Below are 72,089 nucleotides of genomic sequence, written 5' to 3'. Positions count from 1 at the left end.
ATTCAATACCCGGGACGGTCACTACGAGTACCTTGTGATGCCCTTCGGTCTCTGTAATGCTCCCGCGGTCTTTCAGGAACTAGTCAACGACATCTTCCGTGACCTCCTGTACTCCTGCGTAGTGGTATACCTGGACGATATCTTGGTCTTCTCTCCGGATCTCCCCACACACCGGAGGGATGTTCGTCAGGTCCTGCTTAGGCTTCGGCAGAACCACCTTTACGCCAAATACGAGAAGTGCCTCTTCGATCAGACCTCCCTTCCGTTCTTGGGCTATGTCATCTCCCAAACAGGTCTGCAAATGGATCCCGAGAAGCTCTCTTCCGTTCTAAAATGGCCTCGTCCTGAAGGTTTGAAGGCGATACAGCGATTCCTGGGCTTCGCTAATTATTATCGTCTTTTCATCCCACACTTCTCGTCTCGGACTGCTCCCATATCTGCACTTACCCGTAAGGGGGCTAACCCCAGGACATGGTCGCCTGAAGCCGAGGAGGCCTTCCTTTCCCTAAAGAAAGCCTTCGCCTCTGCTCCCGTCCTGCACCGTCCGGACTGTAATAAACAATTCTACTTGGAGGTTGATGCCTCCTCCTCCGGAGCCGGAGCGGTGCTCACCCAGAAGTCTTCTACCGGGAGAATGGTAACGTGCGGCTTCTTCTCCAAAATCTTCTCCTCGTCGGAGCGCAACTACTCCATTGGAGACCGGGAATTGCTAGCCATCAAATTGGCACTGGGAGAGTGGCGCTATCTGCTTGAAGGGGCTCTCTACCCGGTAATTATCTACACGGATCACAAAAACCTGGCATATCTCCAAAATGCCCAGAGACTCAATCCTCGCCAGGCCCGGTGGTCGTTGTTTTTTGCCCGCTTCGACTTCATTCTTCATTTCCGTCCGGCGGACAAGAACGTCAAAGCTGATGCCTTGTCCCGGTCCTTCCTGTCCTCCGATCAAGAGGAGGAACCTACGCACATCATCGACTCCTCCAAGGTGATGAATGTGGCCCCCTTGGATCTGACTCGTCTTCCACCCGGTAAGACGTTCGTAGCTGTGCCAGATCAGGAGAGGGTTCTTCGCTGGGGACATTCTTCTAAACTAGCTGGCCATGCTGGCCAAAAGAAGACCTTCCAACTTATTACCCGGCATTACTGGTGGCCTACCCTGCGTAAGGACGTGGTAGACTTCGTCGCGGCCTGTTCATCCTGTGCCCGTAACAAAGTTCCCCGACATCTACCTGCCGGCCATCTCCTGCCCCTTCCCGTACCTGCTGCTCCTTGGCAACACATCGCTATGGACTTTATCACCGACCTTCCAGTTTCTGCCGGTTGTACTGTCATTTGGGTTGTCGCTGACCGTTTTTCTAAGATGGCCCACTTCATTCCCCTGCCTGGTCTTCCGTCTGCACCCGAGCTGGCTAAAGACTTTATCCGCCACATCTTCCGTCTCCATGGTCTGCCCCTCCACATCGTGTCGGATCGTGGGGTTCAGTTCACCTCTCGCTTCTGGAGAGCCACATGTAAGCTGCTGGACATTTCCCTGGATTTCTCCTCCGCTTACCACCCTCAGTCCAATGGTCAAGTGGAGCGGATCAATCAGATCTTGTCCAGCTACCTCCGGCACTTCGTTGATGCTCACCACTCGGACTGGGTGGATCTCCTACCATGGGCCGAGTTCTCTTATAACAACCATGAGAGCGAGTCCTCTTCCAAATCCCCGTTCTTTATAGTCGGTGGCCAACATCCCCGGATTCCACTTCCTGTCTCCGTTTCTGTGGATAACCCTGCTGTGGAGTCTCTTGTCAGCGAATTTTCTACTATTTGGGAGAGCACCAGGTCCGCTCTTCTTCTCTCCTCTGAGCGGATGAAGAGATATGCTGATAAGAGACGTCTGGATCCGCCCCAATTCCGTCCGGGAGACAAGGTTTGGCTCTCATCCAAACATGTGCGGCTCAAAGTACCCTCCTACAAGTTGGGTCCTCGATTCATCGGCCCCTTCGAAGTCCTCAGGCAAATTAACCCTGTGGCCTACAAATTAAAACTCCCGGCCACACTACGGATCCCCAACTCCTTCCACGTATCTCTCCTCAAACCCGTTGTCTTTAACTTTTTTTCCAAAAATCCAGGTGCCCCTCCTGCTCCGGTTTCCGCTGATGACATCTTTGAGGTAGAGAGTATTCTGGCCTCCAAGAGGGTAAGAGGAAAAACCTTTTTTCTGGTAGATTGGAAGGGGTTTGGTCCTGAGGAGAGAACTTGGGAACCCAGGGAGAACATCAACGCCCCGCTTCTCCTTGAGAAATTTCTTTCTGACCAAAAAAAGAGGGGGCCTAAAGGGGGGGGTACTGTAGCATCGGCGTCTCTGCCCCGTTCTAGGCAGAGACGCCGTCCCTCTCACCTCCCCGCTCCTGGCGCGGCGTCCTCCAGCGCTTCTCTCCCCGCTGCTTCCGGCACGCGCTCCTTCCCCGGCAGTGTGCTTAGGGCGCGCGCGCTCCCCCTCTCTTAAAGGGACCGCGCGCGCCGTCCTAAGGAGTCCCCGGCCAATTGCCGGAGGACCTCCCATATAAAAGGCACCTCCTCCAAAATGGAGGTGCCCGAGCAATGTTGTAGCACTGTTCACTACTCTGCTTCAGCCCTCAGGTCCCGTTGCCAGTTACCTGCCAGATACCTGCCAGTCTGCTGTCTAATTCCTGCCTGATATCCTGCTACCTGCCTGCTAGCCTGAGGTCCGACGGTCTGCTTTCCAACTTCTGTCAGTCTGTCTAAGGACCAGCCTGCCCGCTCACCTGGGAGCGCACATCTTCTACCTGCCTGCTTGCCTGAGGTCCGACGGTCTGCCTTCCAACTCCTGTCAGTCTGTCTAAGGACCAGCTTGCCCGCTCACCTGGGAGCGCTCATCTGCTGCCTGTCTGCTAGCCTACCAGGAGGCTCTGCCGTCACGTGCTGTGACCACCCGCCTGTCCAGAGACTCCTGCCCGCTCACCTGGGAGCGCTCATCTGCTACCTGTCTGTTGGTCTTCCTGGAGGCTCCGCCGTCACATGCTGTGACCACCCGATTATCCAGAGACTCTCGCCTGCTCACCTGGGAGCTCACGTCTATCATCTGCCGCCACAGGTCGTACCAATCCTTTACCCAGAGACTGCCCCGGTCACTTGCCGTGACCTCCTGCCCGTTCATCCAGAGACTGCCCCGGTCACTTGCCGTGACCTCCTGCCCGTTCATCCAGAGACTGCCCCGGTCACTTGCCGTGACCTCCTGTCCGTTCATTCAGAGACTGTCCCAGTCACCTGCTGTGACTGCCTGCCCGTCTACCCTGGTCGCCACCTGCTCCCTTACAAGGACCGCCCCCTTGTATAGTAGCTCAGAGGTTCCGCCTCCCAGACCCGTTACACAAGCTATGGCCTAAAGGTAAAACCCTCGAAGTGTCATCTACTGAAGCCAAAGGTACAGTACCTGGGACACGTGGTGAGTGCTGACGGAGTGGCTCCCGACCCTGACAAGATCACCGTGATTAAGGACTGGCCAAGACCATCCAGCATAAAGGAAGTGCGGCAGTTCCTCGGGTTGGTAGGCTACTACCGAAGATTCATTCCCGATTTTACCAAGAAGGCAGCTCCTATGCAGGACCTCCTGATAGGCCAGTGCAGGAAGGCCAAAAACCAGAAGCCGCCCTTCAAGTGGGAAAAGCTAGAAGAGGAGTCCTTCCGCCAGCTGAAGATGGCCCTCACGGGGGATGAAATCCTGGCGTACCCTGATTACAGCCAGCCCTTTATCCTCCACATGGACGCAAGCAACATCGGGCTAGGAGCCGTACTGTCCCAGATCCAGCAGGGGAGAGAACGGGTAATTGCTTTCGCCAGCCGAAAACTGTGACCCACAAAAAGAAACCCTGAGAATTACAGCTCGTTCAAGCTAGAGTTCCTGGCAGTGGTGTGGGCAGTAACCGAACGTTTTAAGCATTACCTTGCCTCTTCCAGGTTCACCGTGTACATGGACAACAACCCGTTGACCCACCTGGACACTGCAAGACTGGGTGCCCTGGAGCAGAGATGGATGGCCCGCCTGTCCAATTTTGAGTTCACGATCAAGTACCGGGCAGGACGCTCCAATACCAACGCGGACGCCCTGTCCAGGATGCCGAACCTACCGGACGGAGGGGAAGATCCAGAAGAACTGGAAGAGATCGAACTCCCTGCGTTTCACCGTCATGGGATTACCCAGTATTCCCACCGTGTGAGGGGCCAGCGATCCGCTACGTTCAACCCCTTACCCCACTACAACTGGGCGGAGACGCAAGACAGTGACCCCGCAGTCCGTCTGGTGAAGGAAATGCTGACCCGGCTGACGCCCGCCTGGACCCAGACGCTCCGGAAGAGACCAAGCAACTGTGGACGGAAAAGAGCAGACTGTTTCTCTACAAGGAGAAGTTGTGCCGCAGAATGGTCAATTCCCGGACACATGAGCTGATCTGGCAGGTGGTGGTACCGAGACGGGACGCAGCTATGGTGCTGGAGTCCTACCACAATGGGGCAGGGCACTTCGGATGGAAGAAGCTGGAGTTCCTGCTGCATGAACGGTTCTACTGGATAGGCATGAGAGGAGCCATTGAGAAGTGGTGTAGAGACTGTGGCCTGTGCAATCTAAGAAGAAGGGACCGTGCCAGCCAGAGGACTCCCCTGCAGCCCATCATCACCAGGCAGCCGCTGGAACTGGTCGCCCTGGACCATGCTAAACTGGCTCCAAGCAGAAGCGGGTATGTCTACGCCCTAACCATCGTGGATCACTACTCCCGGTTCCTGATGGTGGTCCCTGTCAAAGACTTAACGGCTCAGACAGCAGCAAGAGCCTTCCAGCTGCACTTCTGCCGCCCCCACGGGTACCCGGACCAAGTGCTGACGGACCAAGGACCAGCCTTTGAAGCGGAGGTCTTTCAGGAGTTCTGCAACCTGTATGGCTGCAAAAAGATAAGAACAACGCCCTATCACCCCCAAACCAATGGACTCTGCGAGAAGATGAACCAGGTGGTGATAGATCTGCTAAAATCATTGCCCCTGGAAGAACGCAGTCTGTGGCCTGAGAAACTGCCCGATCTGGTGGACATGCAACACTGCCCACCCAGACCTGGGAGGGGAGGAATCTGCCCTTATAAACTGGGTCTGGGGCGGGATTAGGGGAGTCAGAGCCTGGAGAGGGAAAGTAAGAACCAGGAGCTCTGTAGGAACAGTAGCTGAATACCAGGGGCTGGAGCTGAGCAGAGTTCCCCCTGGTTGAAGACACTAATACCGGACACGGAGTCCGAGTCTGTGGGGACATCCAGGTCCAGCAGCAGAATCCAACCGGCAGGGGATTCCATGTCCTCTGGCCATAGAAGCCCAGAGGCACGGTCACAAGCAAGGGACCAGCAACGCCATTGTGAAGCGGAGGCTAACAGAAGGCCCCAAGTCACCGGCCATACGGGTGAGCACCACACGGTATACTCAGGGACGTGGGCTACTTCTACCCGCATAGAGCAAGGTAGCCAGGAAAGAGTGCAGATAGACGGGGAGGCCTACAACTCCACCTGGCCAGGGGAGATCCTGCTTGCTCACAGACTGACCAGGCCCCTACTGCTAACCAGTATTCCCGGGAGGGTCTGCTTTATACCATCAGTAAAGACCCTGAACTGCACCACACGTCTCTGTGTTTCATCGCCGCACCAGCACCATCAGTACTGGGACGCTTACACCATCACTCCCATCATCTCTCACATTAGCTGCCCTGAGGCAATACTTCTCCCGTGGGGAGTTATCCCATACTCGGCTGCGCAAACAACATCAGCCTCAGCGGTCTGCAGCGCAGCGGCGGTCCCCACTGACCGCAATCCACGGGTGGCGTAGTCGGACATTGTTATTACCTAAGACTGCCACTGGTTTGACCGCCCTGGGCACGGACCGGGTCACCGCCACACTGAGACTACAACCCCCAGCGATCCAGCTCCGGGTATCCCCTGCACAACACTGGCCCAGGGGGCGCGTCATATACTGGGTCCTCTAAATTGCTCCAAACAATATAAAGGCCCCATGTAGTATATAATAGGCCAAATGTATTGCTCCATACAGTATCTACTGGGCCCCATAAATTGTTCCATACAGTATAATATCTCCATATAGTATATAATGGGCCCCATATATTGCTCCATATAGTATAATGGCCCCATATATTGTATAATTGGCCCCATATATTGATTCACAGTATAATCGCCCTATATAGTATATAATGGGCCCCATATATTACTTCATAAAGTATAATGGCCCCATATAGTATATAATAAGCCCCACATATTGCTCCATACAGTATAATGGCCTCATACAGTATATGACAAGCCCCATATATTGCTCCATACAGTATATACTGGACCCCATATAATGCTCCATACAGTATAATGGCAACATATATTATATAATGGGCACAATATATTGCTCCATACAGTATATACTGGGCCCATATATTGCCCCATACAGTATAATGGCCCCATATATTATATAATGGGCCCAATATATTGCTCCATACAGTATATACTGGGCCCTAGATACTGCTCCATACAGTATAATGGCCACATATAGTATATAATAGGCCCCATATATTGCTCCATAAAGTGTAATGGCCACATATAGTATATATGGGCCCCATACATTGCTCCATACAGTATATACTGGGCCCCATATATTGCTGCAAAGTATAATGGCCCCATATAATATATAAAGGGCCACATTTTTTGCTCCATACTATATATACTGGGCCCCATATATGGCTCCATACAGTATATACTGGGCCCCATAAATTGATCCATATAATGGTCACATATAGTGTATGATGTGCCCAATATATTGCTCCATACAGTATATATAATATAATATATAATGCTGCACAGTATAATTGCCCCATATAGTATATAATGGGCTCCATAAATTGCTCAATACTGTATAATGGCCCCATATATTATATAATGGGCCCAATATATTGCTCCATACAGTATATACTGGGCCCCATAAATTGTTCCATACAGTATAATATCTCCATATAGTATATAATGGGCCCCATATATTGCTCCATATAGTGTATAGTATATAGTATAATGGCCACATATAGTATATAATGGGCCTATATATTGCTCCATACAGTATATACTGAGCCCCATATATTGCTGCAAAGTATAATGGCCCCATATAATATATAATGTGCCACATTTGTTGCTCCATACTGTATATACTGGGCCCCATAGAGTATATACTGGGCCCCATGAATTGATCCATACAGTATAAGGGTCACATATAGTATATGATGTGCCCCATATATTTCTCCATACAGTATATACTGGGTCCCATATACTGCTGCAGGGTATAATTGCCCCATATAGTATATAATGGGCTCCATAAATTGCTCCATACAGTAAAATGGCCCCATATAATATATAATGAGCCTCATATATTGCTCCATACTATATAATGGCCCCATATAGTGTTCAAAACAGTATAATGACCACATATAGTAGTGCTCCATACAGTATAATGGGCCCCATATATTGCTCCATACAGTATATACTGGGCCCCATAAATTGTTCCATACACTATAATTGCCACGTAAAGTATTATATAATGGGCCCCATATATTGCTCCATAAAATATAATGGCTCCATACAGTATATACTGGGCGCCATTTATTGCTCCATACAGTATAATGGCCCCATATATTGCTCCATATAGTATATAATGGACCCCATAAATTGATCCGTACAGTACAATGGCCCCATATAGTATATAATGGGCCCTATGTATTGCTCCATACAGTATAATGGCCCCATATAGTATATAATGGGCCCCATATATTGCTCCATACAGTATATAATGGGCCACATATTGCTCCATACAGTATAATGACCACATATAGTATATAATGGGCCACATATTGCTCCATACAGTATAATGACCACATATAGTGCTCCATACAGTATAAAGGGCCCCATATATTGCTCCATACAGTATATACTGGGCGCCATTTATTGCTCCATACAGTATAATGGCCCCATATAGTAAATAAGGGGCCCCATATATTACTCCATACAGTATAATGGCTACATACAGTATATACTGGGCCCCATATATTGCTCCATACAGTATATACAGGGCCCCATATATTGCTGCACAGTATAATGGCCCCATATAATAAATAAAGGGCCACATTTTTTGCTTCATACTGTATATACTGGGCCTCATATATTTCTCCATACAGTATATACTGGGCACCATAAATTGATCCATACAGTATAATGGCCCCTTATCTATAATATTACCGGGGATGCGTGTCTCTATCTGAAGCCTTTATAGACAACACATGCATGACGCGCAGTCTGGCTCCAGGCAGAATCACGCATCCAGCCGTTACAGGTAAGAGGAGTGTATGGCGCGTTATACGTAGACACTGAACGTATACCGCGATCTCTGGCGCCATACTTAGATACTTACCTGACCGGGAGGAGCGATGCCGCGGCGCCTCTCTATGCAGGAGACCGGGGCAGGAGTAAGGCGTCGGATCGGAAACCAGGATGGGGATGAGGGGTGCCGTGCATACCGGGATTGGGGATGAGGGGTGCCATGCATTCCGGGATTGGCGGTGAGGGGTGCCATGCATACCAGGATTTGGGGATGAGGGGTGCCATGCATACCGGGATTGGGGGTGAGGGGTGCCAAGCATACCGGGATGAGGGATACCATACAAACCAGGATAGGGATGAGGGATGGGGTACCATGCATACCGGGATAGGGATGAGGAGTACCACACATGCCAGGATAGGGATGAGGAGTACCATACATACCAGTGTTGGGATGAGGGGGCCACGCATACCAGGATTGGGGGTGAGGGGCACTCGGATCCGGGCAATAGGGAAACGGTGGGAGTAGTAGTGGCAACCCGGTTCCGTGGCTCAGGGTGGTCAGGACAGTGGTAGTCCGTTATGTGCTGTTGATTATGTCCGACTACGCCACCCGTGGATTGCGGTTATTAGGAACCGCCGTTGCATGCAGACCGCTGGGGCTGATGATGTGTGCAGCTGGGGTAGCGTGACTCCCCACGGGAAGAGTGCGGCCCCAGGGCAGTATAATGGATGGTGGGAGTGATGGTAGTGAGAGTCCCAGTGCTGATAGTGCTGGAGGAGCAAGGAGCACACAGACAACAGGTTGCAGTCCAGGGTCTTTACTAAAACAAGTAAACTGACCCACAAACAGTCCCGGCTAGGAGGGGACCTGGATGTCTGAGAGCAACGGGGAAATTGGCCCTGGTCAGGGTGAGGGTGTAGGCCTACCGTGCTTTCTGTGCTCCTTCTGGCTATCTCCTCTTTATAGGGTAACAGCCCACGCTTCCGAGCTCTCCGTGTATTCTCGCCTGTATGGCCTGCGACGTGGGTTCCTTTCTGCTCCCAGCCTTGTACGGCTTTACTGGTCCCTTCGGTTGTGGCAGGGCCTCCAGGCTTCTTAGGCCAAGGAATATACAGTCCCCTGGGGACTGGTTATCTGCTGGAGAATGTGGAATCCTCCCAGCCTCAGACACCAAAGTCTGGTAAATTAAGTCCGTTATCTGCCAAGACAGGCTCTCTTCGCCTCTTGTCTCTGGCTTGTGGCTCTCCTACTGCCACACTTCCTCTTAGGGTGCAATACAACTGTCCCTCTCTGCTCTGGGACCTGAATCCTGAGACAGGTCGTCCAGTTCTCCCTAACCCTGCCCCCAGTACCAGCTTTTATAGGGGCAGCCAGCTCCCCCTACTGGCCTGAGACAGGAGGCATTGCATGCTAATATTCCCCTGACCAGAGAACCTCCCCCTTGCTCTCAGACACAGCTTTATTACACTTTGTGGCATCCAGGCCAGGGTGACACACCATGCATACCAGGATTGGGGATGAGGGGTGCCATGCATGCCAGGATTGGGATGAGGGGTGCCATGTATACCAAGATTGGGGATGAGGGGTGCCATGCATGCCAGGATTGGGATGAGGAGCGCCATGCATACCAGGATTGGGATGAGGGGTGCCATGCATGCCAGGATTGAGATGAGGGGTGCCATGCATACAGGACAGGGATGAGGGGAGCCATGCATGCCAGGATTGAGATGAGACAAGAGGGGATTGTAGGGAGAGAAAATAGGAAGCGCAGGCTTCTAAGTGTAGTAGTTAGATTCCAAGGGTATATACTCAGTATAAATCCACTCACCTATTTGGTATCTTGAGGTAAAGCATGTAAATCCAATCAGTGGATCACTCCATTCCTCTTTCCATTCAGTTTGCTGCAGAAATCTGGGAGCTGATGAGAGCACTGGACAGAGCTTTCATAGGCAATACCACTTTGTAAATGTTTTTTCCCAGCAATATGCGCTCCTGAAGGATGATGATGGAACTTGATATTCGGATTCAAAGAATTTTTATTTCAAACTAAAATACAACCGGTTTCGACTTCTTAGAGTCTTCCTCAGGTATAATATCATGCTTATAAACAGATCTATCTACACACATTTTATAGCAGATATCCTTGCTTGTCATTTTGGGTGGAGACTGAAAGATCTGTTTTTCAGACACACCCAGATACTCAGATATGCAGGATTTTGCACTCTGAGGAATCTAACAAAACCCATATACTAAATGACTTTCATACAGTTTAAAAAAAAAAAAAAAAAAAAAATTTTACACACAAATTTTTTTTTTTTTCTCCTTTCCTTCCTTCCTTCACACAGAAAGTATTTTCTTTTCTAAAAACACTATAAATATAATTATAATTTTACCATATATAAAATGTCTTCTAAAATGTTATTGAACATACTAAAAGTTTGATTTCATACAGAAATGTAAAATCCTGCAAAAATGTACATTATGACAAAATTTAAAACCTTTTCTTTCTTCATATTAAAACCATTATCAAATACAATTTAGTAGAAAAAAAAAAAATATATATATATATATATATATATATATATATATATACAAACACATACACATATATATATATATACACATACATATATACATACATACACATATATACACATACATGCACACATGCATATATACACACGAAAAAATATATATATATATATGCATGCACATGCATACCTGTCGACATTTGCATGTCAAATACCCTCTATAATATCATTTAATCCATCTGGGTATAATGTACCCAGACGGAAGATCCAATATGATTCTTTCCGGTTTAAATTTTGTACCCTATTAGTACAATTCTCAGGTATTTGCTCCAACGGGGTCACGGAAATATTAAATATTTTATTATGCTTCAAACATAAGTGCCGAGATAAACTCTGTTTTAAAAACCCATTTTTGGTATTGTGCCTGTGGCCATTCATACGGGATCGTAGGGACTGGATGGTCCGACCCACGTATTGCAGGCCACAGGTACAGGTAATGACATATATTACAAAATCACTATCACATGTTAATTTTTGTGTGATTGCTATAGTTTCACCCGTACTGTACGATGTAATGTACTGAGTCATATGATTGATGATTTTGCAGGTACAACATTTTCGGGAGCCACATCGATGGACCCCCGATTTGAAAGCATCCGTTTTATTTGTCCTAGTTTTTTCTTTTTTCTTAATACATTTTGTTAGATTCCTCAGAGTGCAAAATCCTGCATATCTGAGTATCTGGGTGTGTCTGAAAAACAGATCTTTCAGTCTCCACCCAAAATGACAAGCAAGGATATCTGCTATAAAATGTGTGTAGATAGATCTGTTTATATGCATGATGTTATACCTGAGGAAGACTCTAAGAAGTCGAAACCGGTTGTATTTTAGTTTGAAATAAAAATTCTTTGAATCCGAATATCAAGTTCCATCATCATCCTTCAGGAGCGCATATTGCTGGGAAAAAACATTTACAAAAGGATTGAGATGAGGGGTGCCATGCATGACAGGATTGGGATGAGGGGTGCCATGCATACTAGGATGGGGATGAGGGGTGCCATGCATACCAGGATTGGGATGGGGGTTGCCATGCATACCAGGATTGGGGATGAGGGGTGCCATGCATACCAGGATTGGGGGATGAGGAGTGCCATGCATACCAGGATAGGATGGTGGGGACAGGATGGAGGCAGCACAAATACCAGGAGGGGGGGCAGCACATACCAGCATGGGAGACCATATACCAATAAAAATGCTCGCCACCTGGGCGTAGAACGGGTTCAATAGCTCGTAGTATATAATGGGCCACCCTCATATTTTGCGACATACAGTATAATGGCTTCATATAGTATATACGGGGCCCCATATTTTGCTCCATACAGTATAATGGCCCCATACAGTATATACTGGGCCCCATATATTGCTCCATGCAGTATAATGGCCCCATATGATGCTGCATACATAAAACAAAATATCAATTACTCACCTCTCCCGTTCCCCGCAGGTCCGGTATACCCAGCGCGTCTTCTAACTCTGGAGTGCTCAGGTCAGAGGGCGCGCTGTGGTGACGTCATTGCGCCCTCTGCCCTGACACATCAGAGTTAGAAGACACTGGAGCTGTTCGGAACGAGGAGAGATGGGGGAGGGGATGAGGGTGGGGAGGACCCCGGTGGCTGCACGGGCCCCATAGCGCGCCATCGTTTCCCCCTCCCTGGGCCACAGTACTTGCCTGCGTGCATGGGGTGGTGTCGCCAGCCATTGTTGTCATGGTAGGTCAGTTCTGCATGCGAGCACTCCTGCATCCTCCGCTTTTAAAAAGCCAGTGCCCTTTTCCTCCTCCTCTCTGGGGCCCATCGGGCATTTCACCGGTGCCCTGCCAGGCCAGTTCGACCCTGTGTGAATGTAATGTTGTACAGAGCACAGACATATGCCGGCCCTTCCTCCAAAGTGGAACTAAACAATGTGTGCTGCATCTGTGCTGCGCAGACTATGCTGACTTCAGCTGACGTCCAGGTCATAGCCCCACTGGATCCGGGACGGTTGTGAGATATGCCGATGATTTATGCAGGACCCACAGCTTGTTTTTCTCAGTCGCTGCTCTCCTCCTTCTCTGACTGATCACAATATTATCTATTCCAGGTCCTTCAGCTTTGTGGTAGGAGGTAACAGGTTCCCCCAGCACTCCATGTGGCTCACACCTCACACCGCTCAGTACTCTGTCAGTAATCTGCTATATATCATTGCTGCACCAGAGCCATCTAGAGGTCACAGTAATACATTGCAACACAACAAAGTAAACATTAAAAGAGAGAAAAATAAACACTCTATAGAATAAAATATTCAGTCATTTAAAGGCAGACTGAAAAATTAAATAGTTGGCAAAATACACAGAGGTGACACCACTGAGAAGATGTGTTTTATTGATTAAGTGGTGTGCGCCCCTTAATGAATTTGATGCATCCAACTATAAAATACTCCATCATTAAAATTGGGGTATACAATGTCAATCTTAAATGGAAGGTGCCGTGATTTTTATTTTTGTATTAATAATTATTGAGTATATAATCAATTATTTTTAATACAAAATTAAATGCACTGGTTTAATATTTTTGAATTTATTAACTCTATCTACAGCCACAGTGGGCGGCCATATAAGTTTGCTGATGTGTAATTGTCTGAGCACGAAGCTTACACACTTCAAATATGGCAGCCTCTGTGTACTGTGTCCTCCTGCATTTCCTGCATTGTGTCACAACAGGTGTTAGTGCAACACAGAGGGAAAGGGAGCCCAGACACTATGGAAAGGGGGAAGTGGAGACCTCCTAGTCTGGTCTAGCGTCACCCTGTCTCAACTACCATCCCTATATTGCCTCTTCAGCAATCACCGCACACGTGCCTCGCCCTACTTTCCCTGGCGCATGGCTACGGCTAGGGATGGAAGGAGATGAGCACTAGTCAACCTCCACTAAACACTATAGACAACAAAGGAAGACAAAACACGGGGAAATTGCTTAGCTTTAGATGAGTCCAAATATGCACACGGCCTCAAGCTCCAGAGAGGACAAAGTACTGCTCCGTCTAAGCCTCACAAGTAGAAATGAATATGCCAGCGACTCCCTCTCAGACACACCAGGTATATATACACCCAGGCCAGAGAGCTAATTAGCAAGAGAGAGTTAACCGCTCGGTCCTAAAGACAGCCTCTTATCTAAGAAGCTGTCTGCAATGCCAAACGTAGAGATCTCCTGCAACCCACTGCAGGGCGACTGTCACCTCTGACACACCCGTGACACATTGTGGCTGCCTGCTGCTGTGACCTAGGCACGCCTCCTGGGCTGTCCAGGTCACAACTGTGGGAGATCGGCACCATGTTTTTTGAAGCCCATAGCTGTACTGCGAGCTACACTTTCCCCCTGTCACCATTCACACAGCTCAGTGCGAGCAGTGACAGGAGGCGCAGGGATGCGGTGAATGCTGAGCGGAGGTCCAGGATGAGATGAGTATCGCAGTGTTCAGTAGACTTATATAGCAGGATAGGAAATATTTCCGCGCTCTCCAAAGAGACAAATGTTGGTAATAGAATTGTAGGTTTATTGTCAACGCGTTTCAGAGTCCACAGACTCCTTCCTCAGGACAACCATACATAACCAGTTACAGGCATACATGGTTTAAATGCAGAAAAAAAAATGGCACCAAGTGCAGAGGGAGGGGTAAGTACAGTCACATGTCTAAATACATGCACATGACAGCTGATCTGATCAGCTATCATGTGCCTCTAACAACTGCGGAAGGATCCGAGATCCACCCGTGGTTGTTAACCACTTAAATGCTGCTGTCAATCACTGACAGTGGCATTTAAAATAAGCGTCAGCCGAAAGCGCATCATATGTCCCGCCCATGGATTGTCATGACAGTCAGGGGCTCTGCAGAAGACCCCTGTGCTTGTCATTGGGAATCTTCTATGAACGCCGGCGTGTGGCCGGCATTCATGGGAGATCGTGATTTTTGCTACAAATAGCAGTGCTGAAGCCTTGCTATGTGTAGCACAAGCGATTAGATGATCGAAGCTTCAAGTCCCCTATGAAGAATATTGAAGCAAGTAAAAAAAAAGTTTAAAAAAATATTTTAACAATAAAAAAACAAACGTTCAAATCATCCCCCTTTTGCCCCATAGAAAATAAAACAATAACAAAAAAATAAAATAAACATATTTGGTATCGCCCCGTTCAGAATCTCCCGATCTATCAAAATATAAAGTAAATTAATCCCATCTGTAAACGGAGTAACGAGAAAAACATCGAAAAGCCAGAATTACGTTTTTTGATCGCCTCAACATTGTAATAAAGTGCAAAAAAGGGCGATCAAAACATCAGATCTACCCCATAAATGGTATCAATAAAAACATCAGCTTGTTGCGCAAAAAATAAGCCCTCACCCGGCCCCAGATCCTAAAAAATGGAGACGCTACGGGTCTCGGAAAATGGCGACATAAGCTAATTTTTTTTTCTTACAAATTTCAGATTTTGTTTCACCACTTAGATTAAAAAGAACCTCTCCATGTTTGGTATCTGCGAGCTCGTAATGACCTGGAGAATCATAATGGAGGGCAGTTTTACCATTTAGAGAACATGATCAAAAAAAAATTGTGGAAATGAACTTTTTTTTCAATTTCACAGCATTTTGAATTCTTTTCCCGGTTTCCAGTACACTATATGGTAAAATCAATGGTGTCATTCAAAAACACAACTCATCCCCTAAAAAGCAAGCCCTCGTACGGCCATATTGACGGAAGAATAAATAAGTTATGGCTCTGGGAAAAAGGGGAGCAGAAAACCAAAGAGCGAAAATGGAAAATCGCAAGGTCGTGAAGGGGTTAAAAACAAATGTTAATATTAAAAAAAAAAAAATAACAGTTTACATGTTTTCAATTGCCGAAAATAAAATTTTGATGGCACAATCCCTTTAATGAATGTCCTGATATGATATCTAATGAGATTTCAGTCCCTCTGTATGTAAATTAAAGCTCAGATTATCTCCACAGCTTCATATTATAAGCAGAATTACAACACGCACACATGAAATACACTGAAGAGAAATAAGAGCGTTCTGTCCCTTTAAATTCAGTGTGTTACATAACACTGCTCAGCCAATAGGATCGCTGGATTTGAATTTGAAAATAAAGCAAACTGTCATTCATCCTCAGTCTGTTACAGGACAGTGAGCGGTGAAGATGGATGTCGGTGAGTGCTCCCATCCCATCATCTGATGTCACTGATCTCACCTAAATTCAATATAGGAGAGAACGGCTGCTGTCACCTGCCACTAGGGGGAGCTATCAGTACAATATATATCTACTGGTGCACTGTGCTCCCCCTAGTGGCTGCAAGAAAGCAGAATTGTATCATTAGGTCACACAGGACACTCTGCTGCCAGTATTATTTATTGAGGGGTTTATGCCACTGTTGTCAATGGGATGAGTGTGCTGGCACTGATAATGGGGGTTAGGCTTTATCCGCTGTTAATGAAGTCACTTTGGCAGTTGTTTTTAGGGGGTTTCCTGTACTTATGGGAATGAAGAACATAGAAATACATGAATGTCATATATCTTTATTTACACCCAGTAAAGGCTATGCTCCATGTGGTCATATGAGTGTATGTGTGTAATGGGGGTCCGATACCGGGGGGACGTTCACTATGAATAAATGTGGAAAGCTGTTTGTGTCTTTATCAGATCTGTGACTAAGTCTTTTTTGGATTCACAGCTTTTCCTATGACTACTGCAGAAGAGAATAGATACAGGATGGCCGCGAGCCGCAGATCTTGGGGGGTCAGCAGCTTTATTATAACCGGACCCCTTATCCTATTCTTCATCCCTGGTGAATGATAAGTGGACACTCATCAGATTCTGTTTTCTTTAGGACGTCTACCTCCAACAGGAATGTGTCTTCGGACCTGGACTCTTCTCATGTGAGATTATTTTTTTAAATATTTTTTTTTCCCATTAATCTGAAAATATTGTGCCATTAACCCCTTAAGGACCTCGGGATTTTCCGTTTTTGCATTTTCGTTTTTTGCTCCCCTTATTCCCAGAGTCATAGTGTTTGTATTTTTTGGTCAATATGGCCATGTGAGGGCTTATTTTTTGCGGGACGAGTTGTACTTTTAAATGTCATCACTGGTTTTACCATATCGTGTATGGGAAAACGGGGAAAAAATTCCAAGTGCGATGAAATTGCAAAAAAAGTGAAATACCATAGATGGTTGTTTTTTGTTTTTTTTACCACGTTCACTGAATGCTAAACCTGACCTGCCATTATTATTCCCCAGGTCATTATGAGTTCGTAGACACCAAACATGTATAGGTTCTTTCTTATTTAAGTGGTGAAAAAAAAATCCAAAGTTTGCTTAAAAAAAATAAATAAATGGCGCCAATTTCCGAGACCAGTAGCGTCTCCATTTTTTCGGGATCTGGGTCTGTGTGAGGGCTTATTTTTTGCGCGCCGAGCTGACGTTTTTATTGTTACCATTTTGGGGTAGATCCGATGTTTTGATCGCCCGTTATTGCATTTTATTGCAATGTTGCAGCGACAAAAAAACGTAATTCTGGCGTTTAGAATTTTTTTCTCGTTACGCCGTTTACCGATCAGATTAATTCTTTTTTTATATTGATAGATCTGGCAATTCTGAACGCGGCGATACTAAATATGTGTATGTGGGTTGTTTTTATTATTATTTTATTTTGAATGGGGCGAAAGGGGGATGATTTAAATTTTTATATTGTTTTTATTTTTTTCATATTTTTAAAACATTTTTTATGCACTTTTTGCTTGCTTCTATAGTCTCCATAGGAGACTAGAAGCAGCAACTGTCTGATCGCCTCTGCTAAATAAAACAGATCACCTCTATGTAGCAGAAATGCTCCAGTACTATGAGCGCCGACCACTAGGTGGCGCTCATAGCGATCTTTACATGACAACCACTGGGGTCTGCTGCAGACCCAGGGTTGTCATGCCCACCCATCAGTGACCTGCGATCATGTGACGGGGTCACCGATAGGAGTGGCAAGTGACGCGCCTCTGACGCGGCGCTGTTAAATACCGCTGTCAGAGATTGACAGCGGCATTTAACTGGTTAACAGCCACGGGTGGATCGCGATTTCACCTGCAGCTGTTGCGGGCACATATCAGCTGTAATAATCAGCTGACATGTGCTCGGTTCAATGGGGGCTCACCGCCGGAGCCCTTACTGAACCGGGGGTGATGGCCTGGGGCGTACTAATACGCCCCAGGCTTTAAAGGGGTTAATCCAGCATTTGATAATGCAGACCATCTATTAGTTCAGTACAGAATTGAAACACAATGTAGATTGAGCAGAAAGTCAGTTAGAAGACAGTTTCCAATAGTAGATTGTTGGCTTTCTATGCCGGGAATAATTCCGAATTCAGCAGGTCACATTGATGTTAACAGGCTTGGACTTGGCCAACAGGAAAATGGGAGAATCCTCCGGTGGGCCACCACCCTCTGATATGAACAGTACTTGGCACAATATACTTGAATCTCTATGTACAGACAAAGTCAGCATCTTATTCACTTAACAATCTATCCAGTTCATTGTTATATAGATTTATGACTGAGGATAATGTTACGTTAATTGAAAAGTGGGGTCCTGGAGTTGGCTACTGGTGGGCCGAAACTGGATGCTGGATTAAATAAATTTACCTGTAATTTAAAGATTTGATACCTCTGGGCTTTGTGTGATTGATCCCATTATGTGCTTGTTTTTTCTTTCCAGCTTGTGCAAGAACAAAAGAAGAAAGGGATCTACAACTCCTGATATACTGCACCAGATTCCTGCCGTCTCCGATCTTCAACATGGAGGTCACTGATCATACCGCAGAATACGTTGTCCATGTTTTCTCCATAGATGTAAAGGAACTAGGGTTGAGCGAGTATGTTCTGTCCGAGTATGCTCGGGCCGAGCTCCGAGTATTTATAGCTGCTCGGTGATATGGTTGAATCGCTCCCGTGTGCATGATTTGCAACTGTTTGACAGTTTTATTACATGGGAGGAATGTGTAAGAAACAGACATTCCTCACATGTAATAAAACTGTCAAACAGTCGCAAATCATGCACACGGGAGCGATTCAACCATATCACCGAGCAGCTATAAATAATCGGAGCTCGGCCCGAGCGTACTCGGCGAAAGGGTTAATAGAACATACTCGCTCATCACTAAAAGGAACGTCTCAATAGTCAACTGAATGAATATCTTCTTTTATTAGCGCCTCATGCCGACCAACCGGGAAGCTCAGAAGAAATATCTACCATTTACTTTGGATGAGGAAAAACCTGAGCCAACATCAGTGATGCCAGAAGAGCCGAAAGAAGAAGAGATGAAGGAGGCAATGAAGTATTGGGAGGTAGAAGAAATGGAAGTAGATGAGGCAGAAGACACCAAGGCGAAAGAAGAAGATAAGGCAGAAGATAGCAAGGGGAAAAAACAAGATAAGGCAGAAGATACCAAGGGGAAAAAACAAGATAAGGCAGAAGATACCAAGGGGAAAAAACAAGATAAGGCAGAAGATACCAAGGGGAAAAAACAAGATAAGGCAGAAGATACCAAGGGGAAAAAAGAAGATAAGGCAGAAGATACCAAGGGGAAAAAAGAAGATAAGGCAGAAGATACCAAGGGGAAAAAACAACAAGATAAGGCAGAAGATACCAAGGGGAAAAACCAACAAGATAAGGCAGGAGATACCAAGGGGAAAAAAGAAGAAGATGCTAAAAAGTCAAAAGCAAAAGAAGAAAAGAACAACACCTGGGCCAGAAGAGTTGAGAACCAGCCAGCAGGAAGACACAAGATCCGCCAGCAGTCCATCCTTAAATACGTGAATACCAACCTCAGAGGAAGGAGGAACATCATCTGGACCATCCTCCTCAAATCAGCGAGACGTTGATGGACTCTAAGGCACCAACATTCCAGCTGAAGGAACATCAACAACTTCAAATCTAAAAATAATAAAAATAATAGACATAAAATAGTTATTATTAGATTAAGAAAGCTTAAAAATGTAGTAAAATCATAATAAAGACTTTAATAATATTAGGAGCAGTAATAATAGCAGTAATAGAATATTAATTTGTGTAATAATGGTAGAGACATAAAAATAACATCAGCAGGTTTGATCCAGGGTTGTAGGACTGATCGCCTTTTCCCGGGGTCAAGAAGGAATTTCCCCCCTGAGACAACAATTGGCTGAATGTGTCCAGGGGTTTTTGCCTTCTTCTGGATCAACAGCTTTAGAAATAAGGACCTACGAATTAGTAAGATTATAGTAGAATTAGCAATAGTGGAGTAGTAATATAATATAGTATATAGCGTAATATTAGTGACCATAAAACAGGAATAATTTCACTAGTAAAGTAATAATAAATGTATACTATTATATTAAAAATAAAATATTAATAATATTTGTTAAATGATTAATTATTAATTAAATTAAATATTAATTATTAAAATTTGAATAAGTATTAGGAGATTTGATCCAGGGTTCTAGGACTGATCGCCTTTTCCCGGGGTCAAGAAGGAATTTTTCCACCATGACACAAATTGGCCGAACGTGTTCGGGGGTTTTTGCCTTCTTCTGGATCAACATCTTTAGGAATTAGGATCTAATTTTTAGATTTAGTAAAATATCAATACAAATGTTAGCAATAATGGTAAGAATAAAATAGCAATAATACAAAAACATCAAGCATAAAATAGTAGAATATTAGTAATAATATCAGTAAAATAGCAGGAAACTAAAAATAACACAAATAATAGTAATACAAAAATAGTATCTAAGGTAATGATTATAATAATTAGTAAATAATTAATATATATTAGGGTTTTGATCCAGGGTTCTAGGACTGATCGCCTTTTTTCGGGATCAAGAAGGAATTTTTCCCCAGTGACATAAATTGGCCGAATGTGTCCAGGTTTTTTTGCCTTCTTCTGGATCAATAACATTAGGAGTAGGATCTAATTAATAGTATCTAGAGAAATAATATAAATATTAGTAACAATAATTATAATATTATTAATAGTAAGTAAAAAAATAGAAATAAATGTTAAAAAAAGTAGCGGTAGTAATAAAATAGCAAAATAAGTTATAATAGTATAGCATTATTAGAAATAGTATAATAATAGCATAGGACATTATTAGGCATCATCAGGTTTGATCCAGGGTTCTAGGACTGATCTCTTTTTCCCGGGGTCGAGAAGGAATTTTTCCCCTTGACACAAATTGGCTGAATGTGTCCAGGGGTTTTTGCCTTCTTCTGGATCAACAGCTTTAATTCTAGGAATCTCATAATACTAGAGTAATAATAGCAATAATAAGTATAATAATGTTGTAATAATAATCAATAGATTGTGAGGATAAGAATAAGATAAATACAATAAATAGGTTAGTTTGTTAGTGTAGGGCCCCATCTGATGAGGTCGCCTTGTCGTTGGCAGATGGGCTTGCACAATTTGATCAAAATGTGCACTAAGAACCTCAAATTTATAAGTTTAAAGAATAAGGAAGTAATAAAATACACAAGATTATAAATATAACTTTGTCTTGCCACATTATTTTCCTGTAATGAAGAAAATCAGAAAATCCAGAACATTTTAGACATTTGTATCTCTGTGTCGTAATCATAGCAGGTTAAAAACGCAATGCGACAGCATAAGAATTTGTTAGATTCTATTTTGCAATGAGGCGCACAATGTAAACGTCAACTGACACATGCAACCATGTAACCCTAGCATAAAATGTATTAAAGTAAAATGTATTAATTTATTTCATAAACCAATAGTACACGTGAAAATTAGAAACTTTGTAATATATTTTATTAAAGAGATCTGTTTTTTTCTCCTCCTGGGCTTATCATTCATTCTCAATGTCCTTAATTCTTGGGTAAAATCTTTAGTGAATACAGATTTTCCCATTACTGAGATAGAAGATGACAGTTGGTGCTCAAAAAGTTCTATGGAGGGAGGAGGGTGGAGTTAGAGGCGGAGACAAACATTCTACTGCAAGTTCTCCTGAAAGGACAATTTCACTCTAGTGTGTAAATCATGATAGTTAACGTATCTTTCAGACTATAAGACGCACCTAGGTTTTAGAGGAGGAAAATAGGAAAATAAAAATTTAAGCACAAAATGTGATCATGATGTACTGTTATGGAGGTAGGGGTCTTCTGCTGACACTGTTATAGGGGAAATATACCCCAATTCTATACTAATATCCCCCATCCTGGTATATATATGTCCCTCAATCCAAATATACAAGTGCTTCTCACAAAATTAGAATATCATCAAAAAGTTAATTTATTTCAGTTCTTCAATACACTAGACTTTGTGTTTTCATTGACTGTAAGCCATAATCATCAACATTAACAGAACTAAACACTTGAAATAGATCACTCTGTAATGACTATATAATATACGAGTTTCACTTTTTGTATTGAAGAACTGAAATAAATAAACTTTTTGATGATATTCTAATTTAGTGAGAAGCACTTGTATATGGCCAAGAATCCAGGTATATATGGCCCCCATCCTAATCCTGGTATGTATGGCCCCCTCATCCCCATCTTGGTATGCATAGCTGCATCCTCCCTATCCTGGTATGCATGGTCCACTCATCGTCATCCTGATATGCACGGCCCCATCCTCCCCATTCTGGTATGCATGGTCCCCTCATCCCCATACTGATATACTTGGCCCCTTCATCCTCATCCTTGTATGTGACGCGCCCCCTAGGCCGTGGGGTGCTCGGCCGGGCCGGTCGATGCTGGGGGGTGTTATGGTGGCAATGACCCAGTCTGTGACCCAGGGCGGTCAATAAAAGGGGAAAAGTAAAAGGGAATAAAGTTTTTATAGAGATAATGTTCGTGACGCCACCTGTGGTATGCGGCTATATGGGGCCGCCACTGTTGTGCAGATCCTTGGGAGCTGGTGGTGACGCAGCAGAGTTGGTTCAGCTCTCCACAGGCAGAGCTTAGCTCCAGGGCAGGATATAGTGATGCTATGAGGTAGATGTTGTTGGTGCTGTGTAGTGCAGGGCTGGTGATGACGCAGCAATAATTCTAGGACACAGTGGGGTGCAGTCTTCAAGGTTTTACTCACCGTTATCACACTGCTCCTGGTTACAACTGCCAGATTATAACCTCCCACGTCGTCCTGCGTTCACCAAGAAAGGGGTTCAGCAGCTCTCAAGTATTTCAGGAGTACTTAAACGGGACCCCGTTCTATGCTCCTTCCTCGGTCGTCTTCCTGCGCTTGCTCTCACCCTCCTGCCCTGCGCCTCACAATCAGTGTCCCAAGCCGGTAGCCTCGGATCTTGTCGGGCGACGTGCAGTCCCCTGGACCCTATGCGGCCACCTTTTCGGCGATATAATTGTGGTAGTTGGCAGATGCACCTTGAAAGTACAGTAGCCTCCGGATATATAGCTGAGCCTGATTATTCTCCACTAGTTTAGGGGCTGGTCCCCTCTGCAGCCTGATCCCTCCACGTCCGTGTAGATTCAGGCATACAGGTGGCTTCAGCACTAGCCATGCCCCTGGGATCCCCTCTGTCTCTGGATCCTTCCCTCTACTCCCGTCCTCTCTCACTTTCTCTCCTGGGCCTCTCAGACTAGGCCTGACTCCTCTCTCTCCACTCAACTCCCGCTCCAAGCACTGGAGCCAGGAGCCTGGACCCTCCTACACTGCTCTCCTGAGCAGGACTGGCTGCTTCTAGATGGTTCCCCTCTTTTTTATACTCCTTCTGAAGGTGCTCCCCTGAAATACTTCCTCCACCCACACCCACTACATGGTTCCCCCTCTCTCGGTTCCCCCCCTTCCAACCAGGGACAGGGCTCTGCATTGTACGCATGTATCTTGCCCCGCCTGCTAGTCTGGAATGGTGTAGTGTTGGATGCAAGTGGGTGGGTCCTGGGTAGTACCCCATCCTTACCTGAGAGTGGGATACCACACCTCTGGGTGAGATGCAGTACCTCTGTGGTGACTGAACCCGCAGGGGCGCCACATATGCATAGCCGCATCCTCCCTATCCTGGTATGCATGGCCCGTTCATCCCCATCCTGGTATGCATGGTCCCCTCATCTCCATCCTGGTAGGCATGGCTCCTTCATCCTCATCCTGGTATGCATGGCTCCATCCTCCCTATCCTGATATGCATGCCCTTTCATCCCCATCCTGGTATGTATGGCCCCTTCATCCCCATCCTGGTATGTATGGCCTCCTCATTCCCATCCTGGTATGCATGGCCTCCTCATCCCTATCCTAATATGCATGGTCCCCTCATCCCCTTCCTGGTAAGCATGGCCCCCTCATCCCCATCCTAATATGCATGGCCCATTCATCCCCATCCTGGTATGTATGGCCCCTTCATCCCCATCCTGGTATGCATGGTCCACTCATCCCCATCCTGGTATGCATGGTCCCCTCATCCCCATCCTGGTATGCATGGCTCCTTCATCCCCATCCTGATATGTATGGCCTCCTCATACCCATCCTGGTATGTATGGCCCCTTCATCCTCATCCTAGTATGCATGGCTCCTTCATCCTGAGAGGATGATGGGAGTGATGCTTCACGCAAGATTACGATGTAAGACACAGATGAAGTAATTCTTTCCTTATCTGGACATTTGGACTGACGCCCGGAAACTAGATTGTAACCTGTTTTTAGCTGTCTCAGTAACCTTCTACTGCTATGAATTAACACTTTTTATGAAACTTTCTTATTAACATTCCACTGTAATGAATCATTATTTCGCTGCTTGTAGAACAAAGGCATTTTACTGCGCATGTATGACAACAAACTAAGATTATTAGTATAAATAAAAGGGACAGCTCCAATAGAGGCAGACGCGCTCAGGGGCTTCCCAGTACTTGATTATACACTACGTGTCTGTGTATTTCTTGTTACGGGGATACCCCGACTCCAACAAGGACCCTCCATGGCTGAATGATCCTAACATTTCCTGGCGCCCGAAACAGGGACCCGAGGTCTGCGTATTCCTTCAAGTTCATCGACCGGCACGAGTAACCGCTGAGATTGGGACATCGGAACAGCAGATGACAAACCTGGCCAGGTAAGAGACACTGTTAGTTCTCTTACATCTGCTCTGCGATAGTCCGTAAATTTCATGCATATCTTGTGTTGGGATTGAGGAACTAGTAGAGAAGGATACCTATAGCTCGGGTCATTCATGTGTATACTGTAGGATCTGCCGAAGGAGAGGTCAGAGAAGGTTATGAAACGGATGGTATGAAAGAGATGTGGATGTCGGGAATAGCCTCATAAGCCGCACTAAGGTAGATGACATAAGTATTACGGAGATTGCCTAACTGAGTCATAAGGTTGTGTCCTTTCGGGGAAACCTTCGCTCACGCTTAACTCCCGAACCTTTGTCCTCCTTTTTGACGGATAAGAGATTGACAGAATGAGCCCATGGAAGTAATGATAATACTCCAGGGACACGATATATAATGGAGACTGTATGGTTCATTTTATGTATTGTTGGTCTTGCCCTTGTTGCCATATATATGTGTGTTAGAATTACTCTACACTTCAGACAAAACGGTCCAGAGAAACCGTTTCAGATACTGGCTCCTTAGGACAGAATAGGTAACGAGGAAAGGTAGAATATAGAATATATTTTATCTAACCCAAAAAGCCTCCTAAGGTAGGAATAGTCAGGAAAAATGGGCAACAAGATACTGGCTCCTTAGGACAGAATAGGTAACGAGGAAAGGTAAAATATAGAATATATTTTATCTAACCCAAAAAGCCTCCTAAGGTAAGAATAGTCAGGAAAAATGGGCAACAAACAGACTAAGACCACAAATGATGAACAAGATGTCTATACAATCGTGAAAGAAAGGTGTGGTGTAGAAGCAACTAAGAATTTAGGGAAAGTTTGCAAAACTTTTCAGGTAGCAAGGCATGACAGGTTTAACAGGAAACTATGGGAGGACATTCGGGTTAGAAAAGCAGGAGTGGTAAGAGACAAAGGATGGTAGAGTCCAAATTTTGGTGCCTGATGACCAAGAGTCTCTAGAAAACATTGTAAAAGTCCAAGCCTTAGAGGATGAGAAAGATCCTGCCCCTACCCAAATTATTTTAGATCTTTCTGAGGTACCAGAAAAATTATGGGCACAACATGACACCGATGTAGGACTAATGCCAATAGCTCCTGTAAAAGTCACTCCTGTTCCAGGTGTGACACTACCCCAATTGAGACAGTATCCTATTAGTGCCCAACAAGAACACGCCATAGGAGAACAGATAAAAGATTATCTAAAAACTGGAGTACTGATAGAAGTAAAGTCACCAGCCAATACACCGTTGTACCCCGTAAAAAAGAAATCTACTGAGGGGTCAGCTGCTAGGTACCGGATGGTACATGATCTAAGAGAGATAAATAAAATTTTGGAACCTATTACTCCTGTTGTGCCAAATCCACACACGTTGCTATCACAGATCCCAGCAACAGCACGAGTATTTTCTGTCATAGACTTATCAAATGCATTTTTTTCAGTACCATTACACCCAGACTGTTACAAACTGTTTGCATTTACATTTAAGAATAGACAATTAGCATGGACAAGATTACCACAGGGTATGATACATTCACCTACCTTGTACTCAGAAGCTATGAGATCAGTTCTTCAAAATTTCAAACCTACGGATGAGGTTGTAATTCTCCAATATGTTGATGACCTATTGTTATGTGCCCCTGCTCAAGAGTCCGCAAACAGCAACACAATAAGGTTGTTAATATTTCTAGCAGACATGGGCTGTAAAGTTAACAAGAAAAAAGTACAACTTTGTATGACTACGGTAGTATTTCTAGGACACTGCATTTCACAAGGTATTCGGCACCTCACCGCCGACAGACTAAAAATCATTAGAGATCTTGTTCCTCCCAAGAACTACAAAACATTAAGAGCATTTTTGGGAATAGTATCACACTGCAGACAATGGGTTATACATGCTAGTCAGCTTATGCAACCTCTATATGATTGTTTAAAAATCGAGCCTTTCCAGTTAACTGAATTAGCGCTCATAGCCTTTCAAGACCTCAAGAAAGGTCTCATGTCAGCCCCGGCCTTGGGAATCCCAGACTACGCCAAACCATTCCAATTAATGGCTGCGGAAATGTCTAATCATGCTACAGGAGTACTAACACAGAAACATGAAAATAAACAAAGACCTGTCGCATACTATTCTGCTCAATTAGATAATGTTACCAAAGCTGCACCATCATGTGTCAGAGTAGTAGCAGCTGTCTCTCTTTTGGTAGAAAAAGCCTCAGAAATAGTACTAGACCATGCCCTAATAGTACAAACTACACATGATGTACATGGCATACTGAATCAGGTATTGCCAAAACACATTTCAATGGCTAGACATCTTAGATTACAATGCTCCTTACTAATGCCACCAAACCTCACTTTTCGCCGCATATTGTCTCTAAATTTAGCCACTCTGTTACCACTAGAGACAAAGGGGGGAGTGGAAGGAGGTCAGGAAGACGAAGATGAAAATTTTTTACAATACCACGAACAAGACAATATAATACATGATTGCTTACAGTGTATAGAACAAGAAACACAAGGGCTACCTAATGTACAGGACACCCCTCTTGACAATCCAGACCTACATATGTATATAGATGGTAGTAGGTATGCAGATGAAACTGGTAACTTTCACACAGGTTATGCCATTGTATCAGATTATGATGTTATTGAAGCTGAGCCAATGCAGGCCAGCTGTTCAGCCCAGGAAGCTGAACTATTAGCTCTAATACGAGCATTACAGTTAGCAAAAGAAAAAACCGCTAATATTTTTACCGATTCTAGATACGCATATGGTATTGTACATGATTTTGGATGTATATGGAGAGCTAGAGGTTATATGACAGCTTCAGGTCAACCAGTAAAACATGGACAAATGATTAGACAAATCCTAGAATCAGCTGCCTTAACCAAACAAGTAGCAGTAATAAAAGTACCTGCACATGTAAGACTCGACACCGAGATAGCTAGGGGTAATGACCGAGCCGACAAGGCTGCTAAGCGAGCTGCAGTAAAACCTCTGACAACTGACCACACTATTAGTGCAGTATCAGAATTTGACTTAATTACACGGCTCAAAGAAGCCCACCAGCAGGTGAGTAGAGAAGAAAAAGAAGAGTGGCAGAAACAGGGGGCAGAAGAAAAAGAAGGACTATGGAGAAAAGGAGATGAGCTTTGTCTCCCCCGAGCATGGTACCCTGTTGTGGTCAGTGAAGCCCACGGACCTACACATGTGTCTGCAAACGGTATGATACAGAGGGTCAGACAGAAGTGGTTAGCCCCAGGGTTCGGCCAGGTAGCTCGAGCAAAATGTGGTTCTTGTGAAATCTGTTTAGCCCACAATCCAGGACAGACTGTTAAGACCCCCCAGAAGCACCATGTAAGACCACTATATCCGTTCCAGAGACTTCAGATCGATTACATCCAGATGCCTAAGCATGGACACTATAAGTATGTACTGGTATGTGTGGACATGTTTTCGGGGTGGCCAGAGGCTTATCCAGTTCATACAGCCACGGCTAAAGTCACTGCAGTAAAAATAGCACATGAACTGGTACCCCGTTATGGTATCCCAGAAGTGATCGAGTCAGATAGAGGTACACATTTTACTGGAGAGATCTTTCAGAATGTAATGAAAATGTTGTGTATAAAAAGTGAACTACACACCCCTTACCACCCACAGAGTTCTGGTAAGGTTGAGAGAATGAATGGAACACTTAAGTTAAAAATACAGAAAGCCATGGCAGAAACACAGAAACCATGGACTGCGTGTCTCCCAATAGCATTGTATTCAGTCAGAAACACCCCCCAGGGAAAGAGCAAACTCACCCCCCATGAAATATTGTTTGGTAGAGTTGCCAATACAGGATTGTATTTCCCACAGACTTTAATGTTAGAAACTGAAAGCTTAACTGCTTATGTGCAAAATTTATGTAAGCATGTGTCTAAAATACACTCTTTAGTGTTCTCTTCCATTCCAGATCCAGATTCCATTGAGGGAACGCACAAGCTGCAACCAGGAGACGAAGTCTACGTAAAAAGACATAACAGAAGAACGCTAGAACCCAGATTTGAGGGTCCATATCAGGTGTTATTGACAACTCCAACTGCAGTAAAATTGGAAGGAAAATCAGCATGGGTACATGCAAGCCATTGCAAAAAGAAATAGTGGTGATTGTACTTGTGTTAGCTATAACGATAGATCAGGGAGACCTGTGGGATAAACTAAGTTCCCCAAAACCTGCAGATAATAAATTTATAAAACATCATGAGATATTGGTAAACGGGCTGCTCGATGGAGGACAGAAAATAGCAGACTGTTGGATTTGTACGCATTCTCCGATATCAGCCACGAGCATACCCTTCCTGGCCGTACCCATGACCCCTGAGGAAGTGTTTACATGGACTAATTGCTCAGACAAATTAGCAAATAACCAAACCGTTAATTCTAGATTATGGAACACCACTGTTGCCATCCCAGTTGTGGGGTGGGTGGGATTTCCCTGGTGGCAAGGTAATATGACCGGAAAAATAAACAACTTACAATATTTAGCGTTTAAAGGAGGTGTATGGGTTCCTAGAAATAAGACGGGACTAACAGACTTAGGGTTAATTCCTACAGAAAATATACAACTCAGTTTTAGTAGCACAGTATCTTCTTCTCAACCTTTTAAACCTGATATAGTAGAAAAATACATACACAATAATGGTTGGAAATATTCACAATTATTCCCCGATGGAAACAATGATACATGTTCAAAGATACCAGGTAATATATTATGTAATGAGTCAAGTGCATATGACCCAGGTACACCGACTTGTGAAAATCCAGATGCAGGATACTGTAGTCCATTAGGTCAAAAACCCCCTTGGTGTATACTTCAGAATGTATCTAAATTTTTAGATTTGGTACATAGGTTGGTGCTCCAACACTCTGCAATATGGGATCTGCCTGAAGGAACCTTCTGGATTTGTGGAAATGGAGCATACAAATGGCTCCCAGTAGGAATAAAAGGTACATGTACTCTAGGACGCTTAACACCGGCCACATTTATAGTTTAGAATCAGCAGGTAGACATGCAAGCAGTACCTAAACACACACTATACAAAAGAGCAGCCGACAACTCGCCTAGACCTTCAGGTAGGCCACATGTGGTCCAAATGGGAATTCCTAATAAAATATTCAGCACTTTTTTTGTGTATCCAATGTTGATGCAGATGTGGGATGAATATGACAGACACAATGACCAAAATAAAGATAGCTGGTGGTCAGACACCTTCTCCTTTCTCAACCCAAAGAACTGGTTTAAGGGTATTGGAGGTTGGGTGGCTGGAATTCTGCAAGGTATATTACAGATTGTGCTAATTATAGTAGTCATATATGTAGTGTTTAAAATAGGATTAAAAATTATTTTAATATGCATAAATAAGCTTTGTAACACGGACTCAAGAATATGAAAGAAAAGAAATCCCGGACCAGGTCTTCTACCAAAAGTCCATAAGGAAGAATCAAAGGGGGGACTGAGAGGATGATGGGAGTGATGCTTCACGCAAGATTACGATGTAAGACACAGATGAAGTAATTCTTTCCTTATCTGGACATTTGGACTGACGCCCGGAAACTAGATTGTAACCTGTTTTTAGCTGTCTCAGTAACCTTCTACTGCTATGAATTAACACTTTTTATGAAACTTTCTTATTAACATTCCACTGTAATGAATCATTATTTCGCTGCTTGTAGAACAAAGGCATTTTACTGCGCATGTATGACAACAAACTAAGATTATTAGTATAAATAAAAGGGACAGCTCCAATAGAGGCAGACGCGCTCAGGGGCTTCCCAGTACTTGATTATACACTACGTGTCTGTGTATTTCTTGTTACGGGGATACCCCGACTCCAACAAGGACCCTCCATGGCTGAATGATCCTAACAATCCCCATCCTGATATGCATGGCTCCTTCATCCCCATCCTGGTATGCATGGTCCCCTCAACCCATCCTGATATGCATGGCCCGTTCATCCCCATCCTGATATGCATGGCTCCTTCATCCCCATTCTGGTATGCATGGACGCATCCTCCCCATCCTGGTATGCATGGCCCCCTCATCACCAATCCTGGTATGCATGACCCCCTCATCACCAATCCTGGTATGCATGGCCTCCTCATCACCATTCCTGGTATGCAGCAGCTGATATCAGCCTGCAAGCAGCGCATGACGTCACTGCCATGTGCCCTCACACAGTGAGATGATTATGGGTGTGGAGAGGAGTGATTATTCATTTTCTTTAATACCTCACAGTGTCAGCTGCAGCCTTCAGCGGCTCGGCGATCACGTGTGCCCGCTGTTAAAGAGAATGAATATTCATTCCCCTCAACCTGGGTTGGACTGGGGTGTCTGGGGCCCACAGGAGGAATTGATCCTCGGGGCCCACCCTACAGCTATATGCAAATACCTGTTAGCAGTTATCCCTGTTATAGTGGAGCGTCGACTGTAAAACACAGGCGGCTCCTGCACATCTACTGTGCGCCACCATAACTGGGATGTACAATTACAGTAGTTTACATTATAGGGGTTCTTTGATGAAAACAAGTTATCACCGAATCACAGGCTAGGTAGGTGATATTGACGCGCCCCCTGGGCCGTGGGGTACTCAGTGCCGGGCCGGTCGTTGCTAGGGGAAATGTCACAGTGGCGGTAACCCGGTCCGTGACCCAGAGCGGTCAATAAAAGGGGTTTATTTACAGGGGATTTATAGTTTTTATATTTAATGTTCGTGATGCCACCTGTGGTATGCGGCTATGTACAGCCGCCGCTGCGGAGCTGGGCCTCTGGAGCTGGTGTTTAATGCAGCAGAGTTGGTTTAGCTCTCCACAGTTCGAGCTTAGCTCCAGGGTGTTGCTGGGATGTTATAGATGTTGCTGTAGCAGTTGTGGTACAATGTAGTGCAGGGATGATGGCGCGGCAGTAATTCACGGAGACAGTGGGGTGCAGTCTTCAGCGTTTACTCACAGTTGTTGCAATCCAAGTTGCAGGTACCAGTGTAACTTCCCACGTCATCCTGTGCTTACTCAGGGAGGGGTTCAGCAATCCCTCAGGTAATTCAAGAGCGCTTGTTACGGGTCCAGGAGGTGGAACCTCTGTGCCGCGGTGCAAGGAGGGACCCAGAGGGGACGTAACTAAGTATCAACCCGGAGTGACCCTGGTCGGACCGCGGCAAACGACACCGTAACCAGGGAGGGACCGAGCAGAGGGACCAGGTGCTACTCTGGGGACGACCTTGTAAGAGAGCAGGTGGCTCCCACAGGTCAGACAGCAGGGGATGGACACAACAGGTAGGCAGCAGTCTCTGGGTTAGCTGACGGGTGGTCACGGTACGTGACGGAAGAAGTCTCTTGGCAAGCGGGTAGGTGGTCATGGAAAGTGACAGAGGGAGCCTCCGGGTAGGCTAGTAGGTGGTCACGGCAAGTGACGGCAAGCAGGCTGTAGTCTCTAGGCTGACAGGCAGGTGGTCACAGAAAGTGACAGCGGGAGCCTCCAGGTAGGCTAGCAGGTGGTCACGGCAAGTGACGGCAAGCAGGCTGTAGTCTCTAGGCTGACAGGCAGGTGGTCACGGCATGTGACGGCAGAGCCTCCAGGTAGGCTAGCAGGTAACAGGCGGGTAGCAGACGTGCGCTCCCAGGTGAGCGGGTTTAGCAGGCACGACAGGAAGCAGGCAGGTAACTGGCAGGTGCTTCCTGGAACGAAGGTGGACTTGCCCATAGACAGACTGGCGGAAGAGTGGGGGCACACTGTCGGGCAGGAGGAAAGAGAAGCTGACAGACAGGACTGGTAGTCAGGCTGGCAATGGAACCTGAGGGCTGAAGCAGAGGTAAGTATTCTGTGCAACAACTTTGCTCAGGAACAGAAAGGAAAGGAAGAAAGGAACAGAACACCAAGAGAGGCCCAGAGACACGAAGGCAGAAGGAACCCCAAAGGCCCAGGAGATTGCGGGTGACGGGTTGGCAGAACAGGGTACCGGATCCCAAGTTGGTGGAGGTGACTAATCCTCAGCCAAGGACCGGCAGTCGCGATCATATCTTGGTGCGACCCCTCACTACACCTACTAGAAAGGCACACCACATAGGGTCAGGGAGGTGAGCACGAAGCCCTCCCAAGAGAAGGCCCGCGGGAGCTGGACAGACGTAGTGTCACTGGTGGGGCACGGCCAGAGGAAGGAGTAGAAGTGAGTCCTGTGACACACTCTGGAATTGCCTGTGGGTCGACCGAGCCCCCTGCCTGGTGGACGCAGCACGGCTTGGGCAGTCATTGCCCACGGAATGACTTGGGACATAAAGAACTGTGAGTAAAGAACTTGAACTGCAATCCCACGTCTCTGTGCTTCATCGCCGCACCAGCACTACTAGTGCTGGGACGCTCATGCACCATCACTCCCATCATCCACATTCTCTGCCCTGGGGCTGCACTCTTCCCGTGGGGAGTCACACTACCTCAGCTGCATACCCCATCAGCCCCAGCGGTCTGCCTTGCAGCGGCGGTCCACACTGACCGCAATCCACGGGTGGCGTAGTCGGACAAGTAACTTAAAGCTTACAAATAGACTGCCACTGGTTTGACCACCCTGAGCCACGGGACCGGGTCGCTGCCATGGAGACTACAACCCCCCCAGAGACCTGGTTCCGGGTACCCCACACACGTGCGCAAACGTGGCCCAGGGGGCGAGTCACTTTCACCATAGGCCTTATTGACCTCTCTCCAAATGTAACGTTTATGGTTGTGGCCAAAAAGTTTGATTTTGGTTTCATCACTCCAAATTACCTTGTTTCAGAAGTTTTGAGGCTTGTCTCTGTGCTGTTTGGCACATTGTAGGTGAGATACTTTGTGGTATTTGCGCAGTAATGGCTTTCTTCTGGCGACTCGACCATACAGCCCATTTGTCTTCAAGTGTCTCCTTATTGTGCATCTTGAAACAGCCACACCGCTAGTTTTCAGAGAGTCCTGAATTTCAGCTGATGTTATTTGTGGGTTTTTCTTTGCATCTCGAACAATTTTCATGGCAGTTGTGGCCGAAATTTTTGTTGGTCTACCTGACCGTGGTTTTGTTTTTACAGAGCCCATGATTTTCCATTTGTTAATCACAGTTTGAACGCTGCTGACTGGCATTATCATTTCCTTGGGTATGTTTTTGTATCCCTTTCCTGTTGTAGCATCGGCGTCTCTGCCCCGTACTAGGCAGAGACGCCGTCCCTCTCACCTCCCCGCTCCTGGCGCGGCGTCCTCCAGCGCTTCTCTCCCCGCTGCTTCCGGCACGCGCTCCTTCCCCGGCAGTGTGCATAGGGCGCGCGCGCTCCCCCTCTCTTAAAGGGACCGCGCGCGCCGTCCTAAGAAGTCCCCGGCCAATTGCCGGAGGACCTCCCATATTTAAGGCACCTCCTCCAAAATGGAGGTGCCCGAGCAATGTTGTTGCAAAGCCTTCACTCTGCTTCAGCCCTCAGGTCCCGTTACCAGTTACCAGCCAGTCACCTGCCAGATTCCTGCTTGTTACCTGCCAGTCACCTGCCGGATTCCTGCCTGTTACCTACCAGTTACCTGCCTGATTCCTGCTTGATACCTGCCTGATATCCGTTTACCTGCTTGCAAGCCTGCGGTCCGACGGTCTGCTTTCCTACACCTGTCAGTCTGTCTATGGACCAGCCTGCTCGCTCACCTGGGAACGCTCATCTGCTACCTGCCTGCTAGCCTACCTGGAGGCTCCGCCGTCACTTGCCATGACCACCTGCCTGTCCAGAGACTCTCGCCTGCTCACCTGGGAGCGCTCATCTGCTACCTGTCTGCTAGCCTACCTGGAGGCTCTGCCGTCACTTGCCGTGACCACCTGCCTGTCCAGAGACTCTTGCCTGCTCACCTGGGAGCGCTCACCTGCTACCTGTCTGCTAGCCTACCTGGAGGCTCTGCCGTCACTTGCCGTGACCACCTGCCCGTCCAGAGACTCTCGCCCTCTTACCTGGGAGCGCTCACCAGCCACCTGCCTGCTGTCCTTCTACCCAGAGACTGTCCCTGTCACTTGCCGTGAGTACCCGTCCTCTACCCAGAGACTGTCCCTGTCACTTGCCGTGAGTACCCGTCCTCTACCCAGAGACTGTCCCTGTCACTTGTCGTGACTACCTGCCTGTCTTCCCTGGGAGCCACCCGCTTCCTTACATGGACTGCCCCCTTGTATAGTTGCACAGAGGTTCCACCTCCCAGACCCGTTACAGTTTGCTCGGGCCATAAACCCGGTGGCCCCCAGATCTCCGATCTGCACCAGGAAGTCTTACGTCAGAAAACTCAGCAGGAGGTGGTACTGTCCTATCTACGGTCCGTTAACTCTCGTCTAGGCGCATTGTGTGACTTGTCTATGTCTACCTCTGGTCCAGCCGTGCCCATTCCTGCGGTACCGCAATCCAGTCCCTTCATGGTACCCGACTATGGACCTCGGCTTCTGGCACCTCCACGCTTTGCCAGCGAACCTACTTTAGCTCGGGGTTTCATAAACCAGTGCACCCTGCACTTTGAGCTATTGGCATACCAGTTCATCTCCGACCGAGCCAAGGTGGCCTTCATCATGTCCCATCTTACTGGGGAGGCACTGGCATGGCTAAATCCCCTGTGGGAGAGAGGGGATCCCCTGGTGTCCGACCTGCCGTCTTTCCTCGCTGCTTTCCGGAAAGTCTTCGATGAACCTGGACGGAAAACCTCTTCTGCCTCCTCACTGCTACGTCTCCGCCAAGGGAGTCTCACCGTGGGCCAATATGCCATACGGTTCCGCACCCTCGCTTCTGAGCTTGCCTGGGAAAATGAGGCTCTGGTGTCCGTCTTCTGGGAGGGTCTTTCCGGTCGGATTAAGGACGAGTTAGCTGGTCGGGACATTCCTACCACTCTGGATGACCTGGTGTCACTAGCTACCCGGATTGGCATCCGGTTCCAAGAACGTGCCAAGGAGACTACGTGGGAGAAAGACTTTTCTTGCTCTGCTCCTACTTCCCTGAGACCTGCCTCTCAATCAGTCACTCCGCGGGCGCCCTCGCCTGAACCTATGCATATCGACCAGACCAAGATGGTCAAATCTCGCCAAGAATCTCGCCGAGCCGAGGGAAGCTGTTTCTATTGTGGCAGTATGGAGCACTTCATCCGTTCCTGCCCGGAGAAGCCGGGAAACGCCAGTGTATAGGACCGCTCGGAGAGGTCGTCCTAGACAAAAGTAAGCCCTCTCCGTCTCTGACTTTACCGGTCTCTATTGCTTGTTGAGAAAACCGTCACTTTGAACTTGCCCACCTGGATTCTGGAGCTGCTGGAAACCTCATCTCCCAGTCTCTGGTAGAGAGATACCGTATTCCCACCAAGTCCCTGGCTGAACCATTATCAGTTGCCTCCGTGGATGGAAGACTTCTCTCGGAGACCATCCTGCTCGTCACTGAACCCATTACCCTGCAGGTGGGAATGCTGCACTCTGAGGAAATCTCATTCCATGTGTTGTCCGGACTTTCTCACTCCCTGTTGCTAGGTCTACCTTGGCTCCAGACACACGAACCCGTATTGAACTGGCGATCCGGTGAAGTACTCCGATGGGGTCCAGACTGCCATAGGACCTGCCTGGTTCCGGTCCGCCCAGTTCGCCCTCCGCCTACTCCAACTAATTTACCAGGTCTCCCGGCTCCTTACTGGCCCTATGCGGACGTCTTCGGTAAGAAGGAAGCAGAGACGTTGCCACCCCATAGGCCATATGACTGCCCGATCGACCTGGTACCTGGCACCACTCCTCCCCGTGGGCGTATCTACCCGTTGTCTGCAGCCGAGACCCGGGCCATGTCTGAGTACATTGAAGAGAATCTGGCTAGGGGATTTATCCGGAAATCTACCTCCCCGGCTGGAGCCGGATTCTTCTTTGTCAAAAAGAAAGACGGCTCGCTACGCCCCTGTATTGACTATAGAGGACTCAATCAGATCACGGTTAAAAATAAATACCCCCTTCCGCTCATCTCTGAGTTATTTGATCGTCTTAAAGGCGCCAGGATCTTCTCCAAGCTGGATCTACGTGGAGCTTATAACCTGGTCCGTATCCGTCAGGGAGACGAGTGGAAAACAGCATTTAATACCCGGGACGGACACTATGAGTACCGTGTGATGCCCTTCGGTCTCTGCAATGCTCCCGCCGTCTTCCAAGAACTGGTCAACGACATCTTCCGTGACCTTCTTTACTCCTGCGTGGTGGTATACCTGGACGACATCTTGGTCTTCTCTCCGGATCTTCCCACACACCGGAGGGATGTTCGTCAGGTCCTGCTTAGGCTCAGGCAGAACCACCTCTATGCTAAATACGAGAAGTGCCTTTTTGAGCAGACCTCTCTTCCTTTCTTGGGCTATGTTATCTCCCAGACAGGCTTGCGAATGGATCCCGAGAAGCTCTCTGCTGTCCTAAAGTGGCCCCGTCTGGAGGGCTTGAAGGCGATACAGCGATTCCTGGGCTTCGCTAATTACTATCGTCTCTTCATTCCTCACTTCTCGTCACGGACTGCGCCCATATCTGCGCTCACCCGTAAGGGAGCAAATCCCAAGGTATGGTCATCCGAAGCTGAGGAGGCCTTCCTTTCCCTGAAACAAGCCTTCTCCTCTGCCCCTGTGCTGCACCGTCCGGACTGCAACAAACAGTTCTACCTGGAGGTTGATGCCTCCTCCTCTGGAGCTGGAGCAGTGCTCACCCAGAAGTCTTCCTCCGGGAGAATGGTAACCTGCGGCTTTTTCTCTAAAATCTTCTCCTCCTCTGAGCGCAATTACTCCATTGGAGACCGAAAACTGCTTGCCGTTAAATTGGCGCTGGAGGAGTGGCGTTACCTGCTTGAACGGGCTCTATACCCGGTGATCATCTATATGGATCACAAGAACCTGGCATATCTCCAAAATGCCCAGAGACTTAATCCACGTCAAGCCCGGTGGTCTTTGTTCTTTGCCCGCTTCGATTTCATCCTTCATTTCCGCCCCGCGGACAAAAATGTCAAAGCTGATGCCTTGTCCCGATCCTTCCTGTCCTCCGACCAAGAGGAGGAGCCTATGCACATTATCGACCCCTCCAAGGTGATGAATGTGGCCCCCTTGGATTTGACTCGTCTTCCACCCGGCAAGACGTTCGTGGCGCCTCCAGACCGTGAGAGGGTTCTTCGCTGGGGTCATTCTTCTAAACTAGCTGGCCATGCCGGCCAAAAGAAGACCTTCCTACTCATTTCCCGGCATTACTGGTGGTCTACCCTGCGTAAGGATGTGGTAGACTTCGTCTCTGCCTGTTCATCTTGTGGCCGCAACAAAATTCCCAGACACTTACCAGCTGGTCATCTCCTGCCGCTTCCCATACCTGTTGCTCCGTGGCAACACATCGCTATGGACTTCATTACCGATCTTCCTGTCTCTGCCGGGTGTACTGTCATTTGGGTGGTCGCGGACCGCTTCTCTAAAATGGCCCACTTCATTCCCCTGCCTGGTCTTCCATCTGCACCTGAGCTGGCTAAGGACTTTATTCGCCATATCTTCCGTCTCCATGGCCTACCCCTCCACATCGTGTCGGATCGAGGGGTTCAGTTTACCTCACGCTTCTGGAGAGCCACATGTAAACTGCTGGACGTCCGCTTACCACCCTCAGTCCAATGGTCAAGTGGAGCGGATCAATCAGATCCTTACCAGCTATCTCCGGCACTTTGTTAATGCCCACCATTCTGATTGGGTGGACCTCCTTCCTTGGGCCGAGTTCTCTTATAATAACCACGAGAGCGAATCCTTTTCCAAGTCCCCGTTCTTTATTGTCTATGGCCAGCACCTCCGGATTCCGCTCCCTGTCTCCGTTTCTGTGGACAACCCTGCTGCGGAGTCTCTTGTCAGCGAATTTTCTACTATTTGGGAGAGTACCAGGTCCGCTCTTCTTCTGTCCTCTGAGCGGATGAAGAGATATGCTGATAAGAGACGTCTGGATCCGCCTCAATTCCGTCCGGGAGACAAGGTTTGGCTCTCGTCCAAACATGTGCGGCTCAAAGTACCCTCCTTCAAGTTGGGCCCTCGATTCATCGGTCCCTTCGAAGTCCTCAGGCAAATTAACCCTGTGGCCTACAAATTAAAACTCCCGGCCACCCTACGGATTCCCAACTCCTTCCACGTATCTCTCCTCAAACCCGTTGTCTTTAACTCTTTTTCCAATAATCCAGGTGCCCCTCCTGCTCCGGTTTCCGCTGATGACGTCTTTGAGGTAGAGAGTATTCTGGCCTCCAAGAGGGTAAGAGGAAAGACCTTTTTTCTGGTAGATTGGAGGGGGTTTGGTCCTGAGGAGAGAACTTGGGAACCCAGGGAGAACATCAACGCCCCGCTTCTCCTTGAAAAATTTCTTTCTGGCCAAAAAAAGTGGGGGCCTAAAGGGGGGGGTACTGTAGCATCGGCGTCTCTGCCCCGTACTAGGCAGAGACGCCGTCCCTCTCACCTCCCCGCTCCTGGCGCGGCGTCCTCCAGCGCTTCTCTCCCCGCTGCTTCCGGCACGCGCTCCTTCCCCGGCAGTGTGCTTAGGGCGCGCGCGCGCTCCCCCTCTCTTAAAGGGACCGCGCGCGCCGTCCTAAGAAGTCCCCGGCCAATTGCCGGAGGACCTCCCATATTTAAGGCACCTCCTCCAAAATGGAGGTGCCCGAGCAATGTTGTTGCAAAGCCTTCACTCTGCTTCAGCCCTCAGGTCCCGTTACCAGTTACCAGCCAGTCACCTGCCAGATTCCTGCTTGTTACCTGCCAGTCACCTGCCGGATTCCTGCCTGTTACCTACCAGTTACCTGCCTGATTCCTGCTTGATACCTGCCTGATATCCGTTTACCTGCTTGCAAGCCTGCGGTCCGACGGTCTGCTTTCCTACACCTGTCAGTCTGTCTATGGACCAGCCTGCTCACTCACCTGGGAGCGCTCATCTGCTACCTGCCTGCTAGCCTACCTGGAGGCTCCGCCGTCACTTGCCGTGACCACCTGCCTGTCCAGAGACTCTCGCCTGCTCACCTGGGAGCGCTCATCTGCTACCTGTCTGCTAGCCTACCTGGAGGCTCTGCCGTCACTTGCCGTGACCACCTGCCTGTCCAGAGACTCTTGCCTGCTCACCTGGGAGCGCTCACCTGCTACCTGTCGGCTAGCCTACCTGGAGGCTCTGCCGTCACTTGCCGTGACCACCTGCCTGTCCAGAGACTCTTGCCTGCTCACCTGGGAGCGCTCACCTGCTACCTGTCTGCTAGCCTACCTGGAGGCTCTGCCGTCACTTGCCGTGACCACCTGCCCGTCCAGAGACTCTCGCCCGCTCACCTGGGAGCGCTCACCAGCCACCTGCCTGCTGTCCTTCTACCCAGAGACTGTCCCTGTCACTTGCCGTGAGTACCCGTCCTCTACCCAGAGACTGTCCCTGTCACTTGCCGTGAGTACCCGTTCTCTACCCAGAGACTGTCCCTGTCACTTGTCGTGACTACCTGCCCGTCTTCCCTGGGAGCCACCCGCTTCCTTACATGGACTGCCCCCTTGTATAGTTGCACAGAGGTTCCACCTCCCAGACCCGTTACACCTGTGTTATACAGTTCAACTACCTTTTCCCGTAGATCCGTTTACAATTCTTTTGCCTTCCCCATGACTCACAATCCAGAAATCAGAGGCTGGATGAAAGATGCAAGAGTCTGTCTGGATCCCAGAAACTCACTCAGCTTTTATGCACACATACTGATTACAAGCAAACAGGTCACAGGTGAGGATGTTACCTTTAGTAGCCATTCAAACCCATTTGTGTCAAATTCTGTGCATGCTATCAGGCCAAAATCACCAGGGTATGTGAACTTTTGGTCAGGGTCATTTGGATGTTTTTGGTTGTCATTAAGATTTAAAAAGAGAAAACACAGTAGTTTGACAATAAATGGCTTCACCCAACCAATAACCATGAGTGGAGAAAACGTTTTTTGTTATCATTCATATTCTCTGAAACAAGACCAAGAAAGGAAAAATTCTGCCGGGGTATGTAAACTTTTGAGCACAACTGTAAAGACAAGACCACCAATTGTATGGTAAAGCACGCTAATATCAGCGTATAATATAAGATAGTACACTTAATGTTATAGAAAGAGCTTGCGTCACATTTTTGGTGCAAACTCAATGATAAATGTACCCTGGTGTTTACTAACCGCTAAACCAATGTTTTATTGCACCAGCGGAGTGGAAGGGATTTTATGACATCTCATCCATACGCTGAGAAAATCCACGGCGTGAATTGACCGGCGCTGCGGATTTGACATCACGTGTCAATTTATGCTGTGGATATTCACCTTCGATTTCATCCTTTGCAATACAAAGGAACAGGTCAATGGTAAAGGTGCATCACTGCGTAGTAGTAAAAGCAGCAATATCTGCACAATATCTGGGTGGATATTACCACTGTTCATTTGCTGTGGGAATTCCATTGTAGAAATTAAGCAGCAAATACATTATGTGAATAGAGCCACTAATAGTGGTGGGGGTCCTAAATCAGTTATGTATGACACTGGAGTGAGAGCAAAATAGCTTTCCCTCACATCCCTTGTACACTTTTTACGGAAATCTTTCTGCCACCTATAAGGCCATAACTTTTTATGATGGGCCTCATTTTGTTAGTAGTGGAAGGAGAAAACTGAGTGATACAGGGAGAGGGGGCTCAGTGAGGGGTGATATAGGTGTAGGGGGTGCAGTCAGTCAGCGGTGAAAGAGGGGGAGGGGGCACAGTCAATCAGGGGTGATACAGCGAGGGGGGGCTCAGTCAGTCAGGGGTGATACAGAGGGTGAGGGCTCAGTAAGTCAGGGGTGATACAGGGAGAGGGGGCTCAGTCAGTCAGGGGTGATACAGGAGGGGGCATAGTCAGTCAGGGGTGATACAGGGAGAGAGGAGGCTCAGTCAGTCAGGGGTGATATAAGGAGATGGGGCTCAGTAATTCAGGAGTGATACAAGAGGAGGGGGCACAGTCAGTCAGCAGCGATACAGGGGGAGGGGGCACAGTCAGTCAAAGATGATACACAGGGAATGGGTGCAGTCATTCAGGGGTGATACAGGGAGAAAATGCTCAGTCAGTCAGGGGTAATGCAGGAAGACGGGGCTCAGTCAGTCAGGGCTTACTCACTGCTAGGCTGGAGGGAACCCTCCTTCAATCATTGCAGCTGTAGTAGGGAGTCCTATAACTCCCTCTGCTGCTTACATTGTGGGGAAGAGGAGCGCGTGTTATGGATGACAGCACAGCTCATTATCTGAGCTTTGCTGTACAGCCGGGGAGAAGAGGACACAATGAAAGCTCACATTGATTGGCTGCCCTGCTTGTTCAACGCAGGGAAGAGCGGTGACATAAAAAGTAATCAGGGCGCAACAACACTTTGTTACTTACAAATAGTGAGCCGCAGTCTACAGCAGGCGAGAGTGTCTTCAATGCCGTCAGTGACGCGTGCAATGCTCTCCTGGGTTGTCTAACTCTGGAAGGAGCTGCAAGGAGTAGTGACGTAGAGGCTGGGAGAATGTCCTGCTTGCAGCTCCTCCCAGAGTTAGACAACCCAGGACAGCAGTGAGTGTATCAGACTGCGGCTCACTATTTGTAAGTAACAGAGCGGTTAGTATGCCTCTGGTGAGCCATTCTGACCCGGCATGTCCTCCTCCCCCACATATTACATATATAGCCAAGTTCCCCTCTCCCACATATAGCATATAGCATATATAGTCAAGTCCCCCTCCCCCACATATAGCATATATAGTCAAGTCTCCTTCCTCTATTTATAGCCTATATCCGGGGCTGGCTCCAGGTTTTTGTGGTCTTTGGGCGAAAGAGTCTCAGTGGGCCCCTTTAACACATACCACCATTGATGCACAGATACAGAGGAGAAATATAGGTATACAACACAGGGCCCAGCCTGTCCCCTCATCCTTCACATATGCAAACATGCACACACACACAGGAGGCAGACATGCACGCACAGGAAGCAGACATGCACACGCACAGTAGGCAGACATGCACACACACACACAGTACGCAGACATGCGCACACACTCATGGTAAGCAGACATGCACACGCACAGTAGGCAGACATGCACACACACACACAGTACGCAGACATGCGCACACACTCATGGTAAGCAGACATGCGCACGTACACACACAGTACGCAGACATGCGCACGCACACACGCGGTACGCAGATATGCACACACACACGATATGCAGACATGCGCACGCGCACACACGGTACGCAGACATGCGTATGCACAGGGTATGCAGACATGCGCACGCACAGGGTACGCAGACATGCGCACGCACAGGATACGCAGACATGCACGCGCACAGGATACGCAGACATGCACGCGCACATGGTACGCAGACATGGTACACAGATATAATACGTATGGTACAATACGCAGACACGACTGCCCTCCGGACATCTGTCATCAGTCTTCCCCAAGATTGTGGAGCCTACTGAAACAGACTAAGGAATCTTTTTAAATGCTTAGGAAGCCTTTGCAGGTGGTTTTTGTTAATTATTCTCATTTACTGAGATAATGACTTTTGTGTTTTCATTGGCTGTAAGCCATAATCATCAACATTAACAGAAATAAACACTTGAAATAGATCACTCTGTTTGTAATGACTCTATATAATATAGGAGTTTCACTTTTTGTATTGATGAACAGAAATAAATTTACTTTTTGATGATATTCTAATTTTGTGAGATGCACTTGTATATATACTGTCATATTACACACATATCAATTTCATATGAAATAATATTTAAAAATGAAAACTGCTGCCACTCACAGTCTTCTGAGATCCAGGAAAGAGTCTGATGGCATTAGCTGCAGAAGATGGAGGAAGTCCGGGCAGCTGCTGCATGCTGGGCAATGACACCGCACCAATGACAGCCTAGCCTCATCAAACTCCTTCTGCAAGAGAGGGGTGATGGCGCTCAGACTGCTGGGGGAGTCATCTCCCCCGCCGTACCCGTGCTGTGGGGGAGGGGCGAGGCTATGGAAGCTGGTCAGATTGCTCCTCTGCAGGAGAGGTGTCACTTACCACACTCATTAGCTATGCGCTGCCCAGCTAATCTGCTCCCATAGCAGCAGGCTCCCTCCCTCCCCTGCGGTGCTCCTGCTATGTGTCCAGTCAGAATGACACCGATTCCGGAGAGCTGTTACTGTCAGTGACACCTCTCCTGCACAGATGTTAGTCTGACTCCAACACCTAGCGCCAGCACAGCAGGGGAAGGAGGGAGCCTGCTGCTATGAATGCCATTAGCCGGGCAGTGCATCCCTTTGCTAGGGTATGTGGGGGAGGAGCCTTCTAACGCAGTCAGAGCTGGCCCTGCATCAGGGCCCACCGGAGGATTCACCGATTTCCTGGTGGGCTAGTCCGAGCCTGCTTGAATGTCAGACTATTTGCAATCATTTCTCTCCCATATAGGCTGAGTATTGAAACTGTCTGGTATTAATACTCAACTTCTTTTACTTAAAGTGAAGCTATCAGAAAATAAACTATTGTTTAAATCGGGTTTTTGTGTTAAACTTATTGTTTGGGGGCAATTTTTTTCCATATCACAGTGTGTACTATAAATAAAAACCACAAATCTTGCAATTTTCAAACCGACCACTTGGGCTTTTTTTTTACTTTAACTTCCTGTTGTTTCAGGAAACAACACATGTACATTAACCACAATGAAAAGATCCTATCTTTTATATTAAAGCATCTAATGAGCATATGCAAAGGTCATTGTGAAGGAAGAGGGAGCAGGGAAAGCTGTAACATTAGCTATTTTGATTGCTGGATCCTGTGTTATCAGCTGTGTTTCAGAGATGTTACCTCTCATTGCAATCCTGCCTCTGCTGATAAGGAGCCTGCTGAAAACTCTTCCTGAAAAGACAGAAAGTATGAGTCTAAAAAAAGCCCAAGTGGCCATTGTGATTTTTTTTCTTTTGTATTAAAGATCATCATATGAAAAAAAAAATGCCAACAATTTAAACAAAAATAATGTAACACAAACCTCTGAAACATACAATCAGTCATTTTCTGCTGATAGCTTTGCTTTAAATTAACACTAATCCTAAAAATAAATGTTCAAATAAAATAAGAAAATAATTGTCCTCTCCGCTTGTTAGTCTGCAGCATTTCCGGCCTGATCATGAAACTGTCTTGTAGAAATCCTGCAGAGAACACAAGCATCAATCTCTAGTCAATCAGTTCCATCTTTGGCTGCTGAAGCCCTGACCCTTGGACAAGGAGATGGTATGATATTTTGTCCTACTACAAACAGGGCAGAGGGGGGAGGCTCCTGCTGCAGACACTTGTCTTACATCAACACACAGAAAAGTAAGTAGAAGAATGGGGAACATGGGTGAGATATTGAGACACACAGAGATTTCTTTATATATATATTACTGTATAATTTGTGACAGGTGTTGAAAAAATGCTGCAAAGTAAGAATGCTTTAAAAAATAGAAGAGGGAATAATTTATTTTTTTAGCAAACAAATGCAAAGTTAATGAGCAAAAGAGAAATCTAAATCACATCAACATTTCGTTTGACTGCCTCTTGCCTTCAATAAGAGCTTCAAAGCATCAATTCTTCTAACTATAATTGTATATAGTTTTTTACAGAACTCGGCAGGAGGTTGTTCCAAACATCCTGGAGAAGTAACCACAGATCTTCTGAAGATGTCGTTTGTGCAAATGCTTCTCTCTCTTCATGTAATCCTAAACAGACTGGGTGATGTAAGATCAGGGTTCTGTGGGGTCCGGATCATCACTTCCAGGACTTCTTGTTCTTCTTCATGGATAAGTAGTTACCTATATTTCTCATCATTGAGAACTCCAAGAAATGGGCAAAGTTGGAGATCATAGACGCAGTGATCGGCCATGGAAACTTAGTACAGCAGATGAAAGACACATCATGCTTACTTCCACTTGAAATCAGAAGATGTCCATCAGTGCCATCAGCTCAGAACTGGCAGCAACCAGTGGGACTCAGCTACCCCCATGTACAGTCATGGCCAAAAGTATTGAGAATGAGACAAATAGTAATTTTTCCAAAGTTTACTGCTTCATTTTTTGTAATGGCAATTTGCATATACTCCTGAATGTCAAAGAGTGATCAGCTTAACAGCAATTACTGTACTTGCAAATTCAATATTTGCCCAGAAAATGAATTTTAACCCCCAAAACACATTTCGACATCATTGCAGTCCTGCCTTAAAAGGAGCAGCTAACATCGTTTTAGTGATTGATCCATTAACACAGGTGTGGGTGTTGATGAGGACAGGGCTGGCGATCAATCAGTCATGATTAAGTAAGAATGACATCACTGGACACTTTAAAAGGAGGCTGGTTCTTGGTATCATTGTTTCTCTTCAGTTAACCATGGTTATCTCTAAAGAAACACGTGCAGCCATCATTGCACTGCACAAAAATGGCCTAACAGGGAAGAGTATCGCAGCTACAAAGATTGCACCTCAGTCAACAATCTATCGCATCATCAAGAACTTCAAGGAGAGAGCTTCCATTGTTGTCAAAAAGGCTCCAGGGCGCCCAAGAAAGACCAGCAAGCGCCAAGACCGTATCTTTAAACTGTTTCAGCTGCGGGATTGGACTACCAGCAGTGCCAAGCTTGCTCAGGAATGGCAGCAGGCTGGTGTGAGTGCTTCTGCACGCACTGTGAGGCGGAGACTCTTTGAGCAAGGGCTGGTTTCAAGGAGGGCAGCAAAGAAGCCACTTCTCTCCAGAAAAAACATCAGGGACCGACTGATATTCTGCAAAAGGTACAGGGAGTGGACTGCTGAGGACTGGGGCAAAGTCATTTTCTCTGATGAATCCCCTTTTCGATTGTTTGGGACATCTGGAAAACAGCTTATTCGGAGAAGAAGAGGTGAGCGCTACCACCAGTCTTGTCTCATGCCAACTGTAAAGCATCCTGAAACCATTCATGTGTGGGGTTGCTTCTCAGCCAAGGGAATGGGCTCACTCACAGTCTTGCCTAAAAACACAGCCATGAATAAAGAATGGTACCAGAATGTCCTCCAAGAGCAACTTCTCCCAACCGTCCAAGAGCAGTTTGGCGCCCAACAATGCCTTTTCCAGCATGATGGAGCACCTTGCCATAAAGCAAAGGTGATAACTAAATGGCTCATGGAACAAAACATAGAGATTTTGGGTCCATGGCCTGGAAACTCCCCAGATCTTAATCCCATTGCGAACTTGTGGTCAATCATCAAGAGACGGGTGGACAAACAAAAACCAACAAATTCTGGCAAAATGCAAGCATTGATTATGCAAGAATGGACTGCTATCAGTCAGGATTTGGTCCAAAAGTTGATTGATAGCATGCCAGGGAGAATTACAGAGGTCTTGAAGAAGAAAGGGCAACACTGCAAATATTGACTTGCTGCATTAACTCATTCTAACTGTCAATATAACCTATTGGTACTCATAATATGATTGCAATTATATTTCTGTATGTGATATAAACATCAGACAAACACAGATAAAAACCAGAGGCCAGCAGATCATGTGAAAATATAATTTTGGTGTCATTCTCAAAACTTTTGGCCATGACTGTACTGTTCGGAGAAGTCTGGCCAGAACTGATCCTTATGGACGAATTGAAAGGAAAAACGAACGCATTCGACACAGAAACAAGGTCAAGAGACTTAACAATGCATGAAAGCATAGTGACGGGGTGCAGAAAAATGGCAGCAGGTGCTCAGCACCGATGAGTCAAAATGTGAAATACTTGTCTACAACACAAGACAGTTAATCAGCCTGGGGCAGTGCGGCCATTGTCCCTGACTGTTACCACAGGAGCTCGGTTGTAGCTGTGCCAAGCTCCCGGTGGTAAACATGCGGGGAAGTGATGATATTTCTAGTGGAAACCGCAGCAGGAAATGTTCCTTGTCTGGGAAGTTTTTGTAGGATTTTTTTTTTCATTTTTGGAAGAGATTTTTTTCTGGAGCGTTTTCTTGTAACCCTTTTCATTGGATGGTGTCTAGTTTTGAATGTTTTTCATCTGGAAATAACTAACATACGGTACACTTTTTCTTTTTTTGCCCACATTGTGTTTTGTTTCGAATCCTGAAATTGAAAAATATGCTTAAAAGACTGGATAGGAAGAGTCTTTTAAGCGTTTTTTGAGCAATTTTTCAGACTCCTCAAAAAACTTGATGTCAACATGCCCTTCGAGACCAGATTTTCTAACAAAGCAAGAATGCAAACGCTAGATAGAGGAAACATGGCCAATAATCCTTATCTCATGGTTCTTGCATGTATAGAGAGCAGTATACTTGGTGACCTATTATTATGCAGGCTACTGAATTACAGAAAAATTCAAGTTCGAGTGTCCTTCACTACTAGCCTGGTCGTATCAGGTCTGTCTCAGCCTTGTCTCTAGGGGATCAATCAGCAGTATATGCTACAGGTAAACAGCATAACAATATGGCTGCAATACATCTGTCTTTTATATCCTCACCCACCTACCTATAAGACAGCAGGCCACGCCACTGCTATGGGGCCCGTGAACCGGCACTGACACCGGGCCCCCCCTCCGCCCATCTGCGCCCACACTGCCCACACACAATGATGGGGCGGAGCGTCTGCTGATGCTTACTCCTTCATCATCATTGCTTGTGCTGACGACCAGAGGGGGGCTCTAGCAGTCAACGCGAGCAATGAGGATGGAGGAGGGAGTGTCAGCAGACGCTTCCACCCCCATCAGTCTTCCTCGACGTCTGACGTGTCAGAGCAGCGACATCGATGACGTCATTACAGGGCACCCACTGTTCTGATATGTGCAGCACTTCACACCAAAGGCTAAGCAGATCAGCACATCTGGTGGAACAAGGAATAAGGAGAGGTGAGTACTGTGTTTATTTTTTTAAATCAGTGACAAAAGAGTATGGAGGATCATGGGGGGTGCATTATACTGTATGGAGGACCATGGGGGGTGCGTTATATTGTATGTAGGACCATGGGGGGTGCATTATATTGTATAGAGGATCAAGGGGGGTGCATTATATTGTATGGAGGATCATGGGGGGTGCATTATATTGTATGGAGGACCATGGGGGTGCATTATATTGTATGGAGGACCATGGGGGGTGCATTATATTGTATGAAGGACCATGGGGGGTGCATTATATTGTATGGAGGACCATGAGGGGTGCATTACACTGTATGGAGGACCATGGAGGGTGCATTATACTGTATGGAGGACCATGAGGGGTGCATTATATTGTATGGAAGATCATGAGGAGTGCATTATATTGTATGGAAGACCATGGGGGGTGAATTATATTGTATGGAAGACCATGGGGGTGCATTATATTGTATGAAGGACCATAGGGATTGCATTATATTGTATGGAGGACCATGGGAGGTGCATTATATTGTATGGAGGACCATGAGGGGTGCATTACACTGTATGGAGGACCATGGAGGGTGCATTATACTGTATGGAGGACCATGAGGGGTGCATTATATTGTATGGAAGATCATGAGGAGTGCATTATACTGTATGGAAGACCATGGGGTGTGAATTATATTGTATGGAAGACCATGGGGGTGCATTATATTGTATGGAGGACCATAGGGATTGCATTATATTGTATGGAGGACCATGGGAGGTGCATTACATTGTATGGAGGACCATGAGGGGTGCATTACACTGTATGGAGGACCATGGAGGGTGCATTATATTGTATGGAGGAACATGGAGGGTGCATTATAATGTATGTAGGACCATGAGGGGTGCATTATATTGTATGAAGGACCATGGGGGTGCATTATATTATACGGAAGACCATGGAGGTGCATTATATTGTATTTAGGACCATAGGGGTTGCATTATATTGTATGGAGGACCATGGGAGGTACATTATATTGTATGGAGGACCATGGAGGGTGCATTATACTGCATGGAGGACCATGGGGGATGCATTATATTGTATGGATGACCATGGGGGGAGCATTATATTGTATGTAGGACCATAGGGATTGCATTATATTGTATGGAGGACCATGGGAGGTGCATTATATTGTATGGAGGACCATGAGGGGTGCATTACACTATATGGAGGACCATGGAGGGTGCATTATACTGTATGGAGGACCATGAGGGGTGCATTATATTATATGGAAGATCATGAGGAGTGCATTATATTGTATGGAAGACAATGGGGGTGAATTATATTGTATGGAAGACCATGGGGGTGCATTATATTGTATGGAGGACCATAGGGATTGCATTATATCGTATGGAGGACCATGGGAGGTGCATTATACTGTATGGAGGACCATGAGGGGTGCATTACACTGTATGGAGGACAATGAGGGGTGCATTATATTGTATGAAAGACCATGGGGGGTGAATTATATTGTATAGAAGACCATGGGGGTGCATTATATTGTATGGAGGACCATAGGGATTGTATTATATTGTATAGAGGACCATGGGAGGTGCATTATATTGTATGGAGGACCATGAGGGGTGCATTACACTGCATGGAGGACCATAGAGGGTGCATTATATTGTATGGAGGAACATGGAGGGTGCATTATACTGTATGTGGGACCATGAGGGGTGCATTATATTGTATGAAGGACCATGGGGGGTGCATTATATTATACGGAAGACCATGGGGGTGCATTATATTGTATTTAGGACCATAGGGGTTGCATTATATTGTATGGAGGACCATGGGAGGTACATTAAATTGTATGGAGGACCATGGAGGGTGCATTATACTGCACGGAGGACCATGGGGGATGCATTATATTGTATGGATGACCATGGGGGTGCATTATATTGTATGGAGGACCATGGGGGGATGCACTATATTGTATGGAGGACCATAGGGGTTGCATTATATTGTATGGCGGACCATGGGAGGTGCATTATATTGTATGGAGGAACATGGGTGTGCATTATACTATATGGAGGACCATGGCGAGTGCATTATATTCTATGGAGCACCATGGGAAGTGCATTATACTATATGAAGGATTATGAGGGGCGCATTATACTATATGGAAGGCTATGTGGGGTCATTATACTGTATGCAAGCAATTATACAGTGTGAACGTTTGAATGGAGTCCATCATACTATGTGGAGGGCTGTGTGGGGACCATTATACTGTTTGGAGGGCTAGAGTGGGCCATTATACAATGTGGGGAGGTGTGCGGGCCATTATACATTGTGGGGCTATTATACTGTATGGAGGGCTGTGTAAGGAATCAAACCGTGTTGGGGTCACCATACTTTGCTTTGGGAGTTGAAGTTGGGTACAGCAGCATCATTATACTATTAATGTAGAGGAATTCACCATTGGGGTATCATACAGTGTTTGGGGGCACTTTTGTTGGTATGATACTTTATGGGAACAATGAAAGAGGAATCTAGGACTTCAGCATGAGGAAAATTACTATGTAAAGACTGGAAAGTTGTGAGATCTGCTGTTCTGTGACCCCCGACAAATATTAATTTTTTTTTTTTTGGGGGGGGGGGGAATTAAAAATTTTGCCATGGGGCCTGATGATTTCTGTGTACGTGTTACACGCACGCCGCTAGGTTCAGATAGGGGCGAGACAGGTTACATGAATTCTTTGGAATCCTGGGGGAACCGTTACTCAGGCGACCATAGACCGTGTGCTGTAGCTTCTCTCAGGCACACAGGGGTATTGACCTTCAGGAATAGGTTGTTTCACTTGCTGACCAGACACACTTGACAAGAGTCCTCATAAACGGTAGAACAGTAGCATTTAATAAGAAGCCACATAGCCAGTGCAAGCTAAGTCTGATGAGCAACAGGCTCTAGTGACAAACCGTACAGTTTCCTTAGCAGCACAGCAGTTCACAGTCTTCCCAGTAGTACAGGACAGCACAGTTCTTATGAAAAGGCACATTAATGAACACAGCATTCTTTACAGTACAGTGAGATGGAGGAGGCGGGAGGGATTGCTGAGGGAGATGATCCCTGTGACACCATTTCTTCCAGTCCTTATCTTTCTGCTTGACAATACTCTGCACTGCTAGTTTAGGAACTCTACCTGACCTGTGCTTAGCTTCACTCCTGACTTGAGTCCTTTTCACTTGCAGGGGCGCTTCTGTCAGAAGCAGAACACACACACCACATTTCTCTTCGGCTCCAGCCAGACAGTAAACAACTTCCCCACAATCCCCCTGAGGCTCTGCTAAAACACTCCCCTTCTCCTGTGACTGTGTTAACCCTTCTAGTTGCTGGATGCTTCTGGAGCACAACACTTCCTGTCTCATGTGCTTGTGTTACTTCTAATAGTTTCTGAATTCTTTTAAATCAACAGCGCTACTTCTGCATGTCACACTCCGCAACAGCACTACTTCTGCATGTCACACACAGTATTACAGTCTCTTCAGTAGCATAATTCAGCATAGATTAGATCTCTTAGCAGCACACTTCTATGCATACACAACCACAAGCTTTTCCTTCACAAGGACACAATAGTACACAACATTCTTTATCCTGCATGGAGATGGAGGGGGGGTTTGATGAGGGAGATGATCCCTGGGACACAATTCCTTCCAGCCCTTACCTTCCTGCCCGATAATACTCTGCACTGTTAGTCCAGGGAGTTTATCTGACCTGTGTTTATGTGTTTAGTTTCTCTCTTTCTATCAGATCTAGATAACACACCACCACCTTTCTCTTTGGCTTCAGTCAGACTACAATAACAAATTCCCCACAATCACCCTGGGCCTATGCTAAAACACTATCTGTCTCCTGTGGCTGTGTTATTTGTAGCAGTTGCTGGATGCTTTGGAAGCAACAGCACTACTTCTGCATGTCACACTCTTCCCTCCTTTTTGAATGTCGTTCTCCTCGACATTCGTCTTAATTAGTCAATCTGAACAATTCTGAGACAGTGGTGAAAGCTTAGTTACTATATATATAAATTTGTCATTATCAAATTGGTATAACATTTATAAACATTGATAATAACCTATTCTAACAACCTTTTTCTTGTAGGACTCCTGTAAGAAATAAACAATTAAAACAATCAGCATCTCTTCCGCTGGAGCTTTTCGTATGTCTTCAACCAGCTCTCTCTCTCACTAGGCCAAAACAAGTCTTTCCACCAGGCAACATTGCCCATACTGTCTCTCGGAGGTGAATACCACTCAAGTGGGATTACCTGGTCCGCAGGCAGAGATACCTGTTTCCAGTCGACAGTCCTTGGCACTTGACTCGGTTCTCCAAGTGTCTCATACGTCAGCATCACGGACCTCCTTACTTCTCGAGTCGACATCCTTCTGGAGGGTTGTTCCTCAGATACCACGGGTTCTTCGGTAACAGAAGTTTCTTCCACAACACTCATTTCCCGTGCTTCCTCAGATGCTCTTGGATCTGCCTCTGTAACTTTCCTTACTTCTCCTGAATCGCCTGTTTCCACATGGTCTGGTAATTCCACTCCTCTTGAGTGTCGATCAGTCTCTTCAGTGATCAGTATTCGATCATCAGATCTGAATTGGACTTCATCTGTACTCTTTGGTACAAACTTTGGAGCCTCAGGACTTAGTTCACTCTCTTGAGGGTGGTACGTCCCTCTCCTTGCCGGTCTGAGAAATACAACGGTGTGCTCTTGCTCATCGGAACTTCAAGGTCACTATCCACCTCCGGAGCTTCAGCCAGTGGTGGTCCCTTAGTTGATCTCGGTCGATGTCGGTCTGCTTCTGGAAAGTTTTGTTGTGGTGGGAGATAATCCCAGGGTAGTAATAAATTCCGATGGACTATTCTGGTTTTCTTGTCCCCTCTTTCCAATCAGATTTCATACACTGGAATGTCATCAGCTTTCCTCTTTATGACCACATACACATTGTTCTCCCAGTACGAACAAAGTTTTCCTGGACCACCTTTCTCACGTACGTTCTTGACTAGCACCCGGCTTCCCGGTGCCATTTCTGCTCCATAACATTTTTGATCTTAGTACTCCTTACTCTTGCTCTGTCCTTGCGTAACCACTTTGGACGCTATGTTGTATGCCTCTGCCATCCATTCCTTCCATTTCCGAACGTACTCCAGATATGTTCTGTAAGTCTCTGACACCGGAGTATCGAACATGATGTCGATTGGCAGTCTTGGCGATTGTCCATACAATAGGAAGAAGGGTGAGTAACCCGTTGCATCGCTCTTTGTACAGTTATAGGCATGTACCACTTTTGACAGAGAACTTTTCAGTCTTTCTTCTCGTCAGCTGTAAAAGTGTGCAACATCGACAATAATGTCCGGTTAAAACATTCCACTTGTCCATTACCCTCTGGGTGATAGGACGTTGTGTGGGATCTCTAAATTCTACAGTACATTCCTAGCTTGGCAAAGAGCTGGTTCTCAAATTCTCTTCCTTGGTCATGGTGTAACCTCGTAGGGAACCCAAACCTCAAAACAAAATCATTGAAGATCTTCCCTGTCGCTGTTCGACTAGCTTTATTGGCGGTGGCATATGATTGGGCAAATTGAGTAAAATGGTCCATCACCACCAATATGTATTCGTAACCACCCTTTCACGTCTGAAGATGTAGAAAGTCTATTGAGACCATCTCACACGGATAGGTAGTTTGAATGTTGCCCATAGGTACCAGGGTTTATGTGTTGGGATGTTTATCTTTCAGACACCCACACTCCCTGGTCACGTACCTCTCAATATCTCTCTGCATGTACGGCCAGAAGAAACGTTCACGAATCAAGTTGGTTGTCCTTTCCACTCCCAGGTGTCCCATGTTTTCATGGAGTTCTTTGAAGACCAACCTACGGAATACTCTGGGTAGTACCAACTGCCGGTTTTGCCCTCCTTTACGATACAGGATACCGTCTCCACTGAGGTAGAGCTTCGTCCATTCTTTAACTAAAACAGATACTCCCGTCTACTTGGAAACCGATTTTGGTCCACATAAAGTAGTATTCTACCAATTATCTGATCTTCCTGTTGTGCTCTACAGATTTTTCCTTTAGGTAGTTGTTGAATGGACAGGGGGTGATCTTGTTCTCTCGCTTTTATAGTGTTTTCCACCGTCAACAGACACCACAATGGTGTGTCTTCCTCTCGATAAGCTTGCACTGCTTGGGTAGTGCTCTCAATTGCTTCCAGACTGACTTCCTCCGAGCATTCTTGCATGAACTCCTCAGGCTCTGGTGGCATTCTTGACAATCCATCAGCATCCGCATTGTATTTTCCTGGCCTGTACTTAATGCTGAAAATGAAGTCAGATAGTTTAGCGACCCATCTCTGACCCGTTGCATTCAGTTTGGCTGTAGTAATAGTAAGGACATAGGTCAAAGAGTTGTTGTCAGTGTTTACCTCAAACTCTTTGCTGTAGTAGAGATAATCTCTAAATCGTTCACAGATAGCCCATTTCAATGCCTGGAACTAAAATTTTCCGGAATGTAGATGGTTATTATTCTCGGCGTCTGTCAACGTTCTAGAACTGTAACTGATAACTCTCAATTTTCCATTGATGCTGATACAGGGAAGCTCCCAGTCCAACTTGAGAAGCGTCACAGTGAAGAACAAATGGTAAGTTGAAATCAGGATATCCCAAGATGGATGGTTTTATCAGGTAGTCTACTAGTTCTTCCAATACCTCCAGGTGGTCTGCTGTACACAGAATGGGTTGTTGGGATGAAACGTCATTGTTTCTTTTAAGCCCTGTCCTACTCGCGTTCTTCTTTTTCTCCATGGGTGTTGTTTACTCTGTCGTATCCCCCAAGGAGAGGTATAGCGAGGTGGCAATCCTGGAGAAGTTCTGAAATAAGTATGATAGTAGGCGAGGTCATCTCGCGGCTGCTCGCAGTAGAAGGACCCCGACCGGCGGCGCTGCTGACCTCCATGCGGCTACCGTCGAGAGATCAGTGGCCCGTGACCAATCAGCGATATTGACGCCAAATTTAAACACTGCTTTGATAATTGGTCGCGGTCGCCGGTCGCAACCAATCAGCGATATTGCAGCCAAATTTAAACACCGCTTGGCTGATTGATCGCGGTTGGCGGTTGCGACCAATCAGCAATATTGGCGCCAAATTTAAACACTGCTTTGCTGATTGGTCGCGGTTGTCGGCCGCGACCAATCAGCAATATTGCAGCCAAATTTAAACACCGCTTGGCTGCTTGGTCGCGGTCGCCGGCCGAGACCAAACAGCGATTTTGGCGCCAAATTTAAACACGCTCTCCGGTCCTCCCTAACGCGGTTTGGTGATTGGTCGAGGCCGCCGCCAAATTTAAACACCGCTTGGTTGATTGATCGCTGTCGGCGGTTGCGACCAATCAGCAATATTGGCGCCAAATTTAAACACCGCTTGGCTGATTGGTCGCGGTCGCCGGCTGCGACCAAACAGCGATTTTGGCGCCAAATTTAAACACCGCTTTGCTGATTGAGCCCGGTCGGCCGCATACATATTCTAGAATACCCGATAAGTTAGAATTGGGCCACCATCTAGTACAGTATATAATGGACCCCATACATTGCTCCATACAGTATATAATGGGCCCCATATATTGCTACATACAGTATACACTGGGCCCCATATATTGCTACATACAGTATATTCTGGGCCCCATTTATTGCTCCATACAGTACAATGGCCCCATATAGTATGTAATGGGCCCCATGTATTGCTCCATACAGTATAATGGCCCCATATAGTATATAATTGGCCCCTTATATGGCTCCATACAGTATATAGTGGGTCCCATATATTGTTCCATAAAGTATAATGGCCCCATATAGTATATAATGGGCCTCATATATTGCTTCATACAGTATAATGGCCCCATATAGTATATAATAGGCCCCTTATATTGCTCCATACAGTATATAATGGGCCCCATATATTGCTCCATACAGTATAATGGCCCCATATAGTATGTAATGGGCCCCATGTATTGCTCCATACAGTATAATGGCCACAAATAGCCTATAATTGGCCCCATGTATTGCTCCATACAGTATAATGGCCCCATATAGTATATACTGGGCCCCATAAATTGTTCCATACAGTATATACTGGGCCCCATAAATTGTTCCATACAGTATAATTGCCCCATATAGCATATAATGGGCTCCATGTATTGCTCTGAACAGTATATACTGGGCCCCATAAATTGTTCCATACAGTATAATTTCTCTATATAATATATAATGGGCCCCATACATTGCTCCATACAGTTTAATGGCTCCATACACTATATACTGGGCCCCATATATTGTTCCATACAGTATAATGGCCCCGTATATTCATAAGCAGATTATAATGAGGGCAATCTGGACCTCCGCCCGGGGCCCCGGGGCTCCAGGGGGCCCGGGGCGTCCATGGCCAGATTGCCTTCATTATAATATGTGCGGCGCCACGGCACATACCGGCAGTCAGAGGCGGGGGGCCCCCGGACTGCTCCCCCAGCAGCTGTGCATGGCCGCTACTTCTTCTTCGGCCTTGTCTGCTAGTGTGACGTCACGCAGTGCGCGCTGCACTGCAGCAACGGAGAGGAGCTGGAGGAGTGGAGCCGAGCCGGGGTATGGTGAGTATGTGTGAGCGTGTGTGTGTGTGTGCAAGGCAGATATCATTGTGTGATGTCAGTTTATATGTATTTTTGTGTTGCAAATGTGTTTATGCGTGTACGTATATGTCTGTATATGTTTCAGTGTGTATAGATGGCTATGTGCGGCTTCCTGCTGTGTATAGATGGCTATGTGTGGCCTCCCGCTGTGTATAAATGGCTATGTGCGGCCTCCCGCTGTGTATAGATGGCTATGTGCGGCCTCCCGCTGTGTATAGATGGCTACATGCGGCCCCCTGCTGTGTATAGATGGCTATGTGCGGCCTCCTGCTGTGTATAGATGGCTACATGCGGCCTCCCGCTGTGCATAGATGGCTACGTGCGGCCTCCCACTGTGTATAGATGGCTATGTGCGGCCTCCAGCTGTGTACAAATGGGTATGTGCGGCCTCCTGCTGTGTATTGATGGCACCGTGCGGCCTCCTGCTGTGTATTGATGGCACCGTGTGGCCCCCTGCTGTGTATAGATGGCTATGTGCGGTCTCCCGCTGTGTATAGATGGCGCCATGCGGCCTCCCGCTGTGTATAGATGGCTACGTGCGGCCTCCTGCTGTGTAGAGATGGCTACGTACGGCCTCCCGCTCTGTATAGATGGCTACATGTGGCATCCCGCTGTGTATAGATGGCTACGTGCGGCCTCCTGCTGTGTATAGATGGCTATGTGCGGCCTCTAGCTGTGTACAGATGGCTATGTGCGGCCTCCTGCTGTGTATTGATGGCACCGAGTGGCCTCCTGCTGTGTATAGATGGCTACGTGCGGCCTCCCGCTGTGTATAGATGGCTATGTGCGGCCTTCCGCTGTGTACAGATGGCTATGTGCGGCCTCCTGCTGTGTATTGATGGCACCGTGCGGCCTCCTGCTGTGTATAGATGGCTACGTGCGGCCTTCCGCTGTGTATAGATGGCTACGTGCGGCCTCCCGCTGTGTATAGATGGCTACGTGCGGCCCCCCGCTGTGTATAGATGGCTATGTGCGGACCCCCGCTGTGTATAGATGGCTACGTGCGGCCTTCCGCTGTGTATAGATGGCTACGTGCGGCCTCCCGCTGTGTATAGATGGCTACGTGCGGCCCCCCGCTGTGTATAGATGGCTATGTGCGGACCCCCGCTGTGTATAGATATCTATGTGCGGCCTCCCGCTGTGTATAGATGGCTACGTGCGGCCTCCTGCTGTGTATAGATGGCGCCCTGCTGCCCCCTGCTATGTATAGATGGTTTTGTGCAGCCTCCTGCTGTGTATAGATGGCTACGTGCGGCCTCCTGCTGTGTATAGATGGCTATGTGCGGACCCCCGCTGTGTATAGATGGCTATGTGCGGCCTCCCGCTGTGTATAGATGGCTACGTGCGGCCTCCTGATGTGTATAGATGGCGCCCTGCTGCCCCCTGCTGTGTATAGATGGTTATGTGCAGCCTCCTGCTGTGTATAGATGGCTACGTGCGGCCTCCTGCTGTGTATAGATGGCTACATGTGCTCAATATTAAGCCATACAATTAATGTAAGGCTATGTGCCCACGATACAGAAATGCTCCGGATTTTTTTTGAGTGTTTCTGCTCTCTCTGGCAGAAAAAACGCATGCGGATTGTACATGCGGATTGTACATGCGTTTTTCCTGCCAGGGACATGCGGATGTGAAGCGTTCTTCACATGCATTTCCGCATGCGGGTTGTCAAGCTCTTTCCAAGCGATTTTAGCATCACTTGGAAAAGTGCTTGACAACTTGGTCACACTATATAAATCAGTGGTAAATGGCAAAAAATAAAAAATAAAAATATACTTACCTTCTGATGGCCTGCCGACATCAGCGGTCGCGTGACCCGTCACATGGCTAAATGACGTCACCACAGGTCCTTTAGTCTACCGCGAGCTGCCAGCAAGCCAGGACGCATCGGATAAAGACACCGGGGGCCATCAGAAGGTAAGTATAATATTTATTTTTTATTTTATTCTTTTTTTTACAGGTTCTATGGTACCCGGGTCCGGAGGAGAGTCCATCCGCACATTGAAACAGTTGGATTCCGCATGTACAGATGCAGTGATGCGGATTTCATGCGTTCCAATCCAAGTCAATGGCGGCGAAAACGCCGCGCTTCCGCAAAATAATTGGTAGTGCTGTGGATTTTTCCGCAATGATAATCCGCAGCGGAAATTTCCGCAGCATATGCACAGTTCATGCGGATTATCATTGGGGAACATGGCAGACCTTCTACCAAGCGTTTTTTAAGCGTTTCTGCAGCGGAATTTCCGCTGCGGAAACGCTTAAAAAACGCATAGTGGGCACACAGCCTAAAAAAAATTATTATAATTAATATATTAATATTGTGCCAAATTAATTTCACGTGAACTATCACATGATCTATCACAGGGGATCATGTGACATGTGATACATCAGGTATGTGTGTGGGGGGCCCGCGCCTTCTAAACTGCCCGGGGCCCTGGCTACTCTTAATCCACCCATGCGTATATTATATACTGGACCCCATATATTGCTACATACAGTATATACTGGGCCCCGTATATTGCTCCATACAGTACTGTATATCCTGGGTCCCATATATTGATCCACAGAATAATGGCCCTATGTAGTGTATAATGGGCCCCATATATTGCTTCATACAGTATATTGACCCCATATAGTATATAATAGGCCACATATATTGCTCCATACAGTATATTGACCCCATATAGTATATAATTAGCCACATATATTGCTCCATACAGTATAATGGCCTCATATAGTGTATAATAGGCCACATATATTGCTCCATACAGTATAGAATGGGCCCCATATATTGGTCCATACAGTGTAATGGCCACATATAGTATATAATGGGCCCCATATATTGCTCCATATAGTATATACTAGGCCCCGTATATTGCTGCACAGTATATGGCCCCATATAATATATAAAGGGCCACATTTTTTGCTCCATACTGTATATACTGGGCCTCAAATATTGATCCATACAGTATATACTGGGCCCCATATATTGCTGCACAGTATAATGGCCCCATATAGTATATATTGGGCCCCATATATTGGTCCATACAATATATATTGGGCCCCATATATTGCTCCATATAGTATAATGGCTTGAAATAGTATATAATAGGCCCAATATATTGATCCATACAATATAATGGCCCCATATAGTATATAATAGGCCCCATATATTGCTCCATACAGTATATAATGGGCCCCATATATTACTCCATACAGTATATACTGGGCCCCATATATTGCTCCATACAGTAAAATGTCCCCATATAGTATATAATGGGCCCCATATATTGCTTTCTACAGAATATACTGGGCCCCATATATTGCTCCATACAGTATACTGGCCACATATAGTATATAATAGGCCCAATAAATTGCTCCATACAGTATAATGGCCACATATAGTATATAACGGGCCCCATATATTGCTACATACAGTATATACTGGGCCCCATATATTGCTGCACAGTATAATGGCCCCATATAGTATATAATGGGCTCCATAAATTGCTAAATACAGTATAATGGCCCCATATAATATATAATGGGCCCCATATATTGCTCCATACAGCATAGTGGACCCATATAGTGCTCCATATAGTATAATGACCACATATAGTATATAATAGGCCCCATATAGTGCTCCATACAGTATAATGGGCCCCATATATTGCTCCATAAAGTATATACTGGGCCAGATAAATTATTCCATACAGTATAATTGCCCCGTATAGTATATAATGGGCCCCATATATTGCTCCATACAGTATAATGGCTCCATAAAATATATACTGGGCCCCATATATTGCTCCATACAGTATAATGGCCCCATATAATATATAATGGGCCCCATATATTGCTCCATACAGTATATACGGGGCCCCATATATTGATCCACAGTATAATGGCCCCATATAGAATATAATGGCCCACATATATTGCTCCATACAGTATAATGGCCCCATATAGTATATAATAGGCCCCATATATTGCTCCAAACAGTATATACTGGGCCCCATATATTGCTCCATACAGTATATACTGGGCCCCATATATTGCTCCATATAGTATATACTGGGCCCCATATATTGCTCCATACATTCTAATGGCCTCATATAGTATATAATGGTCCCCATATATTGCTCCATACAGTATAATGGCCCCATATGATATATAATGGGCCCCATATATTGCTCCATACAGTATATACTGAGCCCCAGATATTGCTCCACAGTATAATGGCCCCTTATAATATATAAAGGGCCAATATTTTTGCTTCATACTGTATATACTGGGCCCCATATATTGCTCTACACAGTATATACTGAGCCCCATATATTGCTGAACAGTATGGACACCCGGCCGCCCCCTGGCGGCTGAGGACCGAGTGTGGACACCCGGCCGCCGGGCGGCTGGGGACTGATTATAGATTCCAGGCCGCCAACGCAGCCATGACATGGTGGCCAGATTCCGCCTTCACAAGCCTAAAAGGCCCAATTTCAAGTGGTAGCAAGCAGTATGGTATTGCAGCCTGGGGGTGGGTGGGTGGTTGGCTGCATATTTGCGCTTGCATTGCAAGGAATGGGGGAGGTACAAATTGAACACTGCCCTGGTCACGGGGATAGTTGCAAGTCTGCATCTTCTGATGCGGCAAGGATGACTTCTGATGGGCACACTTTTAGGCAGTGACCTGGGTGTCAGAGATGCTTCCAGGGGTCTTCCCCATGCTGTTCCCATGTCTTTTCAGCACTGTATGCATGTGTCACACAGCACATGGCCAGATAAGGTTGTAAAATGTTAAAATGACATTTCCCGGTGAATGCATTTGTCACGGTTGAAAGCAATGCAAAAGTGCAAAAACGCATCAAAAACGCTACGTGTGAACATAGCCCAAGGTGTGGAGGAGTATTTTATTTTTTTTTGGGGGGGGGGGTATTTATTTTACCTTATACACAAGTCTTCTTTACCCTGGAAAGGAAGTTCCTTAACATATTTCACAGGAAAGCACTTTCAGTTTCGTTTTTGAACGTTTTGTGAGCCCGTAAAAGTGGCTTAATACTAGTGTTGAGCCACCTCCGTAGTGTTCGAGTTCGGTTCGGTTCGTCGAACACCCGTGTGTTCGCCGAACTGTTCATCGAACTGTTCGTCGAACACCTTCGAACACCGTTAAAACCAATGGCAGGCAAACAAAAACACATAGAAACACATAGAAAACACCTTCAAAGGTGTCCAAAAGCTGACAAACTGCTCAGAAGACACAACTAACACATGGAAAAGTGACAAGTACATATAGTCATGCGAAAAGAAAAGAGGTGGAGGAGTAAAAGGAGGGGGAGACACAGATATAGGCATGTCATGCCCTTCTAAAATCCAAAAAGTGAGAAGCCGAGACGGCCAGTCCGCTCCTGCCCGTGCCACCTCCGTGTCGCCGGGTTTGTGCCAGAGCCGCGGTGAACCCTGACGGCCAGCCCCCCTCTCCCAATACTGGTGCCTGTCCGCTGGTGGGTCGAGAGAGCCCCCCTGTGGTGGAGGCAGCTCTAAGCTTTTTAATTTAAATTGTCCCTCTAATTTGAATGAATACACTTTAAATCCATTTACAAGGATCTATTGGAGGGCAAGTCTCATGCCAGCAGCCGCGTAATTCCAGCTCCAGTAGCGTCCACTAAAGCTGCTGCAGTTAAAAAGCTTTTATAAGGATCGAGCTCGGCTGTCCACCGCAAGGCATCCTAGTGCCAGTCCCAGCCCCTATGCCTTGGGGTGCCTCCTGATGCTCTTCACTAAGTATCCCGTGGTCCCGAAGCATTTCCTTTGAAAAAATTAAGTGTCCAAACTACAGGTGGTGTAGCTTGCTTAACAGCCGGGATAATCCGCTGACTAGCAGACACTGCTACTAGGCACAAAGTATTTCCTGGGCTAGATGCAGTTAAAAATTTGTAAGTAGATACTCTCGTTGGATGCTGAGAAAGCATTCCATAGAGTCTCCTGGCACGCCATATATGATTCTCTTAAAAAGCTTGGGGTAGGGGTCTAGGGGACCCTTTTATAGACAAAATCACGGCCCTGTATCACAATACGTCACCTAGGCTGAAGATAAATGGAACTGTAGCACCGAGGGCTCGGTTGCTACAGACGTATTGCACCTCACCCAGAGGTGTGATATCTCACTCTCAGATAAGGATGGAGTGTGGATCAGGACCCGACACCTGCATGCATTACACCACATTGCCGTGGGGCAGGGCGACCAATATGCCCCTGAGATGGGCACGACAGTCCCTGTCCCTGGCTGGAGTGGGGGGAGGGAACACTGAGGAAGGGGAACCCTGCAGTGCAGGAGCAGGGAGGAAGCAGTTCCTGGGTGCATTGAGAAGGGAGTATAAAAGGTGGGCACCATCTTAGTTCAGTGCAGAGAAGTCTGAGCAGAAGTGGCAGGGAGCAGGGGCTCTGCATGAGCTCTGCTCCGGAGGCGGGCCTAGTAACAGAGGCCCAGGCCTGCAAGAGGGAGAAGGAAGGAAGAGGAGCGGAGAAGGCTCCAGGAACGAGGAATGAAGGGATCCCAGGGGTGCGGACGGGCGAGTCGCCACCGCACGCCCGAATCCACCTGCGTGGAGGGGTCAGGCCAAAGGGGGAGACCGGTCCCCGAACTAGTGGAGGCAGGAAACGACCCTCAGCTAGAAACCGGAGGCTCTGACATTTTATGTGGCGCAGCCCCTTGCTCCACCCGCTAGGAAGGCACCACATAGGGTCAGGGAAACTGGCGCCAAGTTTACCAAGAGGAGGCCCGAGGCAGCCGGACAGAAGTGTTGGTAAGAAAGGCCAGACAAAGGACACACAAAGGGGGTCCTGTGAAGCGCTCCAAAGTTATCTGGGAGTTGTCTGAGCCCCTCACCTGGTGAGCACAGTACGACGTGGGCAGCCGTTACCCGCAGACGTGGTCTGGATAATAAGAACTGTGAGTAAAGGCCCTGGACTGCATCACTGACTCCGTGTCGTTACTGCTGCTGCCCTGCACCATCACCCCCATCCTCCGCATACACTGCCCTGAGGCTATACTCCTCCCGTGGGGAGTTATGCTACGCTCTGCTGCACCCACAACACCAGCCTTAGCGGTCTGCCCTGTAGCGGCGGTTCACTCTGACCGCAATCCACGGGTGGCGTAGTCAGACATTTAAACATCAAAACCACATAAATAGTTCCGCCACTGGTTTGACCGCCCTGAGCCACGGAACCGGATCGCCGCCACGAAGACTACAACCACCAGCATCCACCAAAAAGGGTCCGGCTCCGGGTGTCCCAAGGCCCAGGGGGTGCGTCAGAACATTTTCATCACCTTTCACAATCACCAATGGGACAAGGCAGGGATGTCCTCTGTCCCCTCTCTTATACATCCTAGTGACGGAGCACCTGCTCTCATCAATTCGCCATAACCCCAATATTAGGTGGATTGAGGTGGGAGGCACCGAGTACAAGTGCTCTCTATTTGCTGATGATGTCCTAGTATATATCACTCAATCACATATATCCATCCATGTTGTTATGGCTGAAATAGATCACTTTGTTACATGGTAAAATTTTAAAATCAATGCAGCGAAGTCTGAGGCCCTCGATGTCTCCCTCCCTAAATCCATATAGGATTCCATCCAGTCCAACTTTCCCTTTGCCTGGCCCTCACAGGGTATCAAATACTTAGGAATTCCTATTCATAGAGACCTCTCCCATCTATGTTATCTTAATTTTGGGCCCTTTATTGAACAATTCCATACAGACCACGGTTGGCAAGTTAGAACTGTAAGATTCACTACGTGAACCACTGGTGTTTTGTGGAAAAGCACATGTACACCGCGTTCCAAATTATTATGCAAAAAGTGTTTAGGAGTGATAAGGGAAGAATTTGTTTGTTTGTCAGTTAAACTCATTGATGGTGATGTGTGTCAGGGCTCTTTATATCACTGTAAGCAATTGCAGACACCTGTGCTAATTAGTTTGGCAGGTGTGTCCAAAGAAAGGCAAGACTACTTAAGAAGGCTCTCTCACATTATTAAGCAGCCTACATTTTCTGCCAAAATGGGAAAGAAAAAGGATGTGTCGGCTGCTGAGAAGCAACAAATTGTGGAGTGTTTAGGTCAAGGCATGACTACAATCAACATTGTGCGATGATCAGGATGAAGTGTCTTGGCAATCAAGAAGTATGTAGCTGATTCACAGTACACACGTGTGCGTGCTGATAAGGGCAAATTGAGGACTCTTTCCTACAGGCAATTACGTCAGGTTGAAACAGCAGCGGCAAAAAAGCCTTGTCATAGCAGCAGACAAGTTTTTGAAGCTGCTTGTGCCTCCAACGTCCCCCGAACAACAAGATGCAGGGTCCTTCAGAGGTTTGCAGCTGTGCATATGCCATCCTGTCGACCTCCTCTATCCACTTCACACAAGCAGAAACGGCTCCAGTGGGCCAAACATTACATGAAGACTGATTTCAAAACTGTTTTGTTCACGGATGAGTGCCGTGCAGCGCTCGATGGTCCAGATGAATGGAGTGGAGGATGGCTGGTTGATGGACACCCCACGCAAACACGGCTACAGCGCCAACAAGGAGGAGGTGGAGTAATGTTTTGGGCTGGAATCATGGGGAGAGAGATTGTCGGCCCCTTTAGGATCCCTGAAGGCGCTAAAGATGAACTCCATAATGTATGTGGATTTTCTCAAACAGCACTTCCTGCCATGGTTCAAGAAGAAGAACCGTGTATTTCACAGCAAGATCATTTTTCTGCATGATAATGCACCATCTCATGCTGCACATAAAACATCTGCATCTCTGGCTGATATGGGCATAAAAGGGGACAAACTTATGGTGTGACCCCCATGCTCCCCTGACCTCTACCCCATTCAGAACCTTTGGAGCATCATTAAAAGGAGTGTCTATGATGGCGGGAGGCAGTTCACATCTAAGCAACAGCTCTGGGAGGGTATTCTGTCCTCATGCAAAACAATTGAAGCAGAAACCATCCAAAACCTGACAAATTCAATGGACGAGAGAGTTCAGAAGCTCCTTTCGAACAAGGGGTCCTATGTGAAAATGTAACATCACCTAGAATAAAGTTTTGAGTTGAAAACTGTTTGATTTCAGTTTCTAACAACCTGCTAATGCTTATAATTTAAAAAATGACCATTTTTTTGGTCTTTATTAAAATGAAAAGGTTGATCGAAAAGTTTGGGGGATCTAAGAGTGTGGCAACCCAGTAGTCATGATTACTTCGAATTCTGACAATATGAGGGTCATGCTGCAGGTAGTGCAGCAAGAAGGCACTTATGTGCCTTGCGCATCTCGGAGCCCCAAAATTATTTTCCGGGCTAGATGCAGCTAAAAATTATTTTTAATTTTAAATCTGGTGAAGCTTTAGTATAGATGGCCTAATAGGATCAGTGCTGCACACTGCTACAAAGCCCAAATTATTTTCCAGTCAAGATACAGATAAACATGATTAGTAATTTGAAAGCTTAAAACGGTTGGTAGGGTGATTTTAACCAATCATCAAGCTTTTACTCTCCCCAGGATGACACAGGGGTAGAAAAGTCGTTTCGGATCCATGATTTGTTCATCTTTATGAACGTGAGTCTGTCTACATTATCAGTGGAGAGCCGCGTGCGCTTATCTGTCAGCACACCACCAGCAGCGCTGAACACACGTTCAGACAGAACGCTGGCTGCGGGGCATGACAAGATCTCCAAGGCGTAAGTGGCTAGCTCCGGCCATTTATCCAGATTGGAAGCCCAAAAAGAGCAAGGGTCCAGTGACACAGTCGTGGCTTCAATGTTTACTTGGAGATACTCCTGTACCATCGTCTCTAGGCGTTGACTATGTGTCAGACTTCTTGTCTCCTGTGGCCTTGCAAAGGATGGGCTAAAAAAGTGGTGAAATGATTCCGCAAAATTGATGTTACCAGCAGATACTGTGGTTCTGTTACGGTTTGAGTGCTGAACACTTGACGGTCCCACGGTTGGCAAGTTGGAACTGTGAGATTCACTACGTGCACCACTGGTATTTTGTGGAAAAGCACATGTAAGATTCTGCAACAGTCTCTGCTGATACTCCTGCATGCGTGCATCCCTTTCTATGGCAGGAATAATTTCTGCAAATTTACTTTTGTACCGGGGATCTAACAGTGTGGCAACCCAGTAGTCAGGATTATTTCTAATTCTCACAATTCGAGGGTCATGTTGCAGGTAGTGCAGCAAGAAGGCACTCATGTGTGTTGCGCATCCAGGAGCACCAAGTCCCTGTTGTGTTGGTGGCGAGGTAACAATCATGCTTCCTTCCTCTGTCCTCTCCCCCCAACCTCGCACAACAGAAATGTGATCAAGGTCTCCCTCATCTGATGAGTCTTCCATCAGTTCGTCCTCCACTTCTTCCTGGGCTCCTGCACCTTCCTCACTAGTTTGGCTGCTACCATGCGCCCTGGTAAAACCATCTCCCCCACCCTCACATGCCTGCCGCCTTGGTGCTGCCGACCGTCTGGACCTTGCAGATGTTAGCCCTTCCGCATACAACTCCTCCTCCTCTACTTCCTCCACCTGACTCCGAATTCTGTTTAACATGTGCTCCAGCATGTAAATCACCGGAATAGTCATGCTGATAATGGCATCGTCAGCACTAAACATCTTCGTCGCCATTTCAAAACTGTGCAGAAGGGTGCATAGGTCCCTGATCTGAGACCACTCCTCCAGCGTGATTTGCCCCACCTCTGAATCTCGTTGGCCCAGGCTATACGTCAGAACGTATTGCACCAGGGCTTGTCGGTGCTGCCACAGTCGCTGCAACATGTGCAGAGTTGAATTCCACCGGGTAGGCACATCGCATTTTAGCCGGTGAAGTGGCAGGCCCAACGACTTCTGTAGAGATGTAAGTCGCTGAGCTGCGGGATGCGAACGGCGGAAGTGAGCACACAGCGACCGTGCCCTCTGCAGAAGGCCATCTAGTCTGGGATAGTGGGCTAAAAATTGCTGGACAACCAGGTTCAACACGTGAGCCATACAAGGCACGTGTGTGACATTGCCCGGGCGAAGGGCCGCACTCAGGTTTGCAGCATTGTCGCACACGGCCTTCCCTGGTTTCAGGTCCAGTGGAGACAACCATTCATGAAATTGGTTCTCCAGAGCTGACCACAACTCCTCAGCTGTGTGACTCACATTTCCCAGACATTTCAATGTAATAACCGCCTGATGACGTTGAGCCCTACTGCCAGCATAGTAAGGAGGTGTGCAGGATCCCTTCTGCGCAGTTAGAAAGCTTGTGGCATGACCAGACAGGCTTTGGGTGCAGGTGGAAGACCGAGAGGAGGTTGAGGAGGCAGAAGCAGTGGAGGAACTTTGACATAAAGAGGATTGACGCACAACTCGTGGGGACGGCAAGACTTGGACAGCAGCGCCTTGTCCTGCTGTCACCATAGTTACCCAGTGCCCAGTCAGCGACATGTAACGCCCCTGTCCATGCCTACTCGTCCAAGTGTCTGTGGTGAAATGCACCCTGTCACACACAGAGTTTCTCAAAGAAGCGGTGATGTTATGTGCGACATGCTGGTGGAGCGCAGGCACACCTTTCTTTGAGAAGTAGTGCCGACTGGGCATCTGGTACTGGGGCACTGCGACGGACATAAGGTCTCGAAAATCCTCTGTGTCCACCAGGCGGAAAGGCAGCATTTCTGTAGCCAAGAGCTTGCAGATGGTGAAATTCAACCTCTTAGCTTTCTCATGGCTAGGAGGAAATGGTCTTTTACTTGTCCACATCTGAGGGACCGAGGGCTGGCTATTGTGCTTAGACGGGGTTGATAAGGGTGTCCCCGGCAAACTGCCGGTCTGTGAGGAAGATGCAGGCGGACATGTTAGGTTGCCTTGATCCAAAGGTGGTGCTATCGATGTCGGACAGCGCTCAACACCAGCTGGTGTTACCACCTCCAAAGAAAATGATGACCTGCCAATCACGCTGCCTGTTGCGGGTAAAGAGGTGGCAGGTCTGCGCCCCAAAACAGGTGTGACTGCTGTCCCCCCAGTCACAGAGGATGAAGAGGCCGCGGATGCACAAGATATGGCAGACGGTGGTTGGCCCGGCCGGCTAGGCCGCATTGTAGCACACTGAGCTTCCCACTGCAACTTATGCTTCATGTCCATGTGCCGGTTCATGCATGAAGTACTCAAACTATGTATTTTTTGGCCTCTACTTAGGTTTTGCTGACAAATGTTACAGATAACACGAGTTGGGTCATCTTTATCGATCTGAAAAAATGCCCAGGCTATGCAAGGCTTAGCACCCATGCGACCTGAAGAGCCACCACGACTTGTGGTGAGAGGCAGAGTTGTGTTTGAGGATGCAGTTGTTGACGTGCTTCCAGTACTACGTCTCTGTCCAGGAAGGCGCAACCTGACCTCGTCGTCACTAGCATCTTCCTCCACCTCCTCTGCTGACCTCATCTCTTGGCTGACTGTGGGTTGACAGTAAGTGGGATCTCCGACCTCATCATCATCACCCTGTGCGTTATCACACCCGTCGTCCTCAGAGCCAACCTGTTCCTGCCCTGACAAAAAACTAAAGTTGTCGCTCCAATCAGGTATTTGAGTCTTATCATCGTCTTCCTCATTGTCTCCACCAACAGGAGTTACAGTTTGGGAATGAGGGTCTACATTATGGTCAGAACCTTCTGCGTCTGGTCCTGGATCCGACTCATAAAGATTCTGGGCATCAGTGCAGATCATTTCCTCGTCTGGATTCACAGAAGCGCTGGAGTCGACCTCTGATTCCCAGGCTATAGTATGAGTAAACAGCTCTGCAGACTCAACCATCTGTTCTACCTCATACTCAGACGGGCAGCTGGAGATTTGGGAGCTGTGAGGAAGCAAGTGCGATTTGGGTGACACCTTTGAGGACTGGAGTATTTGTGATGTTGAAGTTGATGTGGAGGAGAGCCCACTTAAAGGAGCACTTGATATCCGTTGAAGCACCTGCTGTTTTTGTGCCTCATCTGGAATTTGTAGCGATTGGCGTGGCCGTAAGAAAGGGATCTTATCACATTGTCCGCTAAAAGAAGTAGACATTTTAGTTTGGCTGGAAGATGGTCTTTCTTCTGCACCTACCCCACGGACACAACCTTTTTTCCCCTTCCCAACACGCCTATTCCCCTTTCCACCAGCAGCAGGCCTTTTTCCACTCATTTTGGTGGTTAACTAATTCACAACTCTGGAGTTGTTTGCACAAAAAAACAATGGATGGTAACCGAGCAGAGCTGAGTGGCCAAACTGTGGTATTAGGCCAAAACTATTGGCTGGGTTAGATGCAGAAAAAAATTATTTTTAATTTGCAACCTGATGGAGGTCAGTATAGATGGACTAATAGACCAAGTCCCACACACTGCTAGAAGCCCAAATATTTTTTCAGCGCTAGATGCAGAAATTTTTTTTATTCAATTTGCAACCTGATGGAGGTCAGTATAGATGGACTAATAGACCAAGTCCCACACACTGCTAGAAGCCCAAATATTTTTTCAGAGCTAGATGCAGAAAAAAATTATTTTTAATTTGCAACCTGATGGAGGTCAGTATAGATGGACTAATAGACCAAGTCCCACACACCGCTAGAAGCCCAAATATTTTTTCAGAGCTAGATGCAGAAAAAAATTATTTTTAATTTGCAACCTGATGGAGGTCAGTATAGATGGACTAATAGACCAAGTCCCACACACCGCTAGAAGCCCAAATATTTTTTCAGAGCTAGATGCAGAAAATTTTTTTATTCAATTTGCAACCTGATGGAGGTCAGTATAGATGGACTAATAGACCAAGTCCCACACACTGCTAGAAGCCCAAATATTTTTTCAGAGCTAAATGAAGAAAAAAATTATTTTTAATTTGCAACCTGATGGAGGTCAGTATAGATGGACTAATAGACCAAGTCCCACACACTGCTAGAAGCCCAAATATTTTTTCAGAGCTAGATGCAGAAAAAAATTATTTTTAATTTGCAACCTGATGGAGGTCAGTATAGATGGACTAATAGACCAAGTCCCACACACTGCTAGAAGCCCAAATATTTTTTCAGAGCTAGATGCAGAAAAAAATTATTTTTAATTTGCAACCTGATGGAGGTCAGTATAGATGGACTAATAGACCAAGTCCCACACACCGCTAGAAGCCCAAATATTTTTTCAGAGCTAGATGCAGAAAAAAATTATATTCAATTTGCAACCTGCTGCACGTCAGTATAGAAGGACTAATAGAACAAGTCCCACACACTGCTAGAAGCCCAAATATTTTTTCAGAGCTAAATGAAGAAAAAAATTATTTTTAATTTGCAACCTGATGGAGGTCAGTATAGATGGACTAATAGACCAAGTCCCACACACTG

This window comes from Phyllobates terribilis, unplaced genomic scaffold (assembly GCF_046119375.1).
Source record: "Phyllobates terribilis strain yellow unplaced genomic scaffold, ASM4611937v1 Scaffold_12__6_contigs__length_324123572, whole genome shotgun sequence".
NCBI classification, from domain to species: Eukaryota; Metazoa; Chordata; class Amphibia; order Anura; family Dendrobatidae; genus Phyllobates; species Phyllobates terribilis.
This window is presented reverse-complemented; position numbering follows the sequence as displayed.